Source organism: Gouania willdenowi, chromosome 15, assembly GCF_900634775.1.
Source record: "Gouania willdenowi chromosome 15, fGouWil2.1, whole genome shotgun sequence".
In the NCBI taxonomy this organism is placed as follows: Eukaryota; Metazoa; Chordata; class Actinopteri; order Blenniiformes; family Gobiesocidae; genus Gouania; species Gouania willdenowi.
Genome location: NC_041058.1, coordinates 30302029 through 30366127, shown reverse-complemented (window position 1 = coordinate 30366127; position 64099 = coordinate 30302029). Strand labels below are relative to the sequence as shown.

At 38.7% G+C, this 64099-nt stretch overlaps 1 protein-coding gene across 1 annotated transcript; it reads right to left on the bottom strand.

The window, feature by feature from the left end:
* Window positions 1-29250: 29250 nt before the first annotated feature.
* On the bottom strand, window positions 29251-63268 carry asrgl1 (asparaginase and isoaspartyl peptidase 1). The gene is made up of 7 exons (XM_028468700.1): window positions 63149-63268; window positions 61271-61507; window positions 55248-55390; window positions 48590-48744; window positions 37004-37125; window positions 33652-33762; window positions 29251-30063 (listed from the first exon to the last, which is right to left on the bottom strand). Exons 2-7 carry the CDS (start codon window positions 61455-61457, stop codon window positions 29852-29854), a joined length of 930 nt encoding a protein of 309 aa, XP_028324501.1. The 5' UTR covers window positions 61458-61507; window positions 63149-63268; the 3' UTR covers window positions 29251-29851.
* Between the last annotated feature and the right edge of the window lie 831 nt (window positions 63269-64099).

Sequence of the window (64099 nt, the reverse complement as noted above, 5' to 3'; positions counted from 1 at the left end):
ACACCGCCAAAGCTACCGTGGTGAGCTGGAGTGTAGTATACTTTTTTCATGAAACGTATCTCAGACATGATAAGGAAGAATGAGAAGAAAAGAGAGGGTTTACAGTATTTATTCATTTTTATTAGCGATCCATCAGTCATTTTAAGTATACATATATAGATATAAAACATTAGCAAACACATTGCTTTTCAAAAAGACAACAACTAACATGAATGAATAATTAAACAATAGCACACAATTTTTTTTTTAATTTTTAAACATTTACTTTTTCAAAAACCTACAACTAACATGAATGAATAATTAAAACAATAGCGCACAAGTTTTTTTTAATTTTTAAATGTTTACTTTTTCAAAAACCTACAACTAACATGAATGAATAATTAAAACAATAGCACACAAGTTTTTTTTAATTTTTAAATGTTTACTTTTTCAAAAACCTACAACTAACATGAATGAATAATTAAAACAATAGCACACAAGTTTTTTTAATTTTTAAACGTTTACTTTTTCAAAAACCTACAGCTAACATGAATGAATAATTAAAACAATAGCACACAAGTTTTTTTTAATTTTTAATAGTTTACTTTTTCAAAAACCTACAACTAACATGAATGAATAATTAAAACAATAGCACACAAGTTTTTTTTAATTTTTAAACATTTACTTTTTCAAAAACCTAACTAATATGAATGAATAATTAAAACATCACACAACATACAAAAGTCTAAATCTACCTTTTTATCATTGTTAAAATCTGAGCCAGTACAGAATGATCCACAGTACGGTAAATGACATTGTGTATTTTTTCAAGCTCAAACATGATATTTACAGAATGATTTTTTAGCACAAGTTTGGTGGTAACATCAACGAGTAGAGCGTAAAATACAAGCAGATGAGAGGCTCTCACTACATGATTAGCCAGGTCTTTTAGAATTTCTTTAAAGCATTCGGACAAACCAGATTGGCACAAAAATACTGTGTCGCGGATCATCGCACTCCAAAGTACCGGAGCGGGGTGGGATCTTGTTATTGCCAACAAGTTTTCCAGTTTCTCAATGTCCGTGTCTCTGACAAAAACTTTGGTGTTTGTAGACGCTGAGACATTGTTCTCAATAACCTGACACAATAGCTTAATTAACTGAGTAATTACCATTTGGCTCTCAATGACGGTGAGGACCTTTCCAAAGAAGCTCCCCATTTCCGCTTTATTTCTCAAAAACAGAATCAAGGATTTTTCCAAAACTCGGCCATCTCTTCCAGGTGCTCGATCGTAACCCCTTTTTCGCCGACCAGCGTGTCATACATGTCAAATATGGTGTCGTGGATTTTGGACGTTGACCTCAAACGTAGCAAAAGAATCTGCACGGCGGCTCTGACTTTGCGTTCCTCCATCGGAATGTTGTACAGGTTCAAGAGATGTTTGATGGCTGGAATTAACTTGGGGGTGTAGCGTTTTTTCATCAGTCCGTGAAAGTTGTCGTTGTAGAATTCGTGCTCGAGGACATCCAAGCAATCATGCTGCCGCTGGCTGGGATGCTCGATTTTGCATCCGTTGCACGTTTCTCTCTTGTACTTGTCCAGAACGTAGCTGAGAAGATGAAGCACACCCGCTTTTATCGTTTTAGCAAAGTCGAGGGCCCCGCTGTCAATCTCATCCCCGCCGCTACTTCCTGCTCCGGGCGGAGTCTGATCTGGCTCGGTACCTCCTGAATAATTATCTTCTGACATTGTCAATTCAGAAGAAGAGGAGGAGGAGGTGGTTGTGGATGATTGACAGGAGTCGGTGATGTGTGAGCAGGGCGCAACCACGACGCAGCAATCTTCCGGTATAGGCGATAAGGACCGAGGGTACGGCGATGGACCTCTGCGGTTCGGTGTGGTTAAATTCATGTCGGAGAAGAGATCCTCCGTGTCAGGCAAGGCGGGGGGAGACTCGGGTGTGTCCATAAACACAGCAACCTGACACTGACTGTCGACAAAGAGTTCCTGCGTGTCCGGTGACGCCGGAGATGGTGGAGGTGCGCTCATACACGGGTCGTCCTGGAGCTGCGGATCGGAGAGAAGCTCCTGCGAGTCCGATAACGCAGGGGATGGTGAAGGCTCATCCGTACACTTTGCATCCTGGGAGTGCAGGTCAGTTTTGGGGGTTAGAGTTTTAGAGTAAGGCCCCCAAAACTTTGAAAGGTCTTTAGGAGTCAGACGGTTGCTTCTGGTGTTTTTCTTGATAGAAGGCATGGTTCTTCCGGATGCTTTTTCTTTCAGTAGTGGATAACTTATGGTTTGGACCAATGCATTTTATAGACTGTAAAAGAAAGCCCCTCCTATTTAAAAGGAGGGGTGGTGAGTCTAAAATGAAAGATGGTTATTTTTTTACCATCAAAGTATCGTTCCAGACGCGGCAACTGTGAAAAAGTAGGGTAATTTTATCATTGATTTCTTCCATTTTTTCTGACCATGCTACTGCTGGCAGAGTCAAAATGTTGCAAAAAACTCCATATTCTGAGTTGAAAAGATCCGGAACAAAGTAATGTCTTGATCTCTGCTCAGGGGTATTGTCTTTCTGCTTCTTATAACTAGCGCGGTAGAACCAACGGGCTGTGCCTGATGTTTTAGTCAACCAAATACTCACAAATGGTTCTTTTAGCTCACATAAATCGGTGTTTGTGGGAAAAGGATTCAGCTTTTGCTTTTTTGCTGGATCAGAAACACCTTCTTCTTCTTCATTATTTTTGATGTTTCTAGGGTTAGCTAGTTTTAATACACCCCAGTCATTTGACGACAAATCAGCCGCAGACATTTGCGTAGTTTCACAAACATTCTTCTGATACAGACAGAGTTCACCCGTCTCATACTTGAAAAAATACCCCCAACTCCCGCGTTCACCATAACTTTTAAGCGACCACTCTTGATGCAAAGGAAATGGAGGTGGTGTCTGAATTCTTTTCAAAATCACCAAAGACTTTTCATGGTGACCGGCAATACGTTTTGATTCTTGTAGAATTGTAACAACAGTTTCACTAATGATACCTGTAGACATGGTGAAGCCAGTGTGTGTGTGTGTGTGTGTGTGTGTGTGTGTGTGTGTGTGTGTGTGTGTGTGTGTGTGTGTGTGTGTGTGTGTGTGTGTGTGTGTGTGTGTGTGTGTGTGTGTGTGTGTGTGTGTGTGTGAAAAGTTTAGAGGTAAGTCTGATGTGTGAAGCCTGTGTGTGTGCGTGTGTGTGTGTGTGTGTGTGTGTGTGTGTGTGTGTGTGTGTGTGTGTGTGTGTGTGTGCGTGCGTGCGTGCGTGCGTGTGTGTGTGTGTGTGCGTGCGTGCGTGCATGCGTGCGTGTGTGTGTGTGACAAGTTTAAAGTTCAGAGTCTGTATGTTCAACGCACTCTTCTGCATAGTGATGGCCAGACATCGTCATATTACTGAAACAGCTGCTATGAATGGTAAGATTTGGAAAAGTACTCAGCTTTTGCTTTTTTGCATCTTCTTTTCAAAGCAAAACACTTTTATTTTATGCCGTCTGAACTCAGGGGTTGTGTTGGATTGTGCATTGAATAATACAAGAATTATTCCTCACACCGGTTTGATTGTTATGATTTCTACATAAAGCTGCAGTAATAACCCCGTTGTTACATTAATCAAATAAAAGTACTTTTTTTGAAAAAGGTTTTTTTTATTTGGTGAGAAATATTGTGCATTTATACTTTTGTTTTTCTTTAAAAAGGTTCATTGAGGGGCTGGTGAATTAATGCTGAAAGTATGAGACTACTAGATTGGAAAAAAAAGAATAGCTACCTTTTAGTTTGAAAGGTTTAACAAACAAAACTCTTCTACAAAGCATTTCATGGTTGTGTGTGTGTGTGTGTGTGTGTGTGTGTGTGTGTGTGTGTGTGTGTGTGTGTGTGTGTGTTTGTGTGTGTGTGTGTGTGTGTGAGTGCGTGCGTGCGTGCGTGTGTGTGTGAGAGAGAATTTTTTATTTATTTATTTTTTTTGGCGGGTGCTATAAGGCGGGACTTCCGGTTAGGGGCGGGACAAATAACGAGACGTCACACCTGTCAAAAGTTTGACGAGTTGTGGTTCCTTTCTCTCTCTAACGGGGGTAGGGGGGCTTTGGGAACAGCACACAACACTTTATTAATATTATTATTATTATTATTATTATTATTATTATTGTGAGCGCTGCAATTGGTACTGTGTTGTTTTGATGCGCCGTGTATGTGTGACGTCATCGGCGCGCGTCGGCACGGGGGAAGAAGTAGTGTTGTGTGGGTGTGAATAAACGGAGACGTCTGTCCTGGCGTTCCAAGAGTCAAAGTCGTGTGTTCTTGTCTACAACAGCAAGTGAGAGCCCCTATAACTCGGACGTTACATTATTAAGGGGAGGGGGACATTAATAAACAGTAGAGATGCAAATAGTACTGACATATCTACTCAAGAAGAAGTACTGTTTCTTGACTGAAATTGTACTCAGTACAAGTACAAATAAGTCATACATAAAACACTCAAGTAGAAGTAAAAAGTATAATAGTACTGAAAGTAAAAGTTACTAGTTACTTTCACCCCCCACGTTTATAGTTGGTAATAAATCTTGGTACGGTTCCCTTGCATACAGTGGGGTTGTATAATGTACATTTATAGTTAAAATGTATATTTTTAATAATAATGATGATGATGTAAATGATCTTGATTAGAATATAAACTGAAAATACAAAGGTCAGTCTTCTAGTTGCACACTAGGGGGAGATGACACAAAATGATAAAAACTATAGCAATAAATCTATTCAGGAGCCATTAAATACTGTTTTATTCCACATATTTACAAAATGTGTGTTATCACTCATTCATCCCATCATTATGATCTATATTTAAGTTTGGGAACCACTGGTGTAGAGCAACTTCTCATGCTGACTCAGGAAAAGAGCAAAGCTTTTTTGTTCATATTTTTATGGTGAGAGCCATTTGATGCTATGCACTCGGTTGAAAAGTGTTTTTTTTTACGCTTGGCTCATTGCGTGTGCTGCTGCTGCCACTGATGTCACGGCGGGTGTTTCCTCCTTGCTGCATCAACGCGCTACTCTCCGGTCACAACCTGAATAAAGGACGAGGGTTACGGGAAACAGCTACCTTCGACGAACGAGTGCGTGTCTTCACTGCCTTGCACTTTTGAGGAGCCACTCGCGTTAGTTATTCTCCGGTGCCGCCATCTTTGTTTTGGCCAGACGACTCATTGGCGCGTAAATTTTGCGTCGACGTATTTTTTGTGTGTCGACGTCATTGTTCACATCGACGCGTTGTAACCAATAATGTTATCACCAAACATCTGTGACTTCCAACATGTTCCATATGAAGATGGAGGAGTGGTGATCCTGGTAGTCCAGGATCTGTTCTCACTGCTGGAGGAGAAATGGAGCTCAGGTGATGACAGACAGGTCACAGTGTCCTACAGTGAGCTATACATGGAGGAGCTAAGGGACCTGCTGGAGCTGCCCCACGTTCACAAATACCTGCACATCAGAGAAGATGGGCGAGGAAACACTGGTGAGAACGTGAATAAAAAAAAGTCATCACACACACTTTGGTCTAAAAAAATTCTGACGTTTTTTACCAATTGTTTCAGTGATTATCCAATAGTCACACTGTAAATGTTTAGTTTAACTGGATGAATAACAATTTAGTGAGGGTGGTATGTGTACAGTGAAAATCTACACATACCCCCCTCACTAAATTCTCCATATCTCAAAAATTATTCTTGCAGTCAAATTAACCATTTACAGTGTGTGTGTGTGTGTGTGTCCAGTTGTGGTGGGGGCTAAGGAAGTTGTCGTATCATCTGTTGAGGAGTTGCTCAGTTTTGTTGACATCGGGAGAGTTTTGAGTCAAACTGGTTCTACTGGGATGAACAAGGAGTCCAGTCGCTCTCACACCATCCTCACTCTGCACATCCGCTCATGTTGCCACAACAACGCCAACAGCAGCGGCTTTTCCTCCAAACTGCGGTTGGTGGACCTGGCTGGGTCGGAGCGTGTTTCTCTTACTGGGAACAATGGGACCAAACTGAAGGAGTCGGCGCACATCAACAAGAGTCTGCTCGCCCTTGGCAAAGTCATGCGTGCTCTGAGTGGTCGCCATGGTAATAGGGGCAGCAGCGCACACGTGCCGTACCGCAACTCTAAGATTACTCACCTGCTCCGGGACTGTCTGGGAGGCACCGCACACACTCTGATGGTGGCGTGCGTAAGCCCCTCCCACCACAATGTGAAAGACACTCTGAGCGTGCTGCAGTTTGCATCCAAAGCTCGTAACATCCGTAACTTTGCCACGACAACACAGGTTCCCACAGAGCTCACGTTATCACATGAAACATGGCAATGTAGAGAAGTTGAAGTGGCTGAGATGGAGAGAGAGCTGCACATGCTCAGAGACAAGGAGGAGGAGGGAGGAAGGGGGGTGCTGGGAGGTCAAAGGTGTCCCACTACAGGGCTCTAATCCAACAAGCTGTTGATCTACTGGATCACATCCCTCACTCTGCTCCACGATCAATCACACAGACACTGAGGGAGTGGAAGCTCAGAGTCGCAGCTGTCAATCACACGGAGGATGAGGATGATGGTGATGAAGATTCATTAATATGTGAGGACCAGGTCAACGTTCTCCAGCTCAAAATAGAACTCAACAAAAGTCAACATATATTGTAGATTAGTGGTCTCCAACCTTTTCATGCTAAAGATCCCTGACCTCCACCTTGGTGATGGCAAGATCTATCCACTGAACTGAAACGGATTTTACTGGCATTTTCACACTTTTTATTCAGGCTAACTTTATTTTACAAGAATGGTCCAACATTCAAAAATAATGAACCCAAAATGCTATCTGTAACTAGCATATTAAACTGGCCTTATTATTTGATCGTATGGTCAATTTAATGTGCCTGTTAGGCTGAAAAACACAAGGACTGGATCGACAGAAACGTTAATCAGCTATAATGTATTTGTTATTTTCTTATTTTTTTTTTGTTGCGATTATTATACATTTGGTATGTTTTATTTGTGTTCAGAGGGTTTTGTTCAGGCATCTAAATGGGCAGCTATTGTTTTTTACGCCATTGTATTCTTGATCAGCAGAAATGGGGAGAAAAAGTGCGCTTGCAAAAGTCAACATTAATCATTAATGTATTTGTTTTTAGGGGGCCAAGCCCGCAGGGCCAGGGAACCGTGTATGTAAGCATACGCGGTTCCTAGGACCAGCGGTGCTAGGAACCCTATTGTAATCGTAAGGATTATTGTTACCTTTTATTTTCCCCCCGGTAAAAGTAGTGCTTTCACCGGGATAAAAATGTATCAGAATGTTAAAATATAATTTAAAAGTCTAGGTTTCTTTATTACAGTGTCTATGCTTCATATGTTGTAGATAGAGGTTAGTTCATGATGCTACTCCTTTTCTTATCTTGATAGATGTGGATATGATCTTCATGGAAGAACTTATACTGCTTATTTGTTTGGGTATTCGCTGCTGCGATTGCCTCCGCATCAGTGAATGAAAAAGCTGGCAAGTCGAGCAACGCTGTCAAAAATACGAACCATTTTCCCTTAGACTCGCAATAACAGGAAGTTACTCGGCGCCAGGAGGTGCTACTTCCTGTTGTCGTGAAAAAGGTCTATCGTCACTGCAACTTGTCATTTTTGGGCTCTTTGTGTCAAATTTGTTGCCCCGCGGGGGCTCCTGGTGGCTTGGGGGGCCCCAGGCAGCTGCCTACTTTGTCTAATACAAGCTACGTCTCTGTGTATCAAGTGTTTTGATAACGTCATGGCTTCCCACACTTGAAAAAAGGACTTTACCAGACTCAGGATTTCACTCGTTCTTACTTTTATTATTTCCAGTGACAAGAAAGGTGAAAAACCTTTGAGCACAAAACACAATGCAAATAAGTTCATAATTTTTCATCAAACAAGGTACGTACAAATAAACACAATTTTAGGTAAGTATATTTAATTTGGAAAAGTAGATTTTAAAGTTTTTTATTAAATCAATGCAGGTAAGTCATCAGTAAAATTAGGCACTAACCAAACAGAAAACTAGGTCTACTTTTATAACCTGAAACCATTTTCCTTATGTTTATATCATTTATATATATTACAATTTTAATTTAACAATTTGTCAACAGAAAGACTTTTATATTATACTATTTTCACACATAAATTAAATATTTTCACTCTGAATTTTATTAAAGAGAAATTTACTATATTTTAAATACTAACTTGTTTTAAGACTTAAATACATAAACAAGGTTTTAAGCAAATTTTAAACTATATTCCTCTTCTTATATAAACCACTTAATTAACACAGCAAACATTTTAACAGTCCAGTTCTTACGAGTTCACTGGTAAGAACTGGACCCTTTTGGTTTCAGTCTTTTTCACATGCCTATTGTGCAGTGCACGTTTCAGGTGTTCTCAGCTGCGTTGGGGCACGAGACGTCACGAGGTGCGCATGCCAAAAATGACGTCACTGCGCACCCCGACCTCGGAACACTCAGGCAGATCGCTGTAACAGTATGGTTGTCACAAAATCCCACGGCACACCTGGACTTCCCTCACGGCACACTAGTTTTCCCTGGCACAACGTTTGGCAACCACTGATGGTGTATTGACAATGTAATTCCAGACTGCACTGCCCTCTATTGGATTTAGTTGGTACTTCCACCCCTGTTGAATGTGTGTTTGAGAGTGAGTAAAGCTGAAGCCTGAAGGCACAGGCTGAAGGGGACATCGGACTGTGAGGCTGCATCCAAAAGTGCAAAAGATCAACTATTACAGAGCACCATAGTGGTTCATTATGACTCCAGAATGCCATTGAAACTAGCCTGTGACGCTTCACCTTATGGTGTCCGGGCTGTCATTTCCCACGTGATGGAGATCGGGGAAGAAATGCCCATAGCATTTGCATCTCGTTCATTAACTGAGGCAGAAAAGAAATATGCTCAGATTGAGATTTCGATAATTTTTGGAGTGAAGAAGTTTCACAAATACCTTCTATGGGAGGAAGTTTACTCTAATTACTGATCACAAACCCCTCGTGACAATCCTTGGACCAAAGTCAGCTATTTCCACACTAGCAGGTTTGAGGATGAAATGGTGAGCGCTAGGGATGTAATGATTCACTCAATTCCCGATACGATTCGATTCACGATACTGGGTTCACGATACGATTCTCTCACAATCTATTTTACAAAATGGGACTGTAGACAATACTGTACTATTTTCCTTTTATTTTTCATTGTCAAAAGAATCCCTTGATAAACTATTCAAAACAATGCAATTTAACTAAAAATAAAGGTTGACTGAAATAAATAAAGGAATAATACAAATGAAGAAGAAGCCTATTAATTTAAATTATGGTTCTATAGTAAACAATGCAAAACTGCATAATAGTTCTTTTTCTTTTTAAAAGTGCTACTGAAAATGTATTTTGTGCCTTAACAATTGGACTTTAAAAAAAAAAAAACAGTCATTGCACTGTATTTAGGTTAGATCTTTGTTTGGACCAGCAGAGGGCACTGGTAACCCGGCGGTCGGTTGGCATGCAGATATTCTTGCAGTGAAGAAGAGATGCTATGCGCTAGCAGACAGAGCTAATAGAAAAACGTGACTTTTACAGATATTCACGTAATATTACAGATATTATTTCGGTGCTAAAGGGGTAAGAAATAATTTATGAACATGTTTAAGAGTAGAAGGTGGCCAGAAATAAAGTAGTAGTGATACCTATGAATCGATTTTTAACTGCAGACTTTTTTGGTCCTGGTTGACAGTGACTCAAAATGGTTGGAGGTGGTTCACAAAGGAACAATAACATCAGCTTATGCTGCATTCACACCAAATGCGTTTTTTGCAGCACACGCGAACAGATTACATGCAAAGTCAATAGTTTAGACGCACTGGGAGGCGAGTTATTCGCCGGTGGGGCGGCGCTGACTGTTTTGCGTGTGGAAAGCAATGGCTGCTGCAAGCGCGCTCCCGATTTTCATGATATTCGTCATTCGCTTGAGTTGAAAATATTGAACTCCAGCGGCGGTTTCGCGTGAAGCGCAGGCGCGAAAGCCAATCAGAGTCCTTGTTGGCAATGACGTCAGGCAGGCAACACAGAAACTAGTATTTTCACCCGTTCAACCATTGAGGAGAAGCTAATCGTAGCGAACAAGTGCAGCCAAACCATCTGATATGAACATGACAGAAGTTGTTTTGCATTCTGTTATAAATCAAATGTATGTATAAATGCTTGGTATATCAGTGATGACAATGTTGATCATTACCTCATTTTTTTTTTTTTTTTTAAGGAAAAAGAGCAAAGAAGAGGTCCAGCCAAGACCCTCCAAGAGAGGTGGAGCAGCTTATCCTACAGACCTTCAGGAGACCACCTCCTCACCACCAGCTCTGACTGAGGACGAGATGTTTTTCAGAGACCTGCTTCCTACCCTGCAAAAAGTGCCACCAGAATTTAGGGAACGTTAAATTTCAAAGTTATAAACTTCTTGATTATCATCCGGTAACACTAAATATGGAAAATTTGAATTAGGTTTTTGATTGGGCTGGATTGGCTGGGGTGGGGGGCACTCTTTGCATGGCAGGAACCACATTGTGAATAGTTGTTTATACTAGTTTGTTTATTATGTAAGTATTATAATATTGAAGTAAATAGTTTGTTTAAAATTGAGGTATTAGAATGTTTATTACATGGTGTTCTTTCAGAATTGTTGATTAAAAACACATTTTGAAGTGTACTTTTGCTTTCTTTTTAATTTCTATCAATGCATCTTAACAGCAATGTGTACACCACGTCAAGGTTATATATTTTCATACAAGAATATATAGTTTCCTCATATTGATTCTCTGTGAGACCTTTAATGCCTTAAATTAATTTCAGAGGTGAGCTTTCTTGGATTATTTCTTTCTGGTTAAACGTCAGTAAAACAAAATTCATCAAATTCGGAAAGAGAAAAATAACAGGAGATATAAGACTGAAACTAAACATGGAAATAATAGAACAAGTAAAAGAATATAGGGTACTAGGAGTTTGGATGGACGACAAGCTGACCTGGAAAAAACATATACAAATAGTTAAAAACAAAGTTGTCAAAAGCAGTTACATCCTATGGAAGCTTCAACAAATCCTACATACCAAATCACTTAAAACAATCTATTCTTCACTCATAGCATCGCACTTAAATTACTGCTCCGAAATATGGGGAAATAACTACAAAACGTATCTTGAACCACTATTTAAACTACAAAAAAAAGCTATAAGAATTTTGCATAAAGCACCACACAACACACACACAAATGAATTATTTGAAAAGGCAAAATACCTAAAACTGCAAGAAATAATACACTACAACACACAAATACACGCATTTAGGGCTTCATCTAAAAAACTACCACATCAAATACAAAAACGTTTCACATACAATCAAAATTCCTACGACTTCAGACATAATAATGTGTTCAGACCAGACAGGGTCAAATCGAACGTTGGCAAACATAGTACTGTGTATAGAGCCATGAACCTCTGGAATAACCTTGACGCAGAGACACAACAATCCGTTAATCTGAAAGGATTTAAGGAGAAAACACGGAGGACATTTCTACATGCATACAGATCTCAAGTCAACTCTTCATCGAACTCTACAGCAACGACATAGAACTCATCAACTGGTCATTGAGCGCCATTGACAAAATCTTCACGACGAGGCAATTGCTACAGCATGAACCAGCGTGTCCAAAGGACACATACCCAAGTGGATATGCCATGGATGCACGAGGGAGAAGCCAGATGCTCTGTCTCTCCCTGCTGTCAGTGGAAGATGTGGAGGACATTTATCTGCTAGGGGTCATGATCTTTGGCCTGTTAATGATGTGGGTATGTGTATGTGCATGTGCCTTTCTGATGGATCGTAAGCTGAGGAGACTTTCCGAGGATATGAAGGTACTCCGAAAGAAGAAGAACTTTTCGTTTGGAGAGTTGGAGGAACGTAAACAACGACTGGAAAAGAAAGCTCGAGGAGATACGGAAAAAAAGGACAGTGAGGAGGAGTAACTACAGGAACAATGACTGCAGACGAGAACACATCACATAAACGTTAATGAAAAGATGAAATTATGAAGAAGATGAGACAAGGGAAGAAACGCGGACTGATGTAAAATTATCTGTGTTCAAATCAGGGGACGGATCTGGATAAGCATAATGCTTTTTTCCGTCGCCCTTTCCGGCATGCAAAAGGACAAAAAAAAATAAAAAATAATGATGTGATTTTGCTCTGAATGTCAAAATGAATTTCTGTGATTGCAACCATGTCGGAAATGAACTGAATAAATAAAAAATAAATAAAAATGAAGCTGACAGACGTTTCCCTCCCCATTCTTACATATTATTATATATATATTATATATTTATTATACACATGTTAATACAGTAGGAAGTTTGCTCTAAAGAAGTATGTGATTGGCTCTTAAAATAGTCGTTTTGGGTGTGCTGGTGCAATATGTCTAGCCATGGAATAACTCCTGCCGAGAAGTACGATGTGAAGACCTCTCGTCCATAGCTGTTAGCTGTGGTCCTGAAGGAGTCACCTGTGGCCAGATACCTGCACAGTGAACAACATTGATAATCAGATATATATAATGTGGGTGTGTGTACGTGTGCATAAAAGGTGGAGTGATTAGGTCTTATCTCCCAGAATGTGTTGCCAGATGACAATAATTAACAGTAGTAAATAACTAATGATTTATGAATTATTAATAATATATAAGTTAAAAACAAAAAATATCATTAATGAAACAAGCCTTATCTTCCAGAATAGGTCTCCAGAGGAGGCTGTCGCCTTTTTGGGAGTCTGGTGGGCGGAGCTTCGCTTCAGATGCGAATATGAAGCAAATAGGGAAACATTTTTTGATCCTGCGAATCCTGCGGAAGGTTTCGCGCACAGACGCGAACGGTTCCGCAGAAAACGTGTTTAGTGTGAACGCAGCATAAGACTATTCAGTTTCTGCGCCGCATTTTTGCATCTTAGGGACTGCCTGAGGAAGTGGTTTCTGACAATGGGCCGCAATTCACATCCTGTGAATTTAAGCAGTTTTTGAGAGGAAATGGCATCAAACAAACGTTGGTCCCAGCTTATCACCCTGCTTCTAATGGAGCAGCTGAACGATCAGTGCAGACGGTCAAATCTGCACTAATGAAGCAAGTGTTGGCAGATGAAGGATCTGTTACATTGCAGCATCGACTAGCAAACTTCCCAGTGTCTGCCGTTTCTCCATCTGAACTGTTCCTTAAATGTCAGATAAGAACCAGATTTAGCCTGCTAAAACCAAGTCTGGCTGAAACTATTGAAAATAAACAACAACTTCAGAAGAAATACCATGACAAAGGAAGGACCAAGCTCAGAGAGTTGTGTGAGGATGATCAGGTGCGTGTGAACATTTATTCCAAGAATAAATGGAGCTGTAAAATGACTCGGACCCGTTTCCCATCTGATAAATGTGAGGGATCGCACGGTCCACATTGACCACCTGTTACTTTTGCATGAGAAAGTTGTGGATTAAAACACCTCAAGTGATGAGGCTCCCTTTGCACCTGTTTTGGATTCACCATCACCGAGCGATGTCCAGGAACCAGATGGGAGGGTTCTTACCCCTGCACCATCCCGGTGGCTCCAGAAATCTGAAACTCATTCTACAAGACCAAACCTTGCACCCCGTCCACATTCTCCTGTCTTAAAGGAAAACACTCCTGTGAAACCAGCAGAGCCAGTGGCAGGGACATGTCACACACAACAACAATCTGGATGTCGCTACCCAGGTCGGCTGCGGGTGGCACCTAATAGATTGAAGGGTTAGGATATCTTATTATCCTGATTGTTCTTAATAGTTAATTTGTAAGTTTAAAAGAGAAAAAAGGGTTGAAGCTAATTATTTTAGCAGTTTATTTTGTGAACGAACACTCTGTTTTGTTATATTGAATACATGTTCTAGTCACAGTCATTTTTTGAATGCTGAATGCAGTACTTTGAGTTTGAAGGGGTTGTTGTATAAGGGAAGGAGTGTAGTGTATTGACAATGTACCGATAGACTGCACTGCCCTCTATTGGAATTAGTTGGTACTTCTGTCCCTGTTGAGTGTCTGTTTGAGGGTGAGTAAAGCTGAAGCCTGAAGGCACAGTCTGGTCTCCATCTGAGTTTTTGAACCCACACCAATATATTACAGTTCACATCATATGAATCATAGATATTATATACGTAGACGCCTCACGACATGCTGGAACGCATTAAACGTCACCGCTATATTTGACAGGTCTCCTCACTCTGAGCTAGCACTAGAGAACATCTATGCTGGTGTTTTGTACAGTGTCGGCGTCATGGGGGGGGGGGCATTCACGGGCCATGCCTCCCTGCTGACCTACCGTGCCCCCCCACCCCACTCTTCCTGCGCTACAGGGGGAGCTTTTTATTACTCAAAGTCAAGTGATCTGATTGGCTATCGAAACTAACTACACACAGTGACAGCGCGGATGGAGCCTGCTCTGTTGATTCACCTGACGTCACTCACATTGCTGCATCATGAGAGCCAGAGCCATATAGAGGTATAGATATAGGGCGCTAAATTCAGACGGAGGGCAGGAAGTGAAGTAGCTTGAGATTCTGCCTTCTGTAATAATCAAAATGCCCATGTTTTGTGTAGTTTACGGCTGCTCTAATCGAGAAAAGAAGAGATTTTATAGAGTACCGAAGATTGTTGTTCACAAAGGTGAGAAATGTAAAAAGCTCACAGAACAACGCCATAAAATGTGCACATAAAGCTGAACACCCTAATGCTATTTCACTACATGTCATAAAGTACTATTCAGTAGTAGTATATATGTAGGTGACAAACAAACCTTGTGTATTTTTATTTTATTTATTTATTCACTTCATTTCCGACATGGTTTCAATCACAGAAATTCACTTTGACATTCAGAGCAAAATCACATCATCATTTTTTTTTTCTGTCTTTTTGTATGACGGAAAGGGTGACGGAAAAAAGCATTTTGCTTATCTAGATCCGTCCCCTGATTTGAACACAGATAATTTTACATCAAACCTCGTTTCTTCCCTGGTCAAACATTCTTATCTTCTTCATACCACAATTTCATCATTTATGTTTTTTTTTTCTTTTTTTTTTTTTGTGTGATGTGTTCTCGTCTGCAGTCATTGTTCCTGTTGTTACTCCTCCTCACTGTCCTTTTTCTCCGTATCTCCTCGAGCTTTCTTTTCCAGTCGTTGTTTACGTTCCTCCAACTCTCCAAACGAAAAGTGCTTCTTCTTTCGAAGTACCTTCATATCCTCGGAAAGTCGCCTCAGCATACGATACATCAGAAAGGCACATGCGCATACACATACCCCCATCATTAGCAGGCCAAAGATCATGACCCCTAGCAGATAGATGTCCTCCACATCTTCCACTGACAGCAGGGAGAGACAGAGCATCTGGCTTCTCCCCTGTGCATCCATGACATATCCACTTGGGTATGTGTCCTTTGGACACGCTGGTTCGTGCTGTAGTGATCGCCTCGTCGTGAAGATTGAGTCGATGGCGCTCAATGACCAGTTGATGAGTTCCATGTCGTCGCTGTATTGTTCGATGAAGAGTTGACTTGGGACCTGTATGCGTGTAGGAATTTCCTCCGTGTTTTCTCCTTAAATCTTGTCAGATTTACGGATTGTTGTGTCTCTACGTAAAGGCTATTCCAGAGGTTCATGGCTCTATACACAGTACTATGTTTCCCAACGTTCGATTTGACCCTGTCTGGTCTAAACACATTATTATGTCTGAAGTCGTAGGAATTTTGATTGTATGTGAAACGTTTTTGTATTTGATGTGGTAGTTTTTTAGATGAAGCCCTAAATGCGTGTATTTGTGTGTTGTAGTGTATTATTTCTTGCAGTTTTAGGTATTTTGCCTTTTCAAATAATTCATTTGTGTGTGCGTTGTGTGGTGCTTTATGTAATATTCTTATAGCTTTTTTTGTAGTTTAAATAATGGTTCAAGATACGTTTTGTATTTTTTTCCCCATATTTCGTAGCAGTAATTTAAATGCGATGTGAACAACCTTGACTGTCAGGCTAACGTCGTCATTAAGATGTTTTACATGTTTGTTTACATTATAGTCGTTACTGCTGAGGTTGTGGACCCACCTTAGTAAGTGCAGAGCGTTCTTGTGCCCCCTGCAGTTTTTTTTAATACCAATACTGGCTGGCGCCGACTCTGGTTTTGTACAGCTTTTAATTGCAATAACCGGCACAGTATTCAAACCAGATCCCGTGGGATTACCTTTCACAATTAAGATTGAACAATACTTTTGGTTTATTTACCATTTATAATATTATGTCATCGTAACTATCGTTACTTACGTGTATAAGTACAGGAACTGGTACTCTCTCTCTTATTGTCTCTTGCTGTTTTATTCTTCTTCACATGTTGAAGGTTTCCCAGTGATACAGGCTTGAGGAGGTAATGGGAAGTTGTTTTAAGACGGGAGGGTTTTGTTGCTACTAATTCATCAGTGCTCTGTAGTGAACACTTCAAACCTGATCATTTTGACAGGACGGATCAGATTGTCAGGCATAGAGATGGTGCGACCCCATCTGTCATCAACTTCCCATGTCATCTACAAAGAGGTATATTTTTACTCTACGTGCTAACAGATATCTATGATTCATATGGAAAAACGAAAGTTAAAATCACACTTTGCTAAACATGTTTTTTTTACCATTAGTTCTTTCTGCATGTTTAAGAATTAGTGATGTATTGGAGTATTTTTTCAACCTTTTTTTAACCAAGGTACATCTTTTCATTGAGAAAAATCTCAAGGTACACCACCAACAGAAAATGGAATAAAAAAAAAGAGACTTTGAAGCCTACATTAACAATATACAATTATTTTTTTATCAAAGTGGCTTGAATTTGAATCAAATAAACACAAAATAAGTGTTTTTAATGGGAATCAAATGAACAAAATGTATTATTATTTTTCACATTTTGTTTTTCAAATAAAAAGTGCAATTCACAATATCCAGTAATTCTTATCAAAGTGTATTCAATACAAATCAAGCAAAAAACAAAGAGAAATGTTATCTTTCTTATTTTGCATATTGGGAGAAAAGTGTTTTAAAATAACTAAACATTAAATATGATTAATACAGCAGAACTTTATTTTGTTCTATTTTGTTTTGTTTTATATAATGTATTTTTATATTATATAATTGTATATCATATTCATATAAAATATATTATTATTATTAAAATTATTAAATCATAATACAGTGTGTGCATGTGTGGCACGCGTGAGTGTGTGTAATAAGTTCCATTGAACAATCAAACTTTTTTCTTTAATTCAATTAAATGCGCAAATTACAACAAAGTCATCACAAAGCGCTTAACAAAATCTGAAGTCCATAGTAAAAAGAAAGAACTCAACAAAATCCACATGAACAAGCATTTAGCGACAGTGGGAAGAAAAAAACGTCCTCTTTTTTATAGGAGGAAATCTCCAGCGGAACCAGGTTCAGAGGTGGAGAACATTAGCTTCCACTGGTTGAGGTTAGTGAACAGAAGGGCCAACAGAATAGGATAGAAGGATAGGCAAGGCAAATTTATTTGTATAGCGCATTTCATACACAAGGCAACTCAATGTGCTTTACATGATAAAACATTCAATTGTTTAAAATTAATACGAACAATTAAAATCACCAGTAAAATCAATTAAAATCATCAGTAAAATCATCAACAAACACATGACATCAACAACATGACCAAAAATCTTTCTCTCAATCATACGCAGTAGAGAAAAAAAGTGCCTTTAACTTTGATTTAAAAATGTTCACATGTGATGCTGACTTCAGCTCTGCTGGCAGTTTGTTCCACTTCTTTGCAGCATAACAACTAAAAGCAGCATCACCATGTTTACTGTGAACTCTGGGCTCCACTATCTGACCTGTGTCCATAGATCTGAGAGACCTGCTGGGTTCATACCTGACTAACATCTCACTGATGTATTCTGGACCAAACCCATTCACAGATTTATACACCAGCAGCAGAACTTTAAAGTCTATTCTGAGGCTGACTGGGAGCCAGTGTAAAGACTTTAAAACTGGAGTAATGTGCTCTGACCTCTTTGTTCTGGTTAAGACCCGAGCTGCAGCATTCTGAACCAGCTGTAGATGTTTGATGCTCTTTTGGTGGATTCCTGTCAGAAGACCATTACAATAGTCCAGTCTGCTGGAGATAAAAGCATGGACCAGTTTCTCCTGATCTTTCTGAGCCATTAAACCTTTCACTCTGGAGATGTTCTTTAGGTGGTAGAAGCTGTTTTTGTGATAGATTTGATCTGACTGCTGAATGTAAGATCTGAGTCAATCAGAACACCAAGGTTTTTGACTTGGTCTTTAGCTTTTAAAGATCGAGACTCAAGATACTTGCTGATATCAGTCCTCTTTTCCGTGTTACCAAAGATAATCACCTCCATCTTGTCATGGTTTAGTTGAAGGAAGTTTTCACTCATCCAGCAGTTTACATTTTCTAAGCAGTCACGTAACACCTCAATGGGACCATAGTCATCTGGGTTCAGTGATAGATATAGTTGTGTGTCATCTGCGTAGCTCTGATAATCAACCTTACAGATGTGTAAAATTTGTCCTAAAGGAAGCACATAAAGGCTAAACAGAAGGGGTCCAAGAACAGAGCCCTGAGGAACCCCACAGGACATTGGTAATCTGTCAGATTCAAAGTTTCCAATGCTTACAAAATAGCTTCACTCCTACAAGTAGAACTTAAACCATTGCATTACTTTTTCATTTAGTCCAACCCATGTTTGCAATCTGTGCAACAAAATTGTATGATCTACAGTGTCAAATGCAGCACTTAGATCCAACAGAATGAGAACAGATACTTTTCCTGAATCAGTGTTCAACCTTATGTCATTGATCACTTTGATTAGAGCAGTTTCTGTGCTGTGATGAGAACGAAAACCTGACTGAAATTTATCAAATATTTTGTTGAATGTTTGTTGATAGTCCATCACAGTGTCCCAGACTAGTTGAACATGAACCATTGATCTGTCCATCCGGGTGTTCCAGACTAGTTGAGCTGTGAACCAATGATCAGTCCATCACAGTGTTCCAGACTAGGTAAGCCACGAGTCATTGATCAGGAACCGCTAGCTCCAGCATCAAGACACCTGAAACAGGAAAGAGAGCCCTCAGAGGGCGAGGAGACGGCACAGACTGCAGCATAAACATGAAACACTCGTTCCTAGTGTTTTGGGTTAACGCTAAACATCTTCATCCTCCATGCTCTGAAATGCTACCACTACAGACCAGGTTTTGTCTTGTACTGGTTGCATGTAATGAAATATCAAATTTATTTATACATTTTTCAAAATGCCATAGCCTACCACATGTCTTTGTTAGAGCATAATACAAAGTCCTTTTTGAATTTGAATTTTAAATACTTTATTAATCCCTGAAGGGAAATTTTGCATGAAAACACGTATTTTTCAATGTTGACAGTGTCCTGTATCATAACTAAATCTCTGCCGTTTGTAACAAACTAAACCATGTGAAAATTGGGTAAAAATGTGGGGAGTTATGATGTTTAGTGTTGTCTCGCGACTCTGTCCACGTGACGTTGACTAGTCGCAGTATCTGACTTTTGCCCAAGATGGCGGCGCAACACAGCAAATGAGGGTCCTAGTTCCCCTTCACGGCAAGGCAACACAACATCAAGTGTTTCTCGCTCCTTCCTGGTGTGTAAACAGCGGCTGGTAGGCAGATACTACAGCTAATATACATGCTAACGTTAGCTGTAGTGGTAACATGTCTGTGTATTAAGCAGATCTAGAAAACATCAGCAGCTTAGGATGGAGGCTCCGTTAGCAGGGGAAGACTGCTGTTGTGCCAAAATCTGTGACTGGAGGTGGCCACAGTTATTTACTCCCCCTTAAACACGTTTGTAATTATTCTCTAGTCTGCATTTACTTCACCCACCAGAATGTCATTAGGAGGTGTAAATAGCTCCTTAATAGCAGTTGACAGCACTCTTCTTCTCTACCCCCAAGAAGCCAGAGTTTCCCATCGCGGGGTATGTTGACCCAGAGTTTATGATAGACTCAGAGTTTGTTGAACCTCCTTTCTGGAATACCCCTCTGATATCATTCCATCCATCTGTATTTGGACCGAGGACCTACTGTGTGTGTGTCTGAAGGGATGCTGTTGTATTTAAATAAACATATGTTTGTGTGTCCTCTTCATCATGCTGTTCAACTGGAGTTGGTGCTGTTATCAATGATCAACGACACATGACACCTTATTTACCCACATTTGTTTTACAGCCACTGCTGCTGTTTGAGTTGTTTCAATAAATTGTTTGATTTGAGGAAATCTTAATTACATTCTTTTATTTAAATGTCCTACTACTTAGGTAAGTATTGCATATAAATGTATCAAAATAAAAACTACAAACGTAATAGTATGTGGTGCAGCAGGACAGGTTATGTTTCTATCTTGGGGCAAAAAAATGAACACATGCTGAGGTTTGAATGCTCTTAAATTATCTTGAAAAAAATAAATGTGTGTGCTTACAAGTAGGCATTAAACAATGAACAAAGTCCTTGTAGAATACAGAATAAATAACTTTATTTACACAAAGTAAAAATAGTTTTACAAACCAGCTCAATATATATTAACATTTACTTAAAAAAAGATTCTGGGTTTTCTATTGCAAAGGGCCAAAGTCTGCCTCTATCTGCTCCAGAACCAGTCCAACCAGTGCTGTGGAGTTCATCATGAGCTGGTGGTTATGGACCATGGACGTGGTCCTCAACTGTTCCATGGAGGAACATCTGCATTAACATCTTCCTCCTTTTTTCCTGCACAGAAGCATTAAAAATAACATCAGTTATTTGTTCTGCTAACTCTAATCAAACTTGTTGTCATTGATATTTTAGCCTTGAAAACACTTGTTTTAATTTTTTACCGTAGAGTTAAACGTACGAAGGTTAAGTAAAAAGCAATCTCGCCTGTGGTAAGGATGACCGGCAGCGGAGGGGACAGACAGACTCGAGAGTAGAAATACGTTTCAAGCTTTTTCTATTTATTTTTCTTCCTTGTCAGGTGCAATATATTTACAGTGAAACCCCCAAAACAGAAAACCAAAAACTTGAGCAAAACAAAAAGAAAAGGGCATTGAGATGCCAGGCTATATTTTTTCAAATCCTGAACATGGACATTACCCTCTGTTTGTTGCCATCAGTTTAACAGGTCTGCTCACTCAGGGTCCTCTCCAGCAACTGAGGCTGTGCTTCCTTTATAGGCAGCCTCTAACTGTAACTCCTCCCACAGACAAACCAAACCCCATCTAAAATCAATTAACTTAATAACAAACCAAATAATCATACAAGCAACACACAAAACAACAAACCTTAATTACTCAATCATACATAATAACTTCATGTAAATTAATTCACCTTAAATGTTTTTAAAATCCAAAACAAACAAAAATTACACAAACACCCCTGTACAAATGGTTTGACCCAACACCAGCCCACCAAACACCCCTATTTACATGAGTTGGTTTCGTCCCTCTGGTTTCCTGAAAATGGAAGTGCTCCTGTGACCATGGTGGTGAGTTTGCTGCTAACCAACAAACACATATGCTGGTAGGCCTTTCCCTGCATAGATGCTGAGGTCAGTAACTAACTGTGGTTACTGTGTGAGCGTCACGGCTCACTCCGTGGCATCGCCTCTTATAGGCAGTGTAATCTCCTTTAAACTTCCTTTTGTCCTTAGCTTAGCTTAGCTTAGCCTAAATTTAGCACCTATGGCTTCTCTCTCCTCCCCTCCGCTCTCCTGCCCGGTGTGTCAGATGTTTAGATACTCCTCGTCCTCATTTAGGGACAATGGTAGTTGCATAAAGTGTAGCGTACTGTTAGATATGGAGGCGAGGATCAACAATCTGGAGAAGCGGTTCCGCACCCCTGATACCAAAACCGAAGCTAGCAAGCAGGACCTAGCCGGTGCGGACCGTGCTAGCTCTAGCTTAGCCTCACCCCCGGCCAGCAATGAGTGGGTTACTGTCCGTGGTAAGCATAGTCGAAGGTCAAAAAGCCGCTCGGGACACCACCATGTTCACGTCTCAAACAGGTTCTCCCCCCTCCGTGAGGACAACACACTCACCGGGGAACAAACTCTGATAATTGGCGACTCCATAGTGAGAAACGTGAAGCTAGCGAAGTCAGCGGGCATCGTGAGGTGCATCCCAGGGGCCAGAGCGGGCGACATAGAATCAAATATAAAGTTGCTGGCAAAGAGTAATCGTAAGTTTGATAGGATAGTCCTCCATGTCGGCACTAATGACTCCCGACGTCGTCAGTCGGAAGCAACCAAAGTGAACATTGAATCAGTTTGTGCTTATGCTAAAACAATGTCGGACTCCGTAATTTTCTCTGGTCCCTTACCAAATCTGACCAGTGATGACATGTATAGCCGCATGTCATCATTTAACCGCTGGCTATCGAGGTGGTGTCCAGAAAACGAGGTGGGCTTCATTGATAATTGGAGATCCTTCTGGGGAAAACCGAACCTGATAGGAAGAGATGGAATCCATCCTACTTTGGAGGGAGCATCTCTACTATCAGAAAACATGGCACAGTCACTGTTATGACATCTCATGAATGAGACCATGTTACAGAGGGGGAGTCCTCCACGCCCCTCTGCGCTTGCCTTAGGACAGTTTCCCTCCCATTGCTATTATGATAGCTGTGTTCATCGCCATGGCAACTGTTGTGATGGTGGTGAATATTATTTTATAGAGACGGTGTCTGTCCCTCGACCCATATTTCACAATGATTTTAACATAAAATCAAATAAAAGAGCAATCAATTATAAAAATCTGAAAAAAATTAAAATCTCAAATCTAGAAACACCAAAACATAAAACCATTAGATGTGCTCTATTAAATATTAGATCACTGAGATCCAAATCTCTACTAGTAAATGACCTTATCTCAGAAAATAACTTTGATTTATTCTGTTTAACTGAAACATGGCTGTATCAAGATGAATATGTTAGTTTAAATGAAGCCACTCCTCCCAGTCATTTAAATACTCATATGCCACGAGACATAGGCCGTGGAGGTGGTGTAGCAGCTATTTATCATTCCTCTCTCCTAATCTATCCTAAACCAAAGGCCAATTACACTTCCTTTGAAAGCCTGGTTCTAAATTTATCTCATATCGAATCAAAAACCTGCCAGCCAGTCTTATTTGTGATAATTTACCGTCCTCCAGGCCCTTATTCTGAATTTCTATCAGAATTCTCTGAGTTTATATCAAACTTAGTCCTCAGTTCTGATAAAATACTGATAGTAGGAGATTTTAATATCCATGTGGACAAAGATAGTGATAGCCTGAGCTCAGCCTTTATGTCCCTAATAGACTCAGTTGGCTTTTTTCAAACTATTAATGAAGCTACTCATCGTTTAAATCATACTCTTGATCTTGTTCTAACATATGGCCTTGATATTAATGAACTAAAAGTCTACCCTGAAAATCCTCTGCTATCAGATCAGTTTTTAATATCTTTTAACATTATATTAGAGGATCTCGCACTGTGCAATAAAATAGTTACGAGTAGAAATCTGTCCAATAGTGCTGTGGCTAAATTTAAAGAGGCCATTCCTGCTGCCTTAAACTCAGTGCACCATCCAATAAATAACTATGATATTAATTATAACCCCTCTCAACTGGATCTGCTTGTCGATAGCTCTGCTAGTCTACTAAAATCCACCTTGGACTCAATTGCCCCATTGAGGGAAAAAACTATTAAACGTCAGAGGAAAGCTCCGTGGTTTAGCTCTGAAACTCACACACTCAAACAAACAACCCGTAAATTAGAGAGAATGTGGCGCTCCAATAAAACAGAGGAGTCACGAATACTCTGGCAAGAAAGCCATAGTAAATACATGACAGCCTTACGACATAGTCGATCTACATACTACTCCTCACTAATTGAAGAAAATAAAAATAATCCGAGGTACCTTTTCAGCACTGTAGCCAGGCTAACACAAAGTCAGAGCTCTATTGAGCCCATGATTCCTCTAGCCCTCAGCTGTGAGGACTTTATGACATTTTTTAACGATAAAATTCATAAGATTAGAGATAAAATTAGCCACTCCCTGCCTTCACCTGGGCCTGCTGTACCATTAAATGTAAATAGGCCTAACCTAAACTGTTTCACACATATAGGACTTCAGGAACTTAACTCTATTATTTCATCCTCCAAACCATCGACCTGCCTTTCAGATCCGATCCCAACTAAGCTGTTTAAAGAAGTTGTTCCCCTGGTCTGCCCATCTTTGTTGGAGACAATAAATATATCCCTATCAATAGGCTACGTGCCACAGTCCTTTAAAGTAGCTGTAATCAAACCCCTTCTCAAAAAACCTACTCTTGATTCCAGCACTTTAGCAAACTACAGGCCTATATCTAATCTTCCTTTTATTTCAAAGATTCTTGAGAAAGTTGTGGCAGCTCAGCTCTGTGAATTTCTTCAAAACAACAGCTTGTTCGAGGACTTCCAGTCAGGTTTTAGAGCTCAACACAGCACAGAGACTGCTTCAGTTAAAGTAACTAATGATCTACTCTGGGCTTCAGATGAAGGACGACTCTCAGTACTGGTTTTATTAGATCTTAGTGCAGCTTTTGACACTATAGATCACTATATTCTACTAGAGAGATTAGAGAAATTACTTGGAATCACAGGGACTGCCCTAAACTGGTTTAAGTCCTACCTATCTGATAGGTACCAGTTTGTACACGTGAATAATAGGTCTTCTGTGTACACTAAAGTAAGCTACGGGGTTCCTCAGGGCTCTGTGCTAGGTCCAATCCTCTTCTGTATCTATATGATCCCCCTTGGTAATGTTATGAGAAAATACTCTGTTAACTTCCACTGCTATGCTGATGATACCCAACTGTATGTATCAATGAAGTCAGGTGAGACAAATCAGCTATCTAAACTTGAGGCCTGTCTAAAGGACATTAGGGCCTGGATGGACCAAAATTTTCTTCTTCTCAACTCAGACAAGACTGAGGTCATTGTACTGGGCCCACGACACCTTAGAGAAACCTATGCTAGCCTAACTGCCCTAGATGGCATTACTCTGGCACGAAGCACAACTGTTAGAAACCTTGGGGTTCTATTTGATCAGGATTTATCCTTCAACTCTCACATAAAACTAACTTCAAGAACTGCCTTCTTTCATCTCCGTAACATTGCTAAAATCAGATCTATCCTGTCTCAGAGCGACGCCGAAAAACTAGTCCATGCTTTTGTTACCTCTAGACTGGATTATTGTAATTCTCTTTTAGCAGGCTGCCCGAGCAAGTCGCTTAAGACACTTCAGCTGGTTCAAAATGCTGCAGCACGTGTACTGACTAAAACTAGGAGAAGAGATCACATTACTCCTGTATTAGCCTCTCTGCATTGGCTTCCCATAAAATATAGAATAGAATTCAAGATTCTTCTTCTCACTTATAAAGCCCTAAATGGACAGGCACCAGTCTATCTCAAGGAGCTTGTAGTGCCATACAATCCCCCCAGAACACTACGCTCTCAAAATGCTGGACTACTCGTTGTTCCATTTGTCTCTAAAAGTAGTATAGGAGGAAGAGCTTTCAGTTATCAGGCCCCACTTCTCTGGAACCATCTACCAACCATGGTTCGGGGGGCAGACACCCTCTCTACCTTTAAGGTTAGGCTCAAAACATTCCTCTTTGATAAAGCTTTTAGTTAGGAACCAGCTCATAGCTCATAGTTAAGATGCAATAGGCATAGACTGTCGGGGGGGGGGGGGGTCTGGCATGCTCGGTTGGAGAGAGGTTGGAGAGGGCGTTAAGAGAGAGGTCATTTAGGCTAGAGAGGGACCGGAGAGGGTCCCATTCCTCTCTCAAACACTCCCTCTATGTCTGCTTCTTCCCTTGTGTGTTTGCTCCTGTACTCCTTCTGGCTTTTGTCTTGCAGGTCCGTGGGATCCTCAGTGTGGAGTTACAGAGTCTCAACAACTCTGTCTCCACCCTTTCCTCTGCACACACCCAACACAGCATAACGTGGATGGCTGTTCATCATAGGAATGGGATCCACACAAGGTTCCTGCTGCTTAACAGAAGGTTTTCCTTGCCGCCATGATGAATTCATGTTGGGTGTGGGATACATATGTATGTGTATATACGTATATATGCATATGTGTGTATCCATAAAATGAAGAGTCCGTCCTTAAGACTGCTCTACTGTAAAGTGCCTTGAGATACCATTGGTTATGATTTGGCGCTATACAAATAAAGATTGATTGATTGATTGATTGATAATAATAATGTCATTTATTCATAAACAAATATAAATTTAAGTAAATGGTGTATAATCAAGACCAATGCAGACCCTCTTCAAGACCTCCAACAGGTAACTCTACTTCAACCTATCAAAAGCCTTCTCCACATCCAAGGAAACCACCTAGTATCTGCTGATGATGGAGAAGAAAAAAAATATCAAGGAGGCGACGAATGCTGGAGAAAGAGTGTCGGTTTTTCATAAATCCAGTTTGATCTGGTGAAATTAATCTTGGTATAATTAATTCAAGTTGCAAGGCCAGTGCATTCGCTAGAGTCTTGTAATCAACATTTAAACTGCATTCAGAATTGAATTAACCCAGTTTAAGTAATAGGGTTATTGACGCCTTGGTGAGAGAGGTCCAGAGAGTCATTGAACATATAAAAGGAGAGGAGTTCACTTATCAGCAAATTTGTACATTTTTGTAGTTTTCTTTAGTTTTCATTCAAAAGTAAAAATAAATAAATAAATAAACAGTCTTAGCAACAAAACTTCCAAATCAACTAATTTTGAATGAAAAGGAGCAGAAGAGAAGATTACTTAGTATCTGCCTCTTTGTTGCCTTTCAATACCTTTGGATCAGTCTATTAATATTCAAAATTCTAATTATTTATAGATTTCTAGATATTTTTAAGCATTTTATGTGCCGTATTTACAATATTCACAAAAAGAAAGAGAAGGAAAAGTTTTAGAAAATACTGTAAATGAAAAAATAAAATATTTTTAAAAACAAAACCATCGTTTTTATGTTTGCTCAAATCAAATATATAACATCGCCTATTATTAATATTCAAATCTAATTTTCATACTTATTTAACATTACAGATTTGTTGTGTTTCTTGAATTTTAGGAGAGTTCCTGACGCTTGATGGATTTCCATGTCCAATGTTATATATAGTTTTCAGAGCCCTTTTCTGTAATATGAACAGTGGCTCTATGTAAGTTTTTCAGGTGAAACCCCAAATTTCTACACAGTAAGTTAAATACGGTACAATCATTGTGTTATAGAGAGTGAGTAGAGAAGATTTATTTAGATATAATTTGACTTTATGTAACATTTCAATAGATTTATTTGGCTATTTTTCCCTTTATATAATTTATATGTGACTTCAATTTGAGGTCTTCATCAATGATGACTCCTAAGAATTTTATTTTTATCAAAAAAAAAAAAAAAAACCCTGTATAGGAAAGCTGTGTGGCCTTACCACTTTGCATTAGTTTAATGGAATCTGCTATTTCACAAATTTCTAAAGGTTGATTCATTTTACTTTTCTGAGTAAGAGATATAAGTGGTTATTTCAGGTTATCCAGGAAAGTCATCATAGTTGTTCTGTCTGATGGAGATTGTCCATCCATCCATCCATCCATCCATCCATCCATCCATCCATCCATCCATCCATCCATTTTCAGACCCGCTTTGTCCGCTTTTTAGTTATAACTATAGAATAGTGATAAAAATAATAATAAATAACTAGATACCAGCTAGTTTTTAAATTATTTATATTTCTTTCTTTAATATGATTGTTTATACGGTTTCAGAATCTTTACTAATGGATGGCTTGCAGCATTTTTTATTCTGAAATTGTTTGTTTACCAGAGGTTTTAGAAAGAAATGCTGATGTTAACGCAAATTCATAATATTTTTTTTCCCCTTTACTGTAGTGTTTGTGGTAAAACAGCGCCCTCAGCTGGTCAGAGATAGCAGATACCAGATCACCTTTCTGGGGAACCATGTTCCACTTCTATGACTTACACATACGTAGTTAACAATTATTAGAATATGTTTCATATCAACTTTTACCACTACCTGTCACTTCTCTTGAGGATTTTTTTACATTAAAAAAACAAATATATTAATCTAGGGCTACACAAAAAAAGCTCAGACTCCCACAACAAAAAAATTAATATCAATATGTTATTAAATGATCTGTAATTGTGATTAATTGTAATTAAACTTTAGTAATTGAGAACACAATTATAATTGTCTTTCAGGGAAAAATCATTGTAGTTTTAGTTGTACTGTAATTGGAAAAATTGCCAGTCACCATAATCTTAATTAAGTTGTAATAGAACATGAATAATTGAAGATGTAATTGTAATTGAAAAATGAAATTGACCCCAACCCTCTTCAGGGGTGTCAAACTTTTAGTTCAGGGGCAGAATATGGATTAGTTTGATTTCAAGTAAGCCACAAACAAGCAATGTCAACATTATGCCCCAGTTTTTACTTTCATGTATAAATGAAATATAAATTATGTAAGGCACCAGCAATATCCAAGCAATAAGGTGCAGATGTCAGTCCATCAGGATCTTCACTTTGAATTTTTTGATGAATTCTGTATTTAATTTGGGGGAAATATGTGATATAATTTGAGGCAGATGCAAAATTTTTAATTTTTATTTTTTTTACACTTCTTTCAACAATTTGAGATAGTGGGATATAAGCATGGGAAAACCAACTGTGAGCCTTGCAAATATTGTGTAAAGTTTAATTGAATTTGAGTATTTGGAGTGACTGATGAATAAAACTGAAATAGTAATAACTATTTTTTTTATGTTCTCCTGCTGGCCACATTTGGAAACTCTAAACCCCTGTTGCTCTCACTGGAACGCTGTGGTGGAGAGTGAAAAAATGTGATGAAAAGGCATTGAAACTTGATGGAGAAGTGGCAGAAATGGGAGTAATGTAGAAATGTGGCCCCTGGGGTTTGACACATGTGGGTTAACTGGGGCATCAGGGGGACAATATCAGGATCTTGCATCACCCCCCTCAACCCCAAAGAAGTGTGTGTAAATGGGTTTGAAACAAACAACCTCTGGAGGCCTTTGTGTACTTTAATGAATAAAATGATCATTTTTAAGAGTTAGTAGTTCTTGGCAAACGATCACAGCAACAATCACGTATACTTTTTAAATTAAAAATGATTTTGTAATCCACTCCACTCTCCAGCTTGGAGGTGTTACATCACCTTGTTTATAACATAAATAGTCAAACTGATTCTTATTTAAAGACAAACACAATAGAGGTAGCTGGAATAAATCAATAGAATAGAATTGATTGAATTAAATGAAAATAAATCAGAAATGTAGTAAAACTATTGTAAATTCAAGGTTAAAAAGACACATGTAGTTTCAAAGATAATGGCACAACATTACTGTCATATCTTCATTTTTAGCAGCTATATAAACCTGAGATTTTGTGTTAATAAGACTTCATGAAAAAAAAAGAAAAAAATAAATGTGTTAAGAATCAACTTTCTAGAAATCTCACAAACGTTTGGGAGGCCTGTGAGTATGTGATAGCTCAGAGGGTCCCAAAGCTAACGCTGGTTGTGGTTGTGCTGTTAAAGCACACAGTGGAACACACAGATCAGAGGAAGCAGCAGCAGAGCGTCATGGCGTTTGCAGGCTTTCACTGAAGCGTTCTCCAGCGTACAGGCCGTAGTGCAGCCTGTCGTCCTGGGCAGCAGCCCACGCCATCTGCAGGCTGTTAAAGCGAGCCCCCCATCCACCCTGGGGGTCCACTGTGACCACCCCACCCAGCCCCCCCACTCTGGACTTCATGTAGGCCAGGCCCACATCACTGGCAGCCTCCACCGTCTGACCTGAGAAAATGAACACAATCAAACATCCATTTAGTTACATGTCCACATTTTAGAGCTAAAACAACATCAAAAGTCCTTAATGTTGGTTATTGGTGTCAAACACGGAACATTATATAGTGCTGTTACAAACTTTGTGGTGAAGGAATGACCACGTTTACATGGGAGCATTAATTCCTCTTTAATTCAGAATAAAAGTGAAATCCTCTTTAAACTGATTTTGTAAACATTTAATTTCTAATGCAAATGTAATTTAGATTTAAACTTAAATCCAAAATAGGAGGCTGGTTAATTAAATAATTCCTCTTTCTCTTGAACACTTAATTCCGCTTTAAGTTTATTCCGGTCATTCAGCACATAGACATTATATATACGTAGATCCCGCATCAACTGTGGAGGGACACGTCAACAGCGCTGCTACCATGGACCGGTGGTGGTCGAGGCAACGGTGCATGGACATTACGACAGAAAAAGGTATTTCTCAATCTCTAAGTAAAATTATTCGTTGAATTTTGAACCAATTACCAAACTGTTTAATTTTTTTTTTTAAACGTCACAGATGTAGCTATGATACAAGATGCTTGAATATATTGAAAATGCTGGTTTTACCACTTAACACATAATCTCCACACCCACATCCTTGAATATTTCAGTTCTTTGGCTACAATAATTATTGATGACGATATAATAGTAATGGTGATAGTAATAATAGTAGTAGTAATAATAGTAATGGTTATAATAATAATAATAATAGCAATAACAATATAATAAGAATCCAGTAAAATAATAGAAACAATATTAATAATAACAATAATAACACTACAATAATATAAAAATATGATATTTATAACAATAGCAATAACAATAATACAGTAGCAGTAAAATTATAAAATGATAATAACATTTGTCAAATGTAATGTAGAGCCTTAACCAATGTTGTCAATAAAAACATTTCCTTTTTGTTGCATTTCTAATTCTGTTTCTATCTATCTATCTATCTATCTATCTATCTATCTATCTGTCTGTCTGTCTGTCTATCTGTCTATCTGTCTGTCTGTCTGTCTATATATCTATCTATCTATCTGTCTATCTGTCTATCTGTCTGTCTGTCTATCATGTCTGACGTTTGTTACAAACCCCATGAAAATTGCTTGAGAATTGAGCGATTTATGACAACTTTAATTGTGTAAACACATAATTCCTCTATAGATGTAATGCACTGAAGGAGCGAGTGCCACCGGTCCAAGATGGCCGCCCTGTTGACGCACCGCTCTAAAAGACATGGATATAATGTAAAGAGTGGATGGACGAAAGAATAAACATGAGGACATTCACACAGACCTCGGCAAACGGAGCAGGCTTCATTGGGGCATGAAGCACCAGGGCTTCACTAATGACTATTAGTATAGTGGAGGTAGAGCAGCTGTTACATTAACTGTTGGCTTTGATTGATTGATTATACTTTATTAATCCCCAAACGGAAATTCAGTTTCAGTTAAATCCCGACCAAGAAATCACATGTCACTGTGGAGCAGCCAGCAGCAGGGTGGCGCTCCGTTTCTTAGATGATAAATATGGAAATATGAAATATGACTGACTTAAGTACAGTCTTCTATCTTCCTTCTGTGTTAATTTATCTACTTCTCCTGCTCCGTGGACCAAAGTGAAACCGCATGTTATTGTTGAGCACCTGCTTTAAAACTACAATCAAAATAAAAGTGAAAACAGTTCTCATGTGGTCTTTTAAGTTGTAGATGAAAATAAAAAATTTGTTGTGTTTTTTTCCCCCGATAGATGCAAATACGTCACGTTCACCCCTTGTCTAATCAGAACCCTTCCCAACCCCCAGACCTAAAGCGGAATGAAATAAAGCCGAATAGCTCATCGTGTAGGCAGCATCGATAAAAGGTGATCTGGGGCGCTTGGTCGGTGCGCTCGGGGGCCGGCGGAGCAACTCATAGCGTCCCCTTGGTGCCCTAGGTGGCTGGGGATGTGGTGGTCATCATTGGGCGGGCTGCTGCTGGTGTTGCTTCTCTTCTGGGTCCTTCTGGCCTGGGATCAAGTCCCTGCTGGCTCTGGGCCCACCGGCGGGCGCCCGCTGGCTTCCCGTTCGGCACGGCTCTGGCCGTCTGCTGGGCGTGGACCTTGGTTCCTCTGCTGGGGTCTCGGGCGGGGGGCTCTCTGGGCCCTAACTTTATGGGGTTGCTGTGCAGGGGTGTGGGTGGGGGTTGGGGGGTGGATGTTGGCAGTTGGCCTTGCGGTTGGGAGTTGGTGGTCGGTGGCGGGGTGCGCTGGGTCCTCGGCTCCTTGGGGCTTTCTCAAGTGTGTATGTGGGGGCGCTGGCTGCCTCTCGTGTCTCATGAACGCAAGTGCTTAATGATCTCCTGCTGCTCTCGAAAGAGTTTTAAAGGCCCATGTTAAGCTAAATCAACTTTTCTGTGCTTTAAACATGATAAAGTGCTATTAGGGCTTCATACACATGTCCAAAGTGTTTTTTTCATTGATTCCCTCAATCGTTAGTTAGAGGGTGATTTGCTCCTTTCTTACTGCAGGGCGAGCCCAAACACCTTGCTACAATTTAATGACGCTTTCCCACTTTGAGCTGGAGAAGCCGCGCCTCCAGGAAGCTCTCTACTGCGAATGACATGTGAACAGACACCCACCAAGGTGAGCATTTCAGCATCATTCATGCAGTACTATGTCTGTATGTTCTACAGTCTATGTTTGTATCGGTGAACGCCCCGCCCCCACGCTCTGGTGTTTATAAAGCAGCATGAGCTCAGCTACGAAGTGGGTGGGAGGAGGGCGGGCCGTCCTCTGGCCCTACGTCACTGTTCGGGAAGGAGGAAGTCAGTGTCCCGTTTATAGGCACGCCCACTCATGAATATGCATAAGTAGGACGTAAATCAGCCTGTTTGTGTAGAGTTGTGAGTTTGGAAAAATAAACCTCAAATACTATGTTTTTGGGGTTCTTAGAACAAATGGAGATGGGTGAAAAATAGCATGATATGAGACCTTTAAAGAAAATAACCTCTACTATTATATATGATCTTTGATAGAGGTTAATTACAGGTACCATCTAAAACAGTAGCAGTGGCCAATATCATTGGTGCTTGCGCCCCCTGGTGGAATCTCCACGCACAAATTTACAAATTGTTGAACACGGGACTCTTCTGCAGCAAGTGTTTGTAGCAAAAGTCATGAGATCATTGACGAGATTCTCACAGGAAAAGTATCATTTATTTATTTTAGGATTTTTTTGTTTTCATTTCAATTTGTAATATACTCTGCACTGGAAACCTTTAACATGTGATGGAGATAAACCATATCTTGGTAAATTATTGTGAGTCTGAGCTCTTTTCTGTATTGTTGTGAAAGCATTAGAAGGCAATTAGGTTTTTTGGGAAATTGACCAGTTTAGGTAAAGTTAGAGAAAATAGTAAAGCCTCAAAATGCTGCGACTTTTCAAAATCAGGCATTTTAGGCCTCAACAATCACAGAAATTGCCCATGAAATCCTGGAGGGACTGATTAGGTGGATGCTGAATCTGTAAATAAATTCTGTGTGGTTGTGTTCATGTGTGTGCGGTACCTTGCTCCATGTGGAACAGGATGAGTCTGGCCAAAGTCACCTTCATGATAGCTTCTCCGTGACCTGTGGTTGACACGGCTCCTGTTTGGTTATCTGCGTAACCTCCAGACCCTGATGCACATACACAAGAACGTGTTCACATTTAGGAGCATTAGATATGGACTGGGAAAACTGTAATGTAGAACAAAATGTGTTTCTTAACCCAGATTGCAAACAATGTTCCTTTTTTACTGTATTTATGACTAATTAACTATTAGTCATTAACTGACACTTTTAAATTTGGTTTTCATGCAGGTGATTAGTTTAATTTAGTTTTTAACTTTTAATTTATTTATGAAACATGTTACTTGCATTATTAAACATGATGTTACTTGTTTTTGTTAGTTTATTTCCGACGTGCACTGAATTTCCTTTTAGTTTTCTTAAAGGGACCCTCCACTGTTTTTACAAATGTGGCCTAAAGCCTTTGAAATGTCCGTATTAGAAAATCTATAAATAACGAAACACATTTTTTTGCACCATATTCGTTTTATTAACTTTGTAAAATGGGACTACTTTATCGTTTTCGAGTCTGTGTGCCGCCATGTTAAAATGACGTCATTGATGTCGCAAATCGCCCTTTTTAGTCCATTGAGTTCTATGAGAGGTGAAGCATTCAGGATCATTTAACAGCTTTTTCAGTCAAAATGACAACTTGTGCTGCTTTGGGTTGCTCTAAAATCAGTAAAAGTCGATGTAAACCTCTTTGTTTACCAAAATTTGATAAACAAAATCCATGACCCGAAAAAAATCTGTGACCGCAGGGGGCGACAGTTCCAACTCTGCTGTTTCATAGATGCCATCATTTGTTCCGTAATTTCAATACATCTTGGTGGAGCCATTTCAGCAGCAGAGGGAGCTAGACAAATGGCTCTGCCTTGATTAGTTTAAAAAGAGGCTGTAACCGGCGTCAGGTGTGGCCGTGCGGAACGTGGCAAACGTACCATCGTGTGGAGTTCTACTATTTTTCATACCCTGTAATATCTACATCCTGGTTTTTGGTCATCTCATCTACTCATGTCTGCAATAAATGTATTGGCATATCCGACCAGACTTCAAAGCCTTTGGTATTTCATTTTTGATATTTTTGTTACAATAACATCCACTCTACACAGTATGTGTGAGCCAACAACAAAAGCACCATCGCACATCTGAAAATGTGTTATTTGTCAGGATTATTTGTGATTGGATGTTATTTGTGCCGAAAAACCCCTTTAAGCAAAAATGTGTACGTGCAAATAGCAGTTTTACCCAGACAATGATGCTAAAAAAAATAACCCATGTGTTTTTAAATAAAGATTAGATTGAGTTTTATTGTCACAACCACAAACTTTAGCATCATCCTAATCCCATTCCTAGTCCTAATGCACTACATTAATCAAACACAAAGCAAGGTCAGTCTGTGTAAAGCAGGGGTCTCAAACTCAAATTACCTGGGGGCCACAGTAGGCAGAGTCTGGGTGAAGCGGGGCCGCATCAGGTATTCCACAAAAAACACTTTGGTAAAAAAATTTAAATCTTCATAAACATCATCACTAACAGTTCTTTAAAGGTCGGGTAGGTGATTTTCGAAAGCTAGCATGATTTTAAATGTAGCCTCCCTGACGGTTCTGCCTATACCCCCCTCCCCTCTGTGCTCCATCTCACTCACATGCACGCGCACAGCTGCTGCAGAAGAGGAGCTCAGCTCATCACTTGTATTGTGTAGAAACTTTGTTGTCTCATGTCTCATTCAGCAGTAAGTAAACACTAAACTTTACCATTATATATGTTAAAAAAACCTGACCAAAAACTCTGTTTTAACTCTGCCAGCGGTGACGCGCTTTCAGTGTGAGCTCATGCATGCGAGGGATTGAGAACGAGCAGGGAGACGTGGAGACGTGATTGGTTTCGGAAGTTTTGTTTTTTTTCCATTGGATTATTATTATATTATATTATAAGTTATTACAGGTTTACAGCTGCTGCAGTTGATGGATTTTCTTCGTTCCTTTTTCAGAGAACCTAAGATCTTAATTTTACCCTAGCTTTAATTTGAGGTATTCCACACAAAACTTTGGTAAAAAAAATTAAATCTTCATGAATGTTATTACAAACAATTCTTTCATTTCAGTGGGTTCTTCTGAACATGAATATGAATGCAACATTGACAAACATGAACATTTCTTCTGAACATGGCTTCTCTTGCCTACTTCCTGCTGCCAGAGACCCGGCAGCGCTTCCTCTCACATAGCTGAGCTACATTTGGCTTGAGGGAACAAATAGTATGTGCTCATCACCAACCTTTCTCTTCACTGCAGGCTTTGAACATGACATGATGTCAGCTAATTGCTGTTACTCTCCTAAAAAAGTTTTTTCTTTTTAAAGCAATAAAGTTAAAGAAACGTGTTTAGCCATCCAGACGCACGGAGAACGTAATTTCCGCTTTTTCTTCCGGCGACAACAAGGCGGATAATGAACCACAGGGCAGCAATTGTCTTTCTTTTTGTGCTCAATGTTCATGTATTTTGTGAAGACATGAACATCATGACATTTGTAGATGGTAGAAAGTACCGAGATAAAGAGCGAAAAAAAGGCAATCGCCAGTGGGGCGTTTACAATCCGTCGGGATAGTGGGACATTAGCCGATTATAGTCGATATAAACCATGGGACGCAGCCACAGAGGCGTTATTTACTGGCTTTTATTTTCTATAATAACCTCATGGAATCAGCTGTACGTTCCAGCCAACAACGATGTTTTGTTGACTATAACCGAGGCGGGAAGGTCCCCTATGAGCCCCCAGCCTCGGAAGTGGGACGGTAGGTGTGAGCTGGCTGAGTGGGTGACTCCATCGGAGGTGTGCTTCCCTTGGTGACATCGTCAACGCACAATTCTGTAAAGTGCCATTCATATTGTAACAGACTGGGTCCTATTTTACTGAGTTATGTTCCACGTCTAGTTTATTCAATGTTTAACAGGTGTTGTGGTTTCCCATGGAATTTGAAGCATCGTTGTTACGTGCAGCTTTCTCTGCCAATGTTTGTCTTTGTTTACATGTGTTCTGCGTGTTGATTGGCTGGGAGGCTAGGGAAGGGCGGGCATGAGGGGTACATAATGTTTTAAAGACTTCTATTAAAGAGTGATAAACCTTTGATAATGGCTTGAGTCACGTCATTACAATACAGTATAAAACACACAGGCCGCACTAACATTACATTTTCACACTGTCACAAATGATCGTTCCACGGGCTGTGAGAATGAGACCTCTGGTGTAGAGTGACTCAGAGTGATTGACTTGATAGTTTATTATGAACATTACATGAGTAAGGACTGACCGATGCAGGGGGTGTCGCCCACTCGACCTTCCATCTTGTTCAGCATTCCACCTGTGGAGGTCGCACAGGCGATATTCCCCTCTCTGTCCACTGCCACTGCTCCCACTGTTCCCATCTTCCCCCTACAGTGTCAGAGGAGCACAAACAGGATGAAATGCTCTCATCTACAAGGTGTGGCCTCCCTTCACAAGCTTACTGTGTGGTCCACTGTTTTTCAACCTTGGGGTCGTGGAATTAAAATGGGGTCTCCTGAAATGTCTAGTACAGTAGTTCTCAAACTTTTTTGGCTCAAGTATCCCTTTACTCTTATTTCTGAATCCAAGTACCCCTTTGTCCGACTGCAACAAAATAATCTAAAAACAACTATAAAGCATACTGATGGAATGAACGAGTGATAACACATTTTAAACAATTTCACTTTGTAAATAAGTGGAGTGAAACAGTATTCACTGCAGTGGTTCCCATTCTTTTTTGGATCGTGACCCCATTTTGATATCAAGAATCTAGCAACCCCAAAGACATTGTTCTAGAATTAGTTTTTGATCATGTTTGAGTTCAGATATTTATTTTTACTGCATTTTAGTTCACAAAGTGAAAGTATAGAAATACAGATTGTGTGTAGTTTTAATTCAAAATAAATAAATGAAAAATTTTCTCTCTCTCTCTCTCTGTGGGTGTGTGGGAGCGTGTGTAGCTTTGAGTGGAAGCGACCTATCTTTCTATACTGTGTAAATTTATGTTTTAGGTATTAACAGATTGTTTGTGAAGTTAAGGGTCCGTGTTTTTTAGTTGTTTTTTTTTTTTGTTTGTGTTGGTGCCGACCAGCACTCTCCGCTCGGCGTGGTGTGTGGGTTCTGTGTTGGGACGGATCATGGGGTCGAATATGGAGTTTACCAATCTAACGAGGAAGCACGGTGTAAAGGTCGCCGGTGCTTCCCGATACTCGGTAGATGAATGTGCCCAGGCTGTTGCTGAGGTGGTCGGACCTCAGAGTGTAAAGTCCGCAGCCAGGATGAATTGAGCATTTGTGTTGTTTGCTGACAGCGTAGAAAAGGCAAATGCTGTGGTGGAGAACAGAGTGGTTATTAATGATATGTTTGTTGCCGTATCTTCTCTGTCCCTGCCGGCAAAACGAGTGAATTTGTCGAACGTTCCGCCTTTCATAAGTGATGATTTTTTTGTGAGAGAATTGTCACAACATGGGAAAATAGTCTCTCCTATAAAAAAGCTGTCGTCAGGATGCAAAGCACCACAGTTGAGTCATGTAGTGTCACACAGACGCCAAGTTTACATGATTTTGAATAAAAGAAATGAGTTAAGTTTGAGAGTGGATGATTTTGATTATGTTATTTATGTTACGTCTGAAAATATGAAATGTCGTCAGGGCGTGTCCAGATTTTGGTGGGGGCGGCAGGTCAGCTGATAAACAGACCGGTGGGCGAGAAAAGGGGGGTCAGGAGAACACCCAAGGGCTTACGGGTGAGGAGGCGCAGGGACAGGGCGGACAGGTAATGAACAAAGTGAACTGAGGAGAGGAGGAGAGCAGGTGGGCAAGAGCAGAATGACGGGAATAAAGGAAAGGTAGGTGTAGAATTAGAGATTGGAGAACAGATCAATGAACAGATACAGAGTGGGACCGAGGCAGGTAAAAGCATGCAAAGAAAAAACAGGCAGGCAAATGAGCGTAGAGAAGTTGATGAAGAAGAGTTAAAAACAGTTAAAGAAACACGGAAGTGTGTTGATGAAAGGCAGGGAGAGAAACAGTTACAGATTGGACAAGATAATGGTGTAGATGGCAATCAAACAGGTGAACAGGTACATAATGGTGCAGATGAAGGTCATATGAGTGAGCAGACACAGAGTAGAGGAGCTGAAGAACAGGCTGAGGAGTTGGTAGAAACAGAGGCCACAGCGTCCCTAGAGGGGAGCGCTGATATTGCAGAGGAGGGGATGCAGGAAGAGGGCTTTACTCTTAGCACCTCTCATTTCAAAAGAAAAACAAAAAATAATTGCTGTGGTTTGCAGGAAACTACAGTATTGAAAAAATAAAGCTTTTTCTGCAGAAAACAAAAAAACATGTGGGGAGTAAAAATTGAAAACGACTTCCTTGATAAAAAAAAGTTTTTCTTGAAACAGTCAAAGATCTGATAAGGAGTCGAGGGGAAGGCTGTTTTACCAACCAGGAGTTGTTTTGACTGAGAAAACATGTTTCCAAACTTAGGATGGAGCTAACTAAAGGTACTGCTGATGGTGGTGATGACGATGATGATCATGAAGGGAGAGCTTTGTAGGTCTCCCTTCTAGATGAATGTGCTAGGATTTTCCTTTCTCTTCATATCTCTCTTTATGAGTCAATTTAGGATTGGCACTTTACATCTTAATGGGGCAAGGGATGCTAAAAAGAGAGCCATGTTGTATGAGACCATGAAATTGAAAAAAACATATCATGTTTTTACAGGAGACACACAGTGACACCTGTAATGAAGTAGACTAGAGGAGGGAATGGGGTGGAGACATTGCACTGAGCCATGGTAGCAGCAGCAATGGAGGGGTCGCTGTGCTGTTCTCTGACTGAGGTGATCACTGGTAGGCTGTTGGTAGTTCACTCTATTTTTGAGCAGTGTGAGCTTTTTTTGGTAAATGTCTATGCTCCCACCAATGGTCCAAACAGACTGATGTTTTTGAGTGAGATTAATTCATTATTAAACAGTGTTACTCAAGACACTTTTTTGATTTTAGGAGGTGATTTTAATTGCACTGCTGAGGACTCTATAGATAGGAATCATATTGAACCACATCCTGCTTCTAAAAGACTTTTGAACCAGGTCATTGAAAATCATGAGCTTGAGTGGAGATCTTTTCACAATGAGAAGCAATACACATGGAGTCATAGCAGAGATTGTTTTATTTCTTTAGCCAGATGAATGTGTTAAGGGATAGTTTTATTGTACCTGCCCCCTTTACTGACCACTCCATTGTTTTTTGTAGTATTTTTATTAACAACCAAAAGCGCTGCATGGTACTTCAACATGTCTTTGTTGCTTGATAAAAAATTTGTAGAGAGTTTTAGATATTCATGGAAAGATTTTAGGACAACATGTACAGATTTTAAGTCTTATAAACTTATAAGTGGTGGGATTGTGGTAAGGCCGAAATTCGAACGTTCTGTCAGCAGTACACTCTCAATGCCACACGGGGCATCACAAGATCCATGAAAGCTCTAGAGGCTGAAATTGTGGAACTCCAATCTCTGCTAGAGTCCACAGTAAAACAAGGACATATTGAAGTCGTCAAAACAAAAAAGTCAGCTCTTACAGACCTACTAGGAACCAGAGCCCAGGGAGCTCTGGTCAGATCCAAGTTTCAGAGTGCAACTCATATGGATGCTCCATCCAAGGTTTTCTTTGGGCTGGAAAAAAAGAATGGGCAGAGCAGGTATATCCATGTTCTGAGATCAGCAGCGGGACTGGAGCTAACGGAAGATAGAGCCATCAGGAGACGAGCTGTGCAATTCTTTTCCGAACTGTACACAACAGAACACTCAGAAGGTAATGAGTCTGTTTACTCCTTCTGTGACAGTTTGACTTGTGTCTCTGAGGAGTCCAACTGTAGTTTGGGAGCACCTCTACACCTCCAGGAGCTGACTGCAGCTCTACAGGCATTGGAGGGAGGAAAAAGCCCTGGTATTGATGGCCTTCCTGTGGATTTCTATAAGACTTTCTGGAAGGAGCTGGGTAAAGATCTTTTGACTGTGGTAAATGAAAGCCTGTTAGAAGGTAGACTCCCCCTTAGTTGCAGAAGAGCAGTGATTGCTTTGTTGCCAAAGAAGGGTGATCTCCATGAGATAAAAAAACTGGCGTCCTGTCTCACTGCTCTGCACTGATTACAAGATCTTCTCCAAAGCGCTGGCCAACAAATTAAAAGAAGTCATGGAAGAGATCGTGCATCAGGACCAGACCTACTGTGTGCCTGATAGGTCTATTCATGACAATGTGTCATTAATTTGGGATGTTTTGGACGTCTCTAGTTCATTGGGCATAGAACTTGGTCTCATTTCTTTGGATCAAGAAAAATCTTTTGATCGAGTTGAGCACCTCTACCTCTGGAACACTCTAGAGGCTTTTGGCCTCGACCCTGGTTTCATAGCTATGGTGAAAGTGTTGTACCAGGACATTGAGAGTGTACTGAAAATTAATGGAGGATTAAGTGCACCATTAGGACTTCAAAGGGGAATAAGGTAGGGGTGCACTCTTTCAGGCATGTTATACGCCATCTCTATTGAACCCTTGCTTTGTAAGTTGCGCTCCTCAATTCAGGGGCTGGTGCTACCGCACTGTCAGAGAGCTTTTGTTGTTTCATTCTATGCTGATGACATTATTTTAATGATAAAAACTCAAACTGAAAAAAATAAACTCAAAAAAATAGTGCAGGAATTCAGCCAAGTGTCATCTGCAAAGGTTAACTGGGCAAAGAGTGAGGGCCTGGCACTTGGGTTTAGATCCGCTCACATGCCTAAACTACCAGCAGGTTTAACTTGGAGGAGGAACGGTTTTAAATATCTGGGAGTGTTTCTAGAATATGACGCCACCATACAAAAAACTGGGAGGGGGTGGTAGAAAAGGTGAAGGGGAGGTTAGAGAAATGGAGAGGGTTGTTTCCACAAATGTCATACAGAGGAAGGGTTTTAATTATCAATAATCGAGTCTCCTGTTTTCTCTGGCACAAGGTGGCAGTCTATTATGTTGGATTTCTTTTGGGACAATCTTCATTGGGTACCACTGTGTGTGCTGTTCCTACCAAGAGATGAAGGTGGGCAAGGTCTTGTGCATCTTGCCAGTAGGGTTGCTGCCTTCAGACTCCAATTCCTGCAGAAATTTCTCAACGGCCCAACTGATGTTGTCTGGAGATCAGTGGCCAGAATGATTTTTAAAACGGTGAATGGACTTGGTCTAGACTCTTCCCTGTTTCTTATGAAAACTGACTGTTTTAATCTGTCCACCCTGTCTGCTTTTTATCAGAGCATTTTTTAAACCTGGACACTGTTTTCATCAAGGAGACTGGAGCGCACACTGTCTTTACACTGGCTGCTGGAGGAGCCGCTGATTCATGAGGCCCGCCTGGATGTCCAAGGGATAGCCTCTCCAGGGTTGTCCCATGCTCTGACATCTATAGGTCTTACCACTCTGAGAAAGCTTGTTGATGTGGCAGGGCCTGATCTGAACAGGTGTGCGTCTGTAACAGCTGCTCTTGGTATTCGCTCTGCACGCCCCCCTGTAACTTACACTGTTACAGGAAAGCATTTTTATTTTTTGTGTGTGAATGGACGGAACAGGAATGAACAGGGCGGACACGGAATGGAGACAATGGCTGAAGTTGGATACCCACATAAAACCAGTATGGAGGGTTTTATATAAAGACCCTCTAACAAAGATTAGGAGACCTGCAGTGGAGACTTCTACACAGAGCCGTAGCTGTAAATTCTTTGGTGTCTCGCATTAATCCACAGTTTTCCAATGAATGCTTTTACTGTAAATTCATTGAAAATACACTGTTTTTTGGAGTGTGACAGACTGACAGAACTGTTTGAACTTTTAAAAAATATATTTATTGTTTTCAAAGAAGCATGGTCACAGACTGTTTTTATACTTGGGGCAGGTTACAGTAAAGAAAATGCAGTAAAATGGAAACTCTTAAACTTCGTAACTGGACAGGCTAAGCTTGCGATTTACTTAAGTAGGAAAAATAAGTTCAAGAACAGTAAAGAGGTGAAGGACCTGTTTGTGTCCATGGTGAGAGCCAGAGTGTGGGTGGATTTTAGGTTCTATAATGAAATGGAGAATCTCTCTCTCTCTGTGTGTGTGTGTGAGAAACACTAATCTAGTAAGTGATTTAAAAAAAATCTGACTAAAATCATATTTTTGTACATTTTTTAGATTACTATTATTTCCAAATAAAAACACCACAAGCATCTCAAACAACTGTATTCTATACTTTCACTTCCTCAAATATAAATCTAGTTCAAGAAAATACAGTATAAAATAAAATACTTAAATAGTTAATTAAATAATAATAAAAATACAGTCTTAGTATTGTTTTCAATATTATTACTTTTTAAATTAAAAACATCACACAATCTCAAGCAATTGTATTATATACTTTCACTTCCTCAAATATAAATGTACAGTATAAAAATATCTGAGCTGGTGCATCTCGTCACTATAGTGCTACTCATAACATTATAAACATGTTTTAAAAAAAAAAGTCTCTGGGGTTGCCAGTAATTTGTGATATCAAAATGGGGTCACAACCCAAAAAAGGTTGGGAACCACCCTCTCCACCTTTAAGGCTAAACTCAAAACCTACTTATATGCTGAAGCGTATACAGTACAATAGCATTACCTTAACCACGAGAGCGGGCATCGGCTCGTCGCATTTTACGGTCCTTGAAGTCGCTGTTAGATTTCATATAAATGGGAAGAGATTCAAATTCTGATGTAGCTGGTTATGATTTACAGTCCGCATAAACAGGACTGAATCATAACATAACCTAACCACTAGAACGGACATGGACTCATCTGTGAACGGTCGCATTTACAGACCTTGGAGTCGCTGTTATCTTACCAATAAATGGGAGGATATTTGTCACCTTTATAATAAGTACTGACTAGGCCACTGGAGGAGTGAGGCCCAAGGCCAAGGCAGGCTGACTTGATGATAATGTATCATGTTTTTCTGCAGTCAGTGCCTTCTCCTCGCCCTTCTCTGTCTTCTCTATTTCAGGTGTTAGTCTCGAACACTCTGATGTTCTATCTCTCTATCCTGTTCTGTTGGTCCTTCTGTCCACTAACCCCAACCTGTCGAGGCAGATGACTGCCACCTCTGAACCTGGCTAACGGAGATTTCTTCCTGTTAAAAGGGAGGTTTTTCTTCCCACTGTCGCTAAATGCTTGTTCATGTGGATCTTGTTGGGTTTTTTCTTTCTTATAATGAATTTTATATTTTGATAAGCGCATTGAGATGACTGTCGTAAATTGTGCTATACAAATAAAGTTGAATTGAACTGAATTGGTATAGTCCAACTTATAACAGGGCAATGACCTACTTGCTGGTTCCTAGCACTGGGTTGAGAACATTTGGATCTAGAACTCTACAAAATGTGTCACTGATTTCAGTTATTTGGTCTGATGACTTACTATGGAAAATATCATTACAATGATTTTGCTCTGAGTGTATTTGCAGATAAATGTTGGCAGTTGTTGAAACAATAAATCTGTATTGTGACGATTCTGCAGGTGAGTGGGAGGCAATAACGCAATGGTTCCCAATCTTTTTTGGATCGTGATCCTATTTCGATTTCACAAATTTCTGCCGGCCCCAAGGACACTTTTTTTCTACATTTAGTTTTTGATCATGTTTATTATTCTGTGTTAAAGATACAGAGTATGCATTTTATTTGAATAGATTTATAAATTTGAGAACGTGAAAAAATAGAATACAGTTGTTCAAAATTGCATGTTGTGTTTTATAATAAAAATAATGTAATAATGACTCAATTCAATACAACTTTATTTATATAGCAATAATTACAACAATAGCCATCTTTTAGCTCTCAAATAAGTTACATAAACATTTAATATATAGATTAAGAGATAATCATATATTTAGATTAATAGATAAATATGTATAGATTGATAGATAATATAAAGATTTAATAAGAATTTAATCATTGAATATTTTCTTAAAATATATTTTTAATCAGTAATTATTTTTTAATCAATTATATTTCAAGCGACCCTATTTAAATTCCAGGCGGCACCACATGGAGTCACGACCCCAAGGTTGAAAAACCCTGCACTAATGGTTGACCAACACAGTTGTGAATGATACACTGTCAGGTTAGGTAAAGCTCTATGTTTAGGGGGAAAAAAACAAACATTTCAAAATGTTAACCTCGTGTAATATGACAATAACACCATCGATACATTAACACGCACAAAGTTCAGAATTGAACACATGCTTAACTTTGGACCTTTTATTGATTAGGCCTGTTTGTCAACTGATATCAGTGATTTATCAGCCTTAGTATTGATCTATTAGTGCTAACATTTACAGCACATGTACTCACTTTAGGTTTACTAGAATGTAAATACACTTTACTAGTTAAAGAACATTTGACTAGTGCTATTAGTAAGCCTTATAGTAATACTAGTAGTAGACTAAAAACAGTCAACTAGTACTACTAGTGAGATTTTTAGTGTATGAGTAGTAAATAACATTTAGTTTTATTCAAGGTTTTTTGGTGCAATAGTGTGTGAGTACACCTTACTAATTGTGTGTTATTAGTAGTACTAGTCAGAGGTGAAAGTAATGGATTACAAATCATTACGTTACTGTAACTGAGTTGCCTTTATAAGTACTTGTAATTTTTTGAGTATATTTCCAAATCACTAATTTTACTTATACTTAAGTACGTTTTAAAAGAAGTAAAGTAATTTATTATAATTATTTTTGTTTTAAAATGATCAATGGACATTGTGAAACTACAAAACATGAAATGACCAGACGACAATCAAATGCATCACATCATGGCCCACCAATCAGAAATTGGTCAATCAATGTTTATTTATGCACTGGCGAGTCCCTAAACTCACAGTGCAAATTAAGTCGGAGGGATTATAACCAAATCCAGGTCCCTGATTGGATGTACTATTTTTGTAAGCCAATGGCTGATTTGAATTTACTTTTCCCCGCCCTCTTAATAGCATATAAAGCTTACTACTAATAGAGAAACTTTTTGCTTCACTTTACTTACAGTGTTCTCATGCACTAGTGAATCTAACTTAACAAATGAATGCTCAAATGGCTTTCCATCATCTAGTACAGTGTTTCTCAAATGGGGGTATGTGTACCGCTAGGGGTACTAGAGAGAGAGAGAGAGAGAGAGAGAGTTAATTAATTGTCAGTCGTTGTCCCACACCAAGTGTGATATGACCCAAAATGATAAAAACTACGGGCATCCCAATCAAATATTGATATAGGATATCGGTCCGATATTAGCCTGAAAACAAATATCGGATACTGAATTCAAATCTCCATATTTACCAATATTTATTTTTTTATTCAATTGTAGAATACTGTAGATATTATGTTGAAGGTTAAAATGTATGTAACCAATTAGTTCATAATAAATGGGTCAGTTTTTTTTAATTCCTGCGGTTTCTGACTATTGTTCTGTTTGATCAAGCCTTTTCTAACATTCCACACTACAAAATAAGTCATTATTATTTTTTATTAAATAAAAAAAATATATATAAATGTATGATTCATGCTGATATATGCAAGGCTGCAATATCGGTATCATATCGGAAATGAAAAAGTTGTATCGGAAATTCTTTATCAAAATGGGGTCATGATCCAAAAAAAGGTTGGGAACCACTGCACTAAATACTGTTTCCTTCCACTTATTAATAAAATAAGATTCTTTAAAAAATGTGTTATCACTCGTTCATTCCATCATTATGTTCTATACTCTATAGCAGTGACGTGCCATGAGCACTAGGGTAGGGTAGGCAGGGCGTTCCAAATCCAACAAAATCGACGTTGTAAAACATCCTTAAAGAAACATAAACAATTATTTAATATAGCCTCCATACTCTCCCAACAAGATATATCTCATGGCACGGCAGCACATCCGTTGTTTGTGTTGGAAACACAGAAACACGGAGAAAATGACAACTCGGAACAGCCTCAGTGAGGAGCATCCACAAAGTCAATCCTTCCTTTTGTACCATTCACTGTGAAAATACAAACAATGTTCTGATCTTACCTTTGCTGAAGCTCTGGTAACTCAGGTGTTGGTCTCCCATCTTTTAAAAGCTGTCGTTTTTTCCTCAAAACAAAGTTTCTCTATCATCTCTAGCGCTGTCATCCTGCCTGTAGTGTTATCCCACTCACTAGCTAGAGAACGTAGCAGCAGCGGTCACGTGATATAAATGCACTGTGAACTTAGGTTTAGCATTTAGCAGCATGGTTATGTCTAAAGGTAGGGTAGAGAGCTGCCTTTTTACGTAAATGGTTTTCATCTTGGGGAACTGACTGCGCATGCGTAAACACATAAAAACACGCTATGGGAATGGAGGCAGAGAAGCAACGTGCCTTTGAGAAGGGGTGTGGCCTCCTCCTGTCTTACAGCGGTTAGGAAATAGCGATGTTTAGCGATTTGGGCTATGAAACGCACAAAATGCTGACGCTTTCAAACTTATAGGTACTGTAAGCTATCGGAAATTGAAAAATAAATAATTTATAAATACATTAAAATTAAAACAAATAATCAAAATATCAATTCACCCTTGGGTAGACACTGCCTCCCTTGCCTACCCTGACTGCACGTCACTGCTCTATAGAAGTTTTTGAATAGTTTTCTAAGCAAAATGTTGTAGTCAGACAGAGGGGGCACTTGGATTCAGAAATAAAAATAAAGGGGCTACTGAAAAGGTTTGAGAGCCACTGACCTAGTTCAACGGTCACTAGTTAGTCTGTAACTGGTTTTTGAGGACTTTTCCCAGGCCATACTCAGATTCATGAACTGTGAAAGCCTAAGATGAACCTTGAGTTGGTCCAGAATGACTTAAGAAACCTTGTTAAACTTTTAACTTTTATTGAATAAACTGTCTGAGCTGTGAGCTCAAAGCTCAGATGTCTACAGGTAGCTTTGTGTTGAGAAGTATGTTTAAATGAGTAGTGAAGCATGACAGTGAGGAATTCTCCAGAAAGGTTTTAATGGATATTGTTCTGTATAAATAAAAAAACATAATTCCTTTTAAATGCTCCAAAAATGTAAAGGAGCTCATTTTTATTTAGTATTTGAAATTTTATGAAATGATTGTGTTTGGAAGTAAGAAAAAGCTAAATATGTTGGGATTGCACTGGAAAACTAATCGAATAAAGAGGTTTTATATGTCATCATGGTGTCACATTTTTAATGTTGTCTTTTATTTTTTGCACATTAGAATCTTATAAAGAAACTAGTTCAGCCTATGTCTCCTAAATTAAAATAAAAAGATTTAATTAATTACCTCTGCCAGCGTATATTTATTTATCTTATTTGTTCATGAACAAAAAATAATGAATGGATTTTAATGAAATTGTCAGGAAAGAGCCCAACTGAGACAAGGAAGAAGTAATTAGATTTGGGGATAATCCGGATCAATATCCTCAATTTGGATCAGTTTTTTTCTTATCATTGGCAAAATGTCATTTTTTTTTTTTTTTTTTTTTTTTTTAATCTTGGTTCATAATCGACCAATGTTCATGAAATTTGACATCTTTCACCCCACCCAGTTTCATCCCAAACTGGGAGAAAATTCAATATATTTTAACATTTAGGTGACAATTCACTATGGGGGACTGCTTTATAGCATGACAGAGGTCTGCGCTCTCTGATTTTCCTCATTTTCTTCTTTATCAGTTGATCCTATATCTTATTTTAGAGTCCCAGAAAGTCATCCTATTTCTGTTTGGGGTTTAAGAAACTTTGGGATGAGATTTGATACTGGAAATTGGAAAACCAACCAGGATTTGCCTCACATTTGGGACTCCACTGGGTTGGCGTCCGGGGCCAGGTTCTTTGTCCAGCGCATGCGGGCGTACTCGGTGATGAGCGACTCCTGAGACACCTCTGGGATACCCACAGCACGAGCAAACTTACTAGCACCCTCTGCAGTCAGACAGGCATGACTGGTCTGCAACACAGATCAAAGCTTGTGTCTGTAAAGTCCCTCAGAGATCAAAGACAGGAAAACCTGGAGCCCTTAATGTATGATGTACATTAGGTGACAAAATACATTTACAAAATTTGTACAAAGTTGAACGGTGTATTTCCAAGCCTCGGATTGCTTACGTCAGCGGTTTCTAAACGTTTTCTGTTGCACCCCTCTTTGAAGAATGAAACATTTTCAGCCCACCCCCATTGCAATAAAATGATAATGATAAAAAAGATGTAAAAAAGTAGAACTTGTGATTATTCTTCTTCACAATTCAAAAAAATCATAAAATGTCCAATCACATATTTTAGAAAAGTAATAAAGTTATTTAAGTGCAAAAAAAGAGGATTTTTCTATTTTTCATGCTTAAAGACGTTCTCGCCCCCCCCATGTTATGACCTCACGCCCACCCACTCCCCAATTTGGGAACCACTGGCTTAAGGAAATGTGTGATTGGTGCATATGTTATCAATCAGAGAGGATCAGTGAGGAGGGGATTCAGGCAATGACTCTGTGGGTGATAATCTGCAGGTGTAGTGCATGTGATTAATCACCTATTTTCTTTTTTTCATTTATTTTTCACTTTGTCTGCACATGCCGTCAACAGTGCAATCTTTTCGCGACAGCAATGCATGTTTTATTATTGCAATTAAAATCAAATTAATTTATTTTAAATTGCATAACTGTGACCATCACCTGCCCTCCCTAAGTAAGGGTAAGAAACACATTATTAGAGAGAGAATACAAAGAGAGAGGAACAGGGAAGAGGAAGTCAGTTTATTTTAAAGTGAGTGTGCACAGTGTTTCAGGGAGTGGGTGGAGCAGGAGAACTACTGACAGTCTGCAGCATACAGCCTGAGATACACACTAGCAGAGGAGCAACTGGACCTAATTTGTAGATAAAAGGCCAGCACACAATTAAATTACAATTTTTTTTTTCCTCAGAAATTCAATTTCAGTTATGTTCTAAATTACTAAAGTTCAATTACAATTAATCACAATTACTGAGCTTGAAACTAAATAACCTAATAAAAGTTAACCTTCATCTTAGCTTTCTGTTAGCATCTCTTATGATAACGGGTCCTAAATCAGCTGTAAAATACACTAAAATCAAATATCTATCATCTAATTTCTTTCTTATCTATTGGTTACCTTATCAGCCTTTCTAATCAATCAAAATATAGGTTTTAAGATTTTTGGTGTGGGCGTCTGAGCCTTTTGTTCTATCAATATACCTCTTGATTTCATTTTTTTTCGTAATTTAATTACGAAAGCAACATATTTTTAAAATTACAATTATAATTACGACATAACTGTAATTAATTATCAATTATGCAATTACAATTGTAATTGACCCAAACCCTGACTTCAACCACAACCTGTTTTACACAAGGTCTTCAGGAGACGGGAATGACTAGACCTAATATGATGAGCAAGGGCACGCCCAAAAACAGGTTTCAGAGTGATCTGATAATTCTATAAAAACAGGGACAACAACTGGTTGAAAAGTCCACTCCTTTTTGAAGAAACTTGTTTAATTTCAAAGATTTGAATTTACAATGGTTGCTTGTTGTTTGGCAGGTCAAACATCTTAAGGAAAATGTCCTGATTAATGGGTGTGATCTGATGCGTATGTAGTGCACAGGGAATAGGGCTGGGCAACCAAAAATAATCACTATATATGTTTTTTTTCTATTGATAAAAACAAACACAAACAGACTCGTGCAGATAGGAGTTCATGTGATCCTCAGACAGTTAGGGGAGAAATAGGGAAACTAATGACTCCTAAAACTATTGTTTTAAAGCAGATTTTATGCTAAAACAAAACTATTATCATATATATTGTATTATTCTGTATCATTATGATTAAGCTCTCTATATGTGTTGATAATTATGTCCAGCCTTGGCATCACTTGATCTCACACCACCATGACAGACATCACACACAAACAAACCTGACCTGAAATAAAGTGATCTGGTGATTATTATTTGACACTAGGGGTGTGTGTTGCCATCTGGCGATACGATTCGTATCCCGATACGGTATATCCCGATATTAAAGGGGACATATCATGCTAAATCCACTTTTTTAGCCCTTAAATGCATTTTGATGTACATTTAGATTGTTTAGAAGCACAGAAAAGTTCAAATTAATCTCTTCAGGTGCTCCGTTGATATCTTTATATTCTGTTTTGGTCATATTTTTCAATCTGTTTCGATTTTTCGATTCTCTATTACGTTTTTTGAACAATAACGTCAGCGGAACTGCCAAATTAGGACATCGACTCCAGGCCCAACACTTTGAGCAATCCGCCATTTTTATTTCTCGCTTTTATTTTGTAGTCCAAGCTCCAGGATGCAGAAGTTACGAGAGGAGAAATCAAAATGTTGGGTTGTTGGATGTAGTAACCCACGCGCTTCATTACACCGTCTCCCAGCATCAGAACCTTTTCAAAGTGCCTGGTTGAGTTTTATTTTTCATGGAAATGTACCCACATCTGTGGGTAAGGTCATTTTTGTGTTCGCGCAGCACTTCAAGGATGACTGCTTCAGCAACCTCCACCAGTATAAAGAAGGATTTACAGAAAGACTTTGTCTGATTGAGGGTTCAATTCCTTCTATCTTTGGAGACGACGAACAGAGCACTTCGGTAAGCTGTACATAACGCTAAAAAGTGTTATGATAAGACGTCCCTGTCATTGTTTTGTTAGCATTAGCAGTTGCACCGTCTTCATATGTTAGCGCTGTGTGCTCGTTTTAGATCCTTGATGATATGGCCTACGTGGTTTAATTTAAGTCTAAAGTTTTCATTAGTCATTTCATTTTGCCGTTTTTGTCTCCGAAAAGACTGTATTAAAATGCATTTCGTGACGTTAGCTTGGCGCTAGCGTTAGCTCGGTGCTTGTGTTAGCTCACTTGTTAGGGTTCTGCAGGTTCATCATCTTCATTTTCATCTCGCTCCGCTGGGTCCGACTCTGGCTCAAACATGTAAGGCTGGGTGGACAAGTCTTCTGTTGTTGACATTGTGTAAATAACGTGTGAATAAACTTTTTCTGCGCTGCTACATAATCGTATCTCTTCTATCAAACTACAAAAATGGCCGAGCAGGGTGGAGTTGAACCTGGAGAGGGGGCGGGGTATGAAGTGTCTCATTTGCATTTAAAGAGACCAAAACGAGTTGCTCTTAGAAGCACATCAGAAAAGGGGTAGAAAAGGGGTGGAGCTATAATAATGATGAATTCAGACCCAAGCAGTGCAGTTCCGCTTTTATAGACCACAACTGTATGATTTATATCTAAAAAGGAAGGATTTAAAACCATGATATGTCCCCTTTAAAGTATAAGGTGATTATTGCAATTTTTTTATATACTGTATATATATGTAGTGTTGCAGTAGTCGAGACTGGTCTTGGTCTTGAGACCAAATTTTAAGGGTCTCAGTCTCGTCTTGGACTCGGGAGCATTTTGATTCGGTCTTGTCTCGGACTCGCGATTTTCCCTCAAGACCGTTCGAGACCAGCACTAATTCCTGCTATTTTTAAACTTTTTTATAATGTGATAATAACACGGAGAAGAACGGGATAAACAATCCTTTATTCATTATTTAATCCACCCCGTATAATGACCACAACCTTCCTTAATGTGACTGAGTAACGTGTATGACACTCTTGTGTGTGTGGCTACGGTGTCAGTTCGGACCGCGGAGCGCGAGGGAGATATGAACTAATCACTGGTAAAAATCCCAGTAAAACAACACAAGGAATAAATATTTGCTCCCTGGTAAAGACAGTAGCTCTAACAACAGGTAAAATGATAAACTGATATTACAGCCTGTGCAGCAGTATGGGGACACATTTACTCCGCCTCTGGGTCCTCGTGCCTGCCGCCCGGTGAAGCCTGTTCCATTTACTGAGGTCCGTGTGTGTTTAATAAATCCGTGTGTGTTTAATAAGTTCGTGTGTGTTTAATAAGTCCGTGTGTGTCCGTGTGAAAGTCTGCATGTTTATGCCTCTGTCCATCCACTCTTTTCATTATATCCACGTCTTTTAAGGCTTTTATTACATAGTGTCGGCTGTAGTCCGGGCCGCCGCCATCTTGGATTATGTCGTCACCAGCGCGTCAACAACGCAAGTTGCACTAACGCAGAATGAGTCAAATAACTGTAAAGAGGTCTTATATTAGTCTATTTTCTTTTTAAAGTGGTGTTTTTTTGTGTCTTTAGACTCCAATTACATTTATGTATATAATATGTTCCCTGAAATATAAACAGGTTCACAATATAACTATTTTTTATAGTCTCTGTTTCCACTGTATCCAGAATAATAATAATAATTCTCAACAAGAACTATTGATTAATTTGTCACATGACTGTTCCAGGGTTTGAGTTTGTTTTATTTATTTCCACATCTACCCAGAGCTCTTTGTTTTTTAGACTAATGATTTACAGTTACAGCTGGAAACCTTTAATTGATTATTCTAGTTACATTACAGCAACCAGATTAAACTATATCAACTACGTGAATTAATAAAAATGACCTGTTTAAAGGCTTTTTCAAACTAAAAAATTATCTTGTGAAATCTGTGACTTGTTGACCTGCACAACTCAAAGAAACAGAATCATTATTTCTTGGCAGAAATGCTTTTAAACACTTGCTGTACATTCAGCTGACATAAAAATCTTGTTTTCAAATATGTAGAATAATTGTGAATTTATCAGTAGCAGTTTTAATATTTAAGTTAATTTTTTGCAGGCACCTTTTTTGTCCATCAAATGTATTTAAAAGAAACTAAATTTAAGAGAATGTTATTTAACTGTCAAACCTTGTCATAATTTTATTTATTTATATATTTTTTTAAATTGAAAAAAAAATGTTTATGGCCTTGGTTTTGACTCTGTCTCGGCTCCCGAAAGTCTTGGTCTCGGATAGTGTGGTCTTGAACACGACACTATATATATGACTTAAGAAACAACTAATCTGTAAATGTTTACACCTTCATGAGAACATTATGTATGAAATATATTTTATTGGCATATTTTACACAACATTGGTTTTAACATGCCATGTACCAACAACTTAAAATGAAAAATAACATGCAATATGCCTGTGGCTTTTAAACCAACTTTGACTTTAGAGCAACACGAATTTAGTGCAACTTAACTGAGGTATATGCCTAGAACAACAAATAAATGCAGAAAGTTAGTAATTTCTTTTTAGATTTGATTGAAAATAACAATCTGGTCAACATGCCCAGGTTTCAGTGCACTTCTGTGTGCAGTTACAATGACTCCTGCAGTGGAAAAGACTTTCCCGGTTAAATAAAGGTTAAAAAAAAAAAAATGTATATGGATGCATTTTGAATCGATGCGAGAATAGCGCGATGCAATATTGGGATATATCGCCAAATCATTTTTTTCCAACACCACTATTTGACAACATGGATTTTCATTGTTAAGGTCACATTTATACAACTCTGGTTGCTATTTACCACTAAATAATACAGAGAAATATGAGAAGTTTATAAAGTTGAAGCGATTGCCCAACTCTGATTATCACTACATGAATCCATTGAGTCTGCTTCAAGCCTTTCACAATAAGAGTTCCAGTTTTAGGCTTTAAACCTAAAATCTACAGATAAAAAAAAAATATCCCAAGCATAATCATTAACTACCAGTTTAATTTAGAAATAAAATAGCCTTACTAAGAAATATAATACATGAATAAACATCCCCCTGCTCCGGGCCACCTTTAGGCAGCGAGCGGCTTGTTATCAGTCATTGTGCAGATTGCATGGGGATTTGTTTGTTGGATTTAGAAGCTGTTGAAACAGCAGGATTGTGCCTGAGTTTGGACACCTGTTAGATGATACAGCAAATATCTGTGTCAACTCTAATGTAAACAACTGGGAATCCTCAAACCAGTGGTTGTAAACGTGTCTTGTTTTGGGATCGACCACCTCTTCCTAAAAACAAAAAATAAAAACTTTATTTTACCCTATATGTGCTTTGCCTGTTATTTTATTATTTTAGGATGTTAGAGTGAGGAACCAAATGTGGTCTCTTCATTGACCTTGATTTTATACATTAAAGTGAAAAAAATTTAAAGTGTTAAAAACATTTCATTGGAAATTAAGTGTTTTTTGTCTTCCGATATTTGATAATTGCACCTTGAGGATAAAACATATAGCATTTTCATTACACAAATGTAAGTAATTTAAAAACTTTGATTATAATATTATTCAATAAAAAATGTTAAAAAAAAGAGAGAAATTAATTGGTTATTTTATTATTATTTTTTTCTTTCCTTATTTCACAATGTTTCATGAGCCACGAGTTAGGACAAACTACTCTTAGATACACAATCTGCTGTGTTTTTGACTTAGATGTCTTTCACATACTTTTTTACGTACACTGCATTTGCAAACTCACCTGCACTAAACACACTGTTTGCTAGTGTTCACTCAGGAGTGAGGCAGAGTGCGTACCTTGTCCATAACCAGTCTGGCTAGCTGTACAGGGTTTGCTATATTGCGTACAGCAGACACTGCACCGCTAGCCAAGGTTTTTCCATCCATGACGAGAGCATCCATCTCCACGTCTCCTTTGACGTTCAGCACCGACCCTCGCCCTGAAACAACATTTGAGAAGCTGTTGATCAATTATCTCAGGAGCTCTTTGAGGAATGCAGCAGCCATTCCACAGTCAAAGGATATACAGTGGGTACGGAACGTATTCAGACCCCTTTACATTTTTCTCTTTGTTTCATTGCAGCCATTTGCTAAAATCAAAAAAGTTCATTTTATTTCTCATTAATGTACACTCAGCACCCCATCGTGACAGAAAAAAACTGAATTTTTGCAAATGTATTAAAAAATAAAAACTGAAAGTATTCAGACCCTTTGCTCAGTATTGAGTAGAAGCACCATTTTGAGCTAGTACAGCCTTGAGTCTTCTTGGGAATTATGCAACAAGTTTTTCACACCTGGATTTGGGGATCCTCTGCCATTCTTCCTTGTGGATCCTCTCCAGTTCTGTCAGGTTGGATGGTGAACGTTGGTGGACAGCAGTGAGGTGCCGTGACCACTAGGGTTGGGTAGGCACGTTGCAAATCGAGAACACCAATGACAATTTCATATGTTTCTGCTGTCAAGTGTTAATTCAATTCAAATCAATTTTATTTGTATAAAGCAATTTCCAACAAATTCATCTCAATGCGCTTATCAAAATATATAATTCAAAATAAGAAAAAAAAAACCCAACATGATCCACATGAACAAGCATTTAACCATCTAACAAACTCAACATCATAAAACACCATTAAAGAAACATAAACAATTATTTAATATAGCCTCCATACTCTCCCAACAAAGATATATCTCATGACACGGCAGCACATCTGTTGTTTGTGTTGGAAACACAGAAACACAGAGAAAATGACAACAACTCAGAACAGCCTCAGTGAGGAGCATCCACAAAGTCAATCCTTCCTAGAGAACGTAGCAGCAGCGGTCACGTGGTATCTATTCACTAATGTACTTTGAACTTAGTATAGCATTTAGCATAGCGCGGTTACGTGCAAAGGCAGCTCTCTACGCTGCCTTTGCACGTAAATGGTTGTCATCTTGGGGACCTGACTGCGCAAACACGTAAAATCACGCAATGGGAACGGAGGCAGAAGAGCAACGTGCCTTTGGGAGGGGGCGTGGCCTCCCTCTGCCTTACAGCGGAGTGAAAAAAAAAAAAAGACTGTGCAGCTGTTCCAGGAAATAGCGCTGTTTAGTAATTTGGGCTATGAAACACAGAAAATGCGGACACTTTCAAACTTATAGGTACTGTAGGCTATTGGAAATGGAAAAATAAATAATTTATAATTATATTATAATTTAAAAAAAATAAAATAATTATAATTAAAACAAATAATTAAAATATCAATTCACCCGTGGGTAGGCATTGCCTACCTTGCCTACCCTGACAGCACATCCATATTTGCCAACCCTCCCGATTTTCCCGGGAGAATCCCGAATTTCAGTGTACCTCCCGAAAATCTCCCGGGACCACCATTCTCCCGATTTTCTCCCTATTTCTGCCCTGACATTGTCCGGGCGGACCATCCTTCACTGAGCGTCGTTTACGGCTGGACAATAATAACGATTACACCGCATAAAAAGAGGAAGAAGAGACGTGGCGGCATGTAAGAGGAGGAAATATGCCTGAAAATTCCAAAATGACTGGAAAAAACAATTTAACTTCATTCAGGACAGCTCAAAAGGGAAGGGTTATGCGGCCTGCAATGTGTGTAGGTCAGACTTCTCGATTGAACACGGTGGCCGAACGGACATCACGAATCATCAACGGTCAGAGAAGCACAAGGCTTCTGCAACACAGCACCGTTCACAGCCCAGTATTTTGAGTCATCTGGCCAAATGGAGAGCTGAGGGAGTTACTTTTGCTGAGACAAAGATGGCTATGCTGCTAGCTACAAGTAACATCCCATTTACGTTTGTGGATGTTTTCAACAAATCCGTGAAGGATATTTTCCCGGATTCAGAGATCGCTCGCCAGTACGCAAATGGCAGAACAAAAGCTACTCAAATAGTGAAAGGTAAGTGTATATAAAATAATACTGTTTTCTAAGAGTTAGTATTTTAAGATTAAATTGTTAAATAAATAAATATATATATATATTGTGTGTGTGTGTGTGTGTGTGTGTAAGCAGAATGTACAGTTAGTAGAAAAACAGTTTTTACATTATTATTTACTTTGATAGGTGCCATTGCCTCGGAATTAGACAAGGGAGTGATCGAAATGTGCCAAAACCAACCCTTTGGTTTGATGTGTGATGAAAGCACAAGCCGAAACATGGATAAAGTATGTATTTTGTATTTACACTTCTGCTGCGAAGCATTGCACCTTCAAATACAACCATGTGTAGGGAAGTTTTTGTTATGGTTATAGCCGTTGTTGTATAGGCTATGTTTAATTTTCCTTTTGTTGATTATTTTTATTTTTATTTATGCAATGTATGCCTTTTTTGTTTAATTTTATGTTATTTATTTTATTTATTCTACTACTACCACCATTTACCATTTGCACAGGTACTGTGGAATTTGTTCTTTACTTTAAATGTGTTTTTCAAATAAAAACACTGTGAAATTGAATTATTTCATTTTCTCTTTCAAAAGCAAACTACCCCCCCCCCCCCCCCCCCCCCCCCCCCCCCCCCCCCCCCGCCCGCTCTTTTGAAAATCTCCCTAATTTTGAGGTCTCAAGGTTGGCAAGTGTGAGCACATCACTGGTGGACAGCCATTTTTAGGTCTCTCCAGAGACGCCCAATTGGGTTTAGGTAATTGTATTGGGCAGGTGATGAGCAGTGCCTGGTTTTCTCCACACATACCGCTTAGAATTAACACCAAAAAGTTCAATCTTGGTCTCATCAGACCAGAGAATCTTATTTCTCACAGTCTGGGAGTCCTTCATGTGTTTTTTGGCAAACTCAATGCAGGCTTTCATATGTCTTGCACTGAAGAGAGGCTTCCATCGGCCCACTCTGCCATAAAGCTCCGACTGGTGGAGGGCTGCAGTGATAGATGTCTTTGTGGAACTTTCTCCCATCTCCCTACTGCATCTCTGGAACTCAGCCACAGTGATCTTTGGTTTCTTCTTTACCTCTCTCACCAAGGCTCTTCTCCCATGATTGCTCAGTTTGGCTGGACGGCCAGGTCTAGGAAGAGTTCTGGTCGTCCCAAACTTCTTGCATTTAAGGATTATGGAGGCCATTGTGCTCTTAGGAACTTTGAGTGCTGCAGAAATTCTTTTGTAACCTTGGTCAGATCTGTGCCTTGCTACAATTCTGTCTCTGAGCTCCTTGGACAGTTCCTTCAACCTCATGATTCTCATTTGTGAGCTGTAAGGTCTTATATAGACAGGTGTGTGCCTTTCCTAATCAACTCCTAATCAACTTTTTTTTCTACATTTCTGTTTTTTTCCTGTCAAGATACAGTATTTGACTCCAATGTAGAGCATGACAGATTAATGGGCCGGCTGATTATTTGGGTCTCTTACAGCAGTTTGGCTCTAGTACCGACGTTTTCTCTTATTTCTGAATTAAATACCCCCTTTATCTGACTACAACATTTTGCGAAGAAAACTATTTAAAAACAACTATAGTGCATAATGATGAAATGAATGAGTTATAACACACTATTTACAGAATTTCAATTTGTAAATAAGTTTTTATGAAAAAAAAAATTCAGTACAGTGGTTTTTCTGAATCATGACCCCACTTTAATTTCAGAATCTGAATTCCTTTATTAATCGCAAGGGGAAATTGCTTACGTTACAGCCACGAATTGCAAATAAATAAAATAAAACGTTTAACAAATACGAAAGAAAGAATAAACATTAAATAAGTGTATAATTAAGTGAAAGACTGTTAAAAATAAGGATTAGATACACACACATTACAGTAGTAAAAATAAAGTAAGATTATTATTAATAATAATAATAATAATAATAATAATAATAATAATAATAATAATAATAATAATAATAATAATCATCTACAAATTATATATAAATATGATAGATATTTACAAAAATAATACAAAATGTACAAATATGATACAGATATATACAACAATCAAGCTATGAGCAGCATAACTTTAAAGTTCTGCTGCTGGTGTATAAATCTGTGAATGGGTTTGGTCCAGAATACATCAGTGACATGTTAGTCAGGTATGAACCCAGCAGGTCTCTCACATCTATGAACACAGGTCAGATAGTGGAGCCCAGAGCTCACACTAAACATGGTGATGCTGCTTTTAGTTGTTATGCTGCAAAGAAGTGGAACAAACTACCAGCAAGAGTTGAAGTCAGCATCACATGTAAACATTTTTAAATCAAAGTTAAAGGCACTTTTTTTCTCTACTGCGTATGATTGAGAGAAAGATTTTTGGTCATGTTGTTGATGTTTGTTGATGATTTTAAATGATTTTACTGATTATTTTTAATTGTTTTGTTGCCTACTTTAATGTTCTTATTGATTTTAAGGTGTTTTCTGTTGCACTTTTTGATCATGTAAAGCACATTGAGTTGTCCTGTGTATAAAATGCGCTATACAAATAAATCTGCCTTGTCTTGTCTATGTGGTTATGGTGATGAATTATACAGTTTGAACGCCACAGGCAGGAATGGTTTCCTGTGGCGTTCTGTGGAGCACCGTGGTTGGATCAGCTGGTGCTGAAGGTGCTTCTGTGACTGACCAGCACATCATAGCACAATGGGACTCATTGACCAAGATTTCAAGAATTTATGTTCGTTTTTTTTACTGCATTTTAGTTTAACTGGATTTATATTTCGCAAAGTGAACGTATAGAAATACAGTTGTTTAAAATGTGTGTTGTTTTAATAAAAAAAAGAACAACAATTAAAAAATCGCAAAAATCTATTTAAATTTTTCAGAAATTTCAGGCGACCCCACATGGGGTCCCGACCCCAATGTTGAAAAACACTGATGTAGTGGCTCTTGAATAGATTTCTTTCTATATTTTTTATCATTTCCGGTCATCTCATGATTGGGGTGGGACCAAGACTGACATTTTATTTGTTAATTTTCCACTCCCTTTCTCTCTCTCTCTCTGTACCCCCTGTAGTGCCAGCGCCCCCATTTGAGAAACACTGGCTTACAGCATCTCACTGATTAACGATCAATATGTAACCAATGTATTAACTGTGCGGCGATTCTGCCGCTTTGTTTCTGTCTGTTCCGCACTCTGCCCAAGTGCCTGGCCCCTCCTTCTCACACACAGCGCCACCTCTCCCCCATTCATACATTTCCAATTTATAAGTCCTAACGTCGACAGTGTCACTAATAAAGTTCCTTATTTTAATTTAGTAGTGCTGCTTCTTTGTTCATGTTTTGGTATTATAAGAATATCCTGTGTATATTACTGCTCTTTTTTAATATATCAGCCGATATATCGGCTATCAAACAATATATCGGATATTGAACGATTATCAAATGTCTCCTTTTAAAAGCTTCCAAGATCTGTACTGGCATTGTCCCCCCCCAAAAAAACAAAAAACTATTTGGATCAAGCTCAACTCCAAAAACATACAAAATTACAACAACATATTCAAAAGAACAACAAAAATACACAACATGACTATCGACTATAACAAGAGGACTAAAAAAATACAGCAAAATTATGACAAAATTCTACAAAATGACTCCAAAAACTTACAATTATACAATAAAATACAAAAACAAATACCCAAAATGACTATTAACAACAAAAACAAACAAACAAATAACAGAAAAATACACAAAATGACAACAGAAATACACAAAATGACTCATAACACACACAAAAACTGCAACAAAAAATACACTGAGAGACTTCAAAATGACACAAAAGGAATCCAATAAACAGTTGTGTGGTCCTGCTATGGTAACGGTGTGTTCTGTACCGTCTGGATCACAGCGGAGTTTAGAGAGATTTGGACTCACCTGCATTGAAGTGTGGGTCATTCTCCATCTGAATTACAGCCTCCACCACGGCGTCCATGCTGCTGGCCCCTCCCTGCAATAGAGAGTACCCAGCCCGTGCTGCATAACACACCCCAGACATGGACTTCTCTGAACGCTCCCTTGGGATATGTCCCGCCCCTCCATGGACTACGATGACAGGCAGCATGGATGAGTTTTAAACAGCTGGACCGGAATAAACCTGATGGTCTGGTTACACTGTTCAGATTAAAAACATCAAAAACAATCGAAGTATATTATTCAAATATGACCAAATCAGTTCAAAGAAACCTTATCTCAGACTCACTTTATTCACTTTGCACTTTTTTCTTTTTAGGATCTCCAAATTTCCCAAACTACGTTTTAGGGTTTAGCCATTTCCGTAACTTCCTAAAAAAATGCATGACAGGCATTTCATATAATGATGGAACACAAAAAAACAATAATTTACTCAGAAATAGTTGGGTGTAAAAATGTAATTAATTAATTCACTTTTTTAAAAACGTACCTAAGTACAAGTGAAACTACTGATTTAGAAATATACTAAAAAAAAGTAAAAGTACCCAAAAACACAAGTTAATTATAGTAACTGAATATTTAAGCCTTTTTTGTGCTAGTGAGCATTTCATCCTTCACTAACTAGTAACATACATCTGTATGCAGTAGTTCACTAAAAACCTTGTTCAATAATTGTTGATGAGTTTTTTTCAGCTGATTAGTATGAAGCGTTGATTGTAAAGTTGCACATGTTAAAATAAACAGCAACATTTAGCAACAAACCACATTTAAGAGACATGTACAGTATGCCTTTTTTTTCGACTACTCCTTATGACCAGATTGACAGCAGTATTTGTGAAATGTATTTTCTCGTTAAAAAAAAATATAATGTCAATGTTAAATCTAAATCAAAATGTTAAATCTAAATCTAGTAACTAAATCTAAATGTTAAATCTAAATGTCACGGGTAAAACTAAATATTTAGCTAATATGCAAAATTCATCTATAGTACCAAAAATAAAAGCTCATTCTGGTGAATTTGCATATTAGCTAAATATTTAGTTTCACCTGTATAATTTAGATTTAACATTTAACATTTAGATTCAACATTTATATTTAAAATTTTGATTGAGATTTAACATTCAACATTTTGATTTAACATTCATATCTAACATTTAGATTGACATTTAACATTTCACATTTATATTCATATTTAATACTTAACATTTAGATTTAATATTGACATCATAGTTTTATGAGAAAAGTAAATATCTCAAATTTGACAAATATTGCTGTAAATCTGGTAAAATAGTGTGAATAGACAACAGTCTATTCATACGGCCCGCTCATTGGCTTGATGTGATTTAAAATACTGTCAGTTTCATTTTAGCTCATAATTATTTTTAGCTACCCCGCTAACCCTTTTATTTTTGACCTAACCCTAACACAGGTAATAGCCTAAAATGTAAATTTTTTTCGTATATGTACTTTTAAAGGTGGAATTTGCCGTGTTAAATAATGTTAAAATGAAAAAATATACAAGACAAAAGCTAGACTCGAACCCACGGTAGCAGAAAGACGTCTAGAGTCACTTGTCGTGACTCAGCATGTCAACACCGTCACGTTCTGCATCTCTGCACGCAGCTGCTGAAACCAATCAGCATTTTGACACTTAAATAAAAATAATAATCAATAGTTCTGCTGTTTCTCAGCTGTCCTCCTGATTCTCTCCCTGATGTGGGTCTAATAGCTCACCGCAAAGAGACAAACACACTCCAGAAAAAGACGCAATAATCTCCCTCACTTTAATACAATAATACACCAAATTCACTCAGATAAAAAGAAAACACGTTTATGTCTTACCTTTATCAGCCGGACAGGTAGTTCTATATTAGAGCCTTCAATACATAACATACCATGAGAGACAACGATATATATTTGATGCTGTATGAATAAAGTTGAATTGATTTGTCTCTGTAAACATGAGCAGTTCCTGGATATGACGTTTCAAATTTCAAAATAAAACCTCAATTTGATTTCCAGTTACGTTAACGTCATACACAAGTTGAACATTTAAAAGTAAATTACAAAGGTATGATGATATGAATGAAACACTATTAATATCTAGGTTAAAAAACAGGCTATTCAAACACTCCTGGATATTTAGACTCAACATTTAAAGGTTATTGTTTCTAGGATTGTGGGGCTCTGTGCAAAATGCTGTTTGGGGGTGGTGGTCCATTAGTTGGCGTAACTACATGCAGGTTACCTAATTCATTGAATGGTCAAAATTGCTTGTATTATTTGATGACACTTTAACAGTTAAACGGCCAGAATTTGGCAAACTTTCATTAAAATTGAATATCTGAAGCTTAGTCACTCAAACAAGATAGGTGGCAGAATAATACATGAAAACAATAATCATTTTGACAATATATAAAAAAGATTATGTTTTATTTGAGCTGTTTTTTATCTAAAGTTTTTACACACATTTTCAGATGTAAAACATAAATAAATAAATTAGTCCAAGATCAATAGAAAATTAATTAGGCTGTAACGTAGTATAAAATAATTAATTATTAAATACAATAATACATTTGAACATGATGGACAGCAATTAGTATGGATTCTTGTCTTTCATACTAATAAAAAATAAAAATAAAGTAATACAATATACTGCCTTTTCCAACATCAGCTCCTTCCCATTAATGTCTTTTCCATTCCATCATAAGGTACTAGTGCTTAGTACTCAAGTAAAAGTATAGATACTTGAATGAAGCAAACGTATTGAAGTTGCTCTCTTACTTAAGTAAA

Coding starts and splice junctions, on each gene's coding strand:
- asrgl1 (XM_028468700.1), bottom strand. CDS start 61,457: ATGCTGCCTGTCATCGTAGTCCATGGAGGGGCGGGACATATCCCAAGG. Junction 48,745..55,247: donor CCAGACTGGTTATGGACAAG/GTACGCACTCTG, acceptor TCTGTGTTGCAG/ACCAGTCATGCCTGTCTGAC. Junction 33,763..37,003: donor GGGCGACACCCCCTGCATCG/GTCAGTCCTTAC, acceptor TATGTGCATCAG/GGTCTGGAGGTTACGCAGAT.